This window comes from Desmodus rotundus, chromosome 3 (assembly GCF_022682495.2).
Source record: "Desmodus rotundus isolate HL8 chromosome 3, HLdesRot8A.1, whole genome shotgun sequence".
NCBI classification, from domain to species: Eukaryota; Metazoa; Chordata; class Mammalia; order Chiroptera; family Phyllostomidae; genus Desmodus; species Desmodus rotundus.
In genome coordinates this window covers 124638432-124710520 of record NC_071389.1, presented here as the reverse complement: position 1 = coordinate 124710520, position 72089 = coordinate 124638432, and positions in this window count along the sequence as shown.

Below are 72089 nucleotides of genomic sequence, written 5' to 3'. Positions count from 1 at the left end.
CTTAGAACATGATATTCACATGGTCAAAAAGTATCACCTCACATTATACAGAAGTTAAAGAGGGAAAATATACCTTGACAATGGAGAACTCTAGTTGACCTCACCTTTACAAGTGATCAAGCTTAGTATCATCAATAAGAGGAAAACCTAAATTATATGCCTTCTGATAGGATGCAGTAGGAAGGACACAGCATCACCTAAGGACTGATCTTTTGACATAAATGTTTAACCTAAATCTAATCATGAAAAAATTAGTCAAATGTGCAAGGCATTCTGATTTCTCATGTAAGATGATTGCTATTGCATTAGTGTTAAATGTCTTGGGTGGTTATACAGGACAAAGTCTTTGTTCTTAGGAAATAAAGGCTGAAGTATTATGATAAGTAATAAGGGATTAGGTTTCATTGTGTCTGCAAATTGCTGTTAGATTTTTCTGGAAAAAAGACAAATCTATATCTTGTCTATGTCTGTATCTGAATCTATAACTTTATGTCTATATCTGTACTTTAATTTTACCTACATTTAAATCTACCTATGAAGCAGATTGTTAACAATTGGTAATCTAGATAAAAGGGACACGGGAGTTCTTTCAACTTTATTATAGGTTGGACATTTTTTAAACTAAAAAAATTAGGAGGAAGGTGCACTCATTTATCACATAGATTTTTTTTTAAACTTCTTCATGTTTAAAACATAATAAAGTTATAAAAATTTACTGGTCATTCAACCCAATATTCAAAACATGTTTTTTGCTCAAGCTTACAAAGCTAGAAGGTGATGGAGGTGAGAATCAAATGGAGACTCACCGGGAACCCTCAGCCGTTGCCACACTCTGCAGTCGCCTGCACAGCACACCGAGTCACAATCTTTGAGCCAGCTGCGGGACACTAATTCTATTTCTTTAGTGTTCTGATCACAACTTTCTTGTGACTTTAAATTCGGACTTTAAGTGACATTTTGACATTATCAGTTCTCAGGGAACTTTGTAGTACTGAAAATAAGAGGTTTGAATTAAATGAAAGTTCAGGCTTTAATTCTATGATTTCAGGTTTTCATGGATTTTAAATATGGTTTATCTCAACTACAGAAACGTTAAGATCTAATATCATGTGAATGTATAATATTTAAACCTAAAAGACCATAAAATGCTTTATGAATTAACAATAACATATAAGTTTAAATTCAGTAAGGTTTAATAGTATATATACAATATTATCTCCTGATTATTTGAATATTGCAATTCATGTCACTCCATCATTCAGTGTATCCAAATCGCAATCATTGCAGAAATTTCAGCTTTTCCTATATTTTTAAAATCAGAGTTTAAAAAATGGATAAATTCCATTATTGAAGTTATGGATCTTTACATTTTTATTTTAAATTTTCAATAATTAAAAGTTATTTTCAAATACTTTATCTCTGAATGTATTTATTTTCTCCTAATGGTTCTTAGCCTCTCTCTACACCTTGCAATGAAAGTCTCATTCACTACAAGTAGAGAAAATTCTGAAAGCTTTTACTTTGTTTCTGTTGTTAGGATAACCATTTCCTTTACATTAATTAAATCAGAAAACCTGCCTCACACTCCACCTTGCTTTAACAGAGAAAGCATTGAGGAATGGCATAAGAAGGAGGAGGAAGGTAGATATAAACAAGAAAAAAAACCCTTCAGAAATGCAATATAGAATGAACACAAATGTTTTGGTGTAATAAATTGAGAGCATTCTAATTAGAGTGAGGGAAATTTTATGGACTCTGTAAAGGCACTATAATTTATAGGACTATGTTGGGTAAATTCCAATGTAAAATGTTCTCACTATATAAAATCTAGCTCAAATTCAAATTTGTGGAGGAAAGATTAAAAAAATAAAGTACTGGTTGCTGGAAGGGAGTAACTCAAGTTATATATATCTATGTATTAGGATTAATATTTATATTAGAGATATAGCTACATATTGTATTTCCTGTAGATACATAACAGTTTCTTATATTGGTCTGCCAAATATTCTTAATATAATTTAATATATTTACTTGACATTTATTCAGCATCAATTATGTACCAAACATTGTGCTGGACAAATTTATATGAAATAAATGAAATAACCCTATTAATCCAGTTAAGCTGGAAAGAGAGATTTTTCTCATGTTATACATGCTGTGGTCTTCCCCTTCCTGCCCCGGAGATTCTGAGCCTCCTTATCCCCCCACCTGCCTCCCAGAATTCTCTTTCTGGAAACCACATACAATTACCGTCTGTGAAAGCAAGCCATTGTCCCCACGTTGGAGCAGAAAAAGACCTGGGACACACTGGTTATCATGCTTCTTCTTTCAACAGTGTTCTGTTGTTTTCAGGTGTTTCATGGAAGTCCATAGTTATGCATATTTTGATCAAATGTTTAGATAGAAATGCATTTCAGACTTCTTTTGATGGCAGCTTTGCTCTTAAAATTCTCAGATGTGACCTTTTATCTTAATTCAGATATGGCAGATGTGAAGCTAAACAGTGTTGCTGCTGCCATTTTTGCCAGCTCACTGTTGCCTTTCCTAAAGCAGTCAATTTAATGAAATTTTTAAAGGATCAGAACATAAATATCTAACGAGATAAACAATACATAGAAAATAGCAGAAACCTTAACATAGGAGAACCTTTCAGAAGAAAATTTGAATAGATTTTTTAACAACTCGGTGCAATTATGCCTAGAATACTGTGATGCAGAGAGCATATTAAGCAAAATCAGGAAAACAGATTTGATTATAAGTCGTTCCTGGGATGAACACAAAATGGTTGCCGTCTTATTTTTCATTTACACAAGAGATTTTCATGCTATTTTGAAGTACACAATTGCTTATAAGGCGATTTTCTTGTGTTTCTCTAGCCTCTTCTGTGGCATTCCAACTTAATGATTAAGTTAGAAACTGTTCAGTAAGTGTCCTCAAGGGGCTTGAAAGCAAACCTCACTAAGGCCCAGATCAAAGTACTATCGCTGTAAGTTACTATTTGCATTTATTCAGTTTCCGAGGATGTAATTAAAAAGAATGGTTAAGGTGGTAGTTGTATATTTAATAGTAAATAATCTAAAGAAAAATAATCTAAGAACTCTTGGATGATACACAATGAATCTAAACGTAGCACTTAATATGTAAGTCATTTGTCTTCTGTCTTCTTCAAAAATGCTATCTCTATATCATCTTCTGATCTAGCCTTGCTTTCTGAGAGGCACAAGTGTTTTAAAGTAGAAGCATTTATAATTCCTATCGTCTCTACTCTCTACGGAGGGTGGGTCCTGATAGAAGCATCTCTTCCTTTGTTATGCTGAGTGAAGGATGGAGAAGCAAATCATAGAATACTGGAGAAACACTAGACAGCTCTGCATCAACATTTGGATGTCAGGGAGATGGAAATTCCAGTGGCAGAGAGAAGTAAGACCTAGATTTAGGATGAACTGAGGACAAGTGGTGAGAGAACATGGAGATAGTATCCCAGCCTTTCAATCCAGATCCGGGGCCAACCAGCACTGACAGTACCTGAATCATACAAAACTTTTGTTTGTGCATAGGTCATTTGTATTCCTTCCTGTGTATTTATATCTGTAATCCTGATTTGTTAAAAGATTTTATTTATTTATTTTCTAGAGAGAGGGGATATTAGGGAGAAAGAGGGAGAGAAACACTGATCAGGTAGTTACCTCTCTTACACACCCCATCAGGGGACCGAACCCACAACCCAGGCATGCGCCTGACTGGGAATCAAACCTGCGACCCCTTGCATTGTGGGATGAAGCCCAACTGACTGACCCACACTGGTTAGGGCTCTTCTGTTTGTATAAAGTAAGAATTGTCTTTGTTTTAAATGTAGGCAATCTGTTGCCTACTGAATAGCTCTCTCTCTGGGTGTCTTTTGGGCTTCTCAAATTCACTATGTCATAATTCATTGCTTTCTGTCCACATATGACCCCCCTCTACTAGAGCACACTTTTATAGAGTTATTCTACCCGGTTGTATAGCCGAGACATTTTAGAACCTCTGTGGATCTTCTTTCTCCGTCACCCTGCAAGTCTGGTTATTAGCAACCTTCTTATTCTACCTCCTAAATCTTTCTGTTCTTTGGCCACTGTCTGACTTCAGACACTTACCTCTTCTTATCAGGACCATTTTGCTAGGCTCACATTTGGTCTCTCGACTTCTAGTAAGTTGGCTGTCTTCGTTACCACCAATTTTCTTGCTAAGACAGAGAGCATATCCCTTTTCTAAGTAAACTTAGGGGATGCTACACAATGTACCTGAGATTACCGCACCAGCCTGACCTCCGGTCCACCTTGACCACTCTTCAGCCAGACGAAACATACATGATCTTTTTCATTAGGTTGTCTGATCCATTCCTCAAACACACCCAAACGTGCTCCTACCTCCGGGTCTTTGCACATAACTCCTCTCTCTTTCACGAACGCATTTCCTCCACATACACGGTCTTTGCACTGATTGCTCAGTTCAGGTATCTTCTCCAGTGTCTCCTGACTAGACAGGCCCTCCCTGGCCACTTTGTCTGAATAGCAATCCTCTCTGTGGCACTGTATTCACTTACTCTTTTATTTTACATCTTGGCACACTGTGGTGCTTCTCACCAAGTAGCACATTGTTTTCGTTTGTTGGTTCATCGTTTGTTTTAAGCCTCTAGAATTGAAGCTTGTTGGGGACAGGCAGGACTTTATTTTTGTTATATTCCCACACCTAGAACAGGGCTTGCCTTAAGGTAAGGCTCAAAAAGAACTTAGGAATGAGCACAGGAAATAAGCTATTTTCAAGGTGTTGAATGTGTTTCTCCCTTCTTGTATGTCTAATTGGACCAAAGTCAAATTCATCTTTCCTAACATATCATTTTTTATACTAGGAAGACTAAATGGCTCCACATTCAAAGTTATTATTGTACTTTGTAAATAACTATATTCTAACATATTGTTTATGGGTTTTTGGGAACTATATTCTAACATATTGTTTATGGGTTTTTGGGATATTGATATTGTTTTTTTCCATTAATGACTAGAATGTAAAATATTAGAACTGATGGGTCATGTATTAGAGGCTCAAAAATACTTGAATGATTAAATTAATTATTTAATGGACTACAAACTAAAAAAGTAAGTACTAGATATAAAGAAAATGACATTATTTTCCCCCTCTTTGCAATAGTCAGAGTACTTTTCCTTATTTCCCTCTGGTTAGCCAGAATCACATTTATACGGTACATATACTTACAATTTATGTGTTTGGACACAGAAGTGCAAAAGGGCCCCAGACCACTGGGTTTGGTCCTCACTGGACGGGTCTCAATTTAACTCATTCTATGGACTGTGGGGAGATCAGTTTGCAAACTCTACCTTCCTTGAAAGATTTCTGTTGCAAATAAAGGAGAGTCAGACAACTTTTCCTATCTGACTGAAATTTTTTAAAACTTTAAAGTTTAATCTGGAGTTTGAAATAGGCTTTTCTCCTAAATTGTTAAATTGTTCAGGAAAGCCTGAAAGTTTTTAAATAACATAACTGCCTGCTAGTTGCTTTGAGCATACTGAGCAGTTTTCTTCCACTGAGAGGAATGTAAGTTCTTAGAAAAAATAAAGAAATCACTGAGCTGTAACATATGGAATAACTAAGTTAAAAAACCTGATAGCCAATATTCTTTTCTTTTCTTCGACTTGCCAAATAATCTGAACAAGCCACAATTTTCCTTTGGCTAAAATCATGAAAGAATCTGTTCAATTCCCTCTATGCTTCTCTAGGTCACAAAAATGGATACTAAAGGACTGAAGCATAAAGAAATGAAAAGTCTTCTCTAACAATTTCATTTTTTAACACTCAAATTAGGCCTATACTCACATAGGCATCTCCTCAACCCCCCATCTCCAACATTTCTGTTGGATTTCTTTTCAGAGCTATATATGTGGTCTCTGCTGACACCTAGTATTACTCACATTTTTACATGTTTTCAAAAACTGAAGTCCAGCACAGCTCATGGATTGGCACGGTGATGACAGTGAATGTGAATGTTTTCAAGTCTTCTCTCAGGTGCAATTGGTGCTTATTTTCTGTCTCTAGTGTAGTGTCAGTGGCAGTGGCTTATTTCTTTGCCATAGCATTTGGAGCACTTACCTTTATACAAATACTTTATTGAAAAAATTTTAATTTTAGAGACAACCACTTTCTCACCTTTGTCTGTCATATGGATTTGGAATTTGACTTCTACCATCATAAATTGCTGACTTTACTTCTTCTCTGCTGTCAGACTAAAAGGAAGGGTTGACAGAATTTATTCTTTGTTTTCTTTCATTTGCCAAGCTTCCAGTAAGTAAATGGTATGATATTAAAAAATAAGTCACTTAAACATAGGCAGGAAAATCTCAGATATTCCACACAGCAATATTTTCACCGATAGGTCACCTAGAGCAAGAGACATAAAGGAAAGAATAAACAAATGGGATCTCATCAAAATAAAAAGCTCTGTACAACTAAAGAAAACAACATTAAAACGAAAAGAGAACCAACTGTATGGGAAAACATATTTGCCAGTGATACCTCGAACAAGGGTTTGATCTCCAAAATATATAAAGAACTCACATGACTCCACTCCAGGAAGACAACACAATTACAAAATGGGCAAAAGACCTGAACAGACACTTCTCCATGGAAGACATACAGAGGCCCCACAGACATATGAAAGGATGCTCAGCATCAGTAGCCATCAGAGAGATGCACATTAAAGCCACAATGAGATACCACTTTAAACCAGTGAAAATGGCCATCATAAACAAATCAACAAACAGCAAGTGTTGGAGAGGATGTAGAGAAAAGGGAACCTTAATGCACTGTTGGTGGGAATGCAGACTGGTGCAACCACTGTGGAAAACAGTATAAAATTTCCTCAGAAAACTGAAAATGGAACTGCCTTTTGATCCAGGAATTTCACTGCTGGTATTATATCCTAAGAACCCTGAAATACTAATCCAAAAGAACCTATGTACCCCAATGTTCATAGCAGCACAATTTATAGCAGCCAAGTGCTGGAGGCAGCCTAAATGCCCATCAGTAAATGAATGGATCAAAAAGCTGTGGTACATTTACACAGCTGAAATACTACACAGCAGAAAGAAAGGAGCTCCTACCCTTTGCAACAGCATGGATGGATCTGGAGAGCATTATGCTAAGTGAAACAAGCCAGGCAGTGAAATCCAAATACCATATGATTTCACCTATCAGTGGAACCTTATAACAAGCAAGCAAAATATAACCAGAGACATTGAAACTAAGAACAATCTGACAGTAACCAGAGGAGAGATGGGAGGGGATAATGGGGGAAAAAGGAGAGTTTTCAGGAATAACTATAAAGGACACATGGACAAAACCAAGGGGGATTGGAATCAGGGGAGGGAGGTAAAGGTGGGGGGAAAGGCAGACAACTGTACTTGAACAATAATAAAATTTTAAAAAGAGTAAAAAAAATAAGCCACTTATTTTCAATTTTGGAAGTTTTTTTAATTCAATTTATATGATGAGTCAAACTTAAAATAAGCTTACAGATTTAGAAAAATACACTAAATTAATTGTAGTCCCAAATAAACAGCTTTGTGGCTATTGCCATGGAATTGAATGAACTTTTGACTAAATAAAAATTATTTTTCTGATGTCATAATAATAGAAGTACCAACAACAATAATAATTGAGGACATTATGAGAACTTAACACTTGTCAAAATCTGCTACATGCATCTCCTCAGTTTATTCTTTTTTAAAAAATTTTTATTGTTATTCAATTATAGTTGTATGCCTTTTCTTCCCATCCCTCCACCCCACCCCACCCCAGTCCTCAGTTTATTCTAACAACTACTAGAACATAGGCCTTTATTTCTATTTTATAAAAAATAAATCTTGAGATTTATAGAGATTATTTAATTTGCTCATGTTCATACATTTAATAAGGTATAAGTTATAATTTAGACTCTACCTCTTAATGGGCTATGTCACATTTATTAAATGACAATTTACAATAATGTTATGCTAAATTATAATTTCAGATCTATTTGAAATAATTATATAATAATAAATGTTTATAAATAAATATGAAAGAATTAGAAAGACTTATCTCAAAGGTAGAACTGAGATTAAGTATTGAATCTACCAAAATTTGTAAATTTTTTTGTAGGCTTTCCAAAATATCAGAAAAATGATACCATATTGAAAGTATGGATTTTTGTCATGAATTTACATTAGAAATTATTATATATTATATTTTATATCAAGATAATAGGAATATATTTTTTGAATTGTACAGTTTTGTTACCCAACACAGCCAGCAGGGGGGGTTCTACCACTCACTGCCTATCAGGCAAATCTACAAAGACAGAGTTCAGTGGAAAATAATTTTTTATTTAATGACAAGTTTCTGCCTAAAGTATCTGGGTAACAAAAGTAAGGCAAAAGAAAAAGTCAGGGTATGACATCAAAGATAGTCTCATTACCTCTACTACATAGGTTGAAGAACTGAAAATAACACAAGAACAAAAATCTGTTCACAGTGCTGTTTTCACCAAGGTCTTTGGACATAATAGTAAATTTCTGCCTCAAGGCCTGTTTCCTCTAATGCACCCAAAGAAAAATCACCCTGTCCCCCTCTGCTAGCTCAGTTCAAGGTTGCATCAGAAACCTCTTTTCCCACCCAAAAGTATCATAAATGTAGGTGACTTAGCTGGTCTCCAGTAGCTGTCCATCTTCAGGCATCTTTTGGAGTCTGTGCCCACCAGGCACCACTCACTGGCCCACACTGGCCAGAACTGACACAGTCCCCGGCAGGGGAGGGGAAAGAACCAACTGATTTTTTGCTTTCTGATGCTCTCTTTCAATAGTCCTGTCCCAGAATCCTGTGCATGCAGAAAGCAGTGGCAGTGTCCAGCCTTCACCAAGGAGGACCAGTGTCGTCCATGTTTGTCTCTGCCCGCCCCCCCCAGCCGCCAAGTTCAGCAAGTGGGCAAAGCCTCCAGTCACGTGTGCACAGCTCACACCTCTTCCCCATTTTTGGGGAGTGTGTCCCCCTATTATGGTTTTATTATAGGACTATTTTATTCTTTAAAAGTGTTAAAATAATAGTAGAATAAATGATAACATTTCTCTGTCTTCATTTGAAATATTCTTAATATTTATTAACAATCTGTTTAAGGATCAGACAGTGCCAATACTATAAGTATAATTTTATTATGTATAGGAAAACAACAATATATGTGGAAAATATCTTGAATACATTTTGGTAAAATGAGTGAATGATTTGGGTGAAATATTTTATTAAAGGTTATGCGTATATTCAGTACTCAGGATCACAGGACTATAACATAGAAGTCATCAAAATTGAATTTTTTTAGGTTCTTGCAGTTTTCGAAGAAAAATAAAAGGCACACTTAGTGTACAGCAGGTGAGAAGAGTTTATTTCTCAGGTTCATCTGCAAGTGAAGGAGGAGCCATGTCTCAACAGGCCTGCGAGGGAAACCGAAATGTGAGTCGAAGTCCAGGATAATTCTGAAGACTTGTTTCTTCTCTGACAACCCCTGATTTCCTCCCATAATTACGGTTCTATTGTTCCTACAAGGTCTCTGCCACTGTGGCAACTGCTAAGCTTCCCTCTGTTAAGGTTTTTCTGTTCTGGCTCCTACCTCTTAAGTGTCCCTGACCTCTCTCGTTCTGCCTATGGCTTTGACTCATTCTCGAATCCTCCCTCAGGACCAAGTCAGTGGTGGTGCCATCGGCTTGGGAGGCCAGATAATTGTCACTTCTTGGAAAGAGCCTTTCCCGTGCTCTGAAGGATGTTTAGCAACATCCTTGCTCTCTGCCCACTAGACGCCATCCCTCTCCCACGTTATAACAACCTAAAGGTCTCCAGACAATGCTAAATGTTTCCAAGGGGCAAAATTGTCCCTGGTTTCAACCAATGACTTTCCCTTAAGAATGTCTCCCTCTGTGTCACGTCACATTCTGTCTCTCCTCTCTTTCTCTCTGTCTTTTCTCTCTCATACTGTCTCAAGTTAAAATTACTTCCAGAAACAGCTTCCCAGAAAATGACAGTATACCCAACCAATATCTTACATAAATGTTTCCATTAACATTAAATAATATCTCAATTCTAAGCCTTTAAGGGACATTAAATAAACCAAATTAGAGACATAATTTCCCTTTATCCTATTACTATTTATAAGAATTTATTTTTTTAAACTTAAGGGATCTTGTACAAACAATATATTTAATGGTGAAGAAACATTTATTTCAAGTTCATTTTACCTCATTTCACTTCTGTTTATATTTTATTAAATCCAAGTGAAATAAAATTGACTACTTTTAACTTAAAATATAATTTTAATGTGATTTAATTTTTAAAAGGGAAATTCTATTTCTCTGTCTACCGCTCTGTCAGCACATACACGGAGACATTATGTGTGAGTGGATAATTTACATCGCAGGACCCTGGGTTTAGTTCAGATGGACTCTTAGCAGGTCTTGGGGGGAAACTCAAATGTAGTTCAAGGTTCAGGATAATTCTGGAGATTCGCTTACATGACCTTGGGAATCTGCTTAATCCATTTTTGCCTTAGTTTTCATATTTCTGGATGGAAATAAAACTGTTCCCACCTTACAGAGCTTTTAGGATGACTAAATGAGTTAGTATTTGTATTAGAAAACCTTACGTGTTTGTTACATACCCAATCAAAATAATGAGCCTATCTATTCTTTCCCCAAGTTTTATTTTATATCATTATCCTTATTGTGGTGACAGTTTCATGGATGTCTTCATGTAGAAAACTCATCATACGGTACATTTTATGTGCAGTTTACGGTGTGTTGATTATACCTCAATGTAGCCAAAAAATTTTACGTGTCCAGTAAATAAAAATATATTTATAATGATTTCACCCAGTGAAAAAAATGGTTTGCGGATGGTGGTAGTCTGTGTGTTTTTTTTACAGTTTAATTAGAGTTTTATTGAATTTAATTAAACTTCTATTTTTTCTTCATTATTTAGATCTTTAAATAATGAGTGTATGAAAGCAACATGAGTTATTTATCATACTTTCTTAGAGGGAATCATTTTGAATATAATGATGTGTTTAATATGCATTTCTAATTCTTTACAGTTTGTTACTCTTTCTTACACAGGCTGTGGATATACTATTTCTCCTCCAAGTCTCTGAGTGCTCTTTTTCCATCGTTATCCATTTGACGGGTACATATCTCAGAGATGACTAACTTTGCCATCTTTAAATATGGCTATGAATACTCACTGCAAAGCTTTCCCACACTTCGTACTTCTCTCCTGCACTCGGAAATAATCCACAGAGTAAGTGAAGCCTTCCTTATGTTAAATTCCAATAGCATGGGACAATTCAAGGGCATTTTGCTTCCTGTCTATAGAATGCAACTGCTACTAAACAATTTTGGCTTCGTAATTTTCCCTACAGGAAGTGTTACATTCTTAAATTTCCTCTTTGCCCCTCTGAGTAAGACTAATTTTGTTTCCTCTGTTGTTTATTTCTTCTTGTTTCCACAAGCTGTACATGAGCACGGCACCCTTAACCGAACTGTCTCCGCCTCTGAGTGGGCCACACTGTAACAATTTCTGTGGCATAATGGCAAGAATGTCCCCCTCTTCCTTACGGTGATACACGCAAAGTGATCCCTTTATACTCGAAGTATAATCAATTTGAATATTTTCAAAATGAGACTATTGGTTACAGGACAAACCTTTCACCCATAATGAAATGGCTACCAACAGCCTCATATATGTCAACATTTTAATTGATGCCTATGTTAAAGACTCACTTTTTCAAGGTTTTTTTTTTACATAAATATATATTAACTGTAAACATTTAGAAGGTGTAAATAATTCTTTTATTCCATGGAAGCAGCTTAGAACCAGTATACTTCAACCTCACTTGACACAATTATATTTTAATTCAAAGCATACTATTTGATCTTCAGCAATAGCCTCAGTTCATTAAGGTAGAATTTTAATTCCCTGTTCTATTTCATTCCCACTACTACTTCTTCAACACTTGCTTCTTTTTCTGTTATCCTTTACATGTCAAAATTCTCACCCCAATTTTCAAAACACCCCATGATCTTATCTTATCTGGCTGCTGCCTCTGACAAAGACTTTCTACTCCTCTCAGATGACTTCTCATGAGTCAATGGCCATGCTGCGACATTTACTGTATTAGATGCTCGTTTTGTGTTCTTTTTCCACGTTTAGATACCTTCTTTGCTCTTCTTGGACACTTTCTGGGGGCTACTTCTGCTTGACGGCCCATTTCAAGTCCCGTTTTCTCTGAGCATCCTCTGAGAGCATGTTTGTTCTCATCCTGGTCCTAGAATTTAGTGGTGGAGGAACTTTTAGAGATCACGCAGCTCAACCTGCAGTGAAGTCTGAACAATTTCAGTGAACTCTCCAGCGTTAACTGCCTCGGCCTGCGAGGCAGTCAACGGGGTCCGCCGATATACCTGCAACGGATGAAAAGGGATGGGACAGGAGGCGCGAAAGAACGGCAGCAAGACAAAGGATTCTGATCAAGCTGCAAATTTATTTCAAAACGGAGGGAGTTATATAGAGGAGGGCAGTAGAGGAAGTGCAGTGGATAGGTGGCTTCAAAGTGTGCTCTAGCCTGTGATTGGCCAGGGGGTGCATGGCGGGCGCGTGATCAAGGCACTGATTGGTGTGCCAGCTGCATGTCCAGGGGGGGGTTTCTATGGCTCCTGACCGCAGCATCCTGTTATTCCGGTGCAACCTTCAAGTCTGATTGTATCAGCCTGTTTCAGGCTTATCCCAGCCCCCAACATCTCCTCCCTTATTTTCATTTTTAAGGTGAGGAGTGGACATTAACCGGCTAGGGGAGGCAGTGGTCTGGCTCCTCCTGAGCTCGTCCCGAGCTCTGAAGCACCCTTTTCGGAGGAGAGGGTTGGGGCGCTGACCTCTATGCAAGCCGACTTGCCTCTCAGGAGACATGGCAGGGCCACCTTCGGGGGTAGCTTCTCCTTGCGATGCTTTGCTCTGCACCTAGCGGTATCCATTACAATTTATATGTAAAGTATAATGCTAAGAGTTATACTGTCCTCGTAGGAGGTGGGGGTGCAAAAAGGAGCTTATGCGCGAGGACATTCTCGGAGAAGACGCTGCGAGTCAGTGCCAGGTTCATTCATTTCTAGCTGGTGATAATGTATCTGGATAGGTTTGCCAAGAAGGGAGTTAAGTTGGTCTCGGATGAGGTTTGTGGTGCGCCTGAGAACCCAGGGAGCAAAGGTCAGGAAGAGAATGATAGCTATTAAAGGCCCGAGGAGAGGGAGAAGAAAGGGGAGTAGTCCGTTGAAGGCTGTAAGGAAAGGGCTCTCAGTCAGAGCTTTTCGTCGTCTTTCCAGATCTTCTTGAAGGATCTTGATCTTGTCCCGGACGATGCCTGACTTGTTGGCATAAAAGCAGCATCGTTCCTGTAAAGCTAAACAAATGCCTCCCTGCTCTGCTGTGAGTAAGTCTAGACCTCGTCTATTCTGTAGGACTACTTCTGCTAGGGAATCTAACTGGTCTTGAATGTCAGTAATAGTACTTGATAAGGCTTGGACATCATCGACAAGTTGTTTGGAAAGTTTTGTATAGGAGTGAGCTGCAACTCCTAATCCTGCAGTTCTGGTAGCTACTGCTCCAGAGACTCCTAGACCAACAAGCAGGGGAATAATAGCTAAGGCTCTCTTGTGTCGTCCTGCGAAGTGGTCAAAAGCAGGAATGGGGACAGGCTCATCTCCTGGAATGATGTCTATGTCAGGTAATAAGGCAGCTAGGACGCATAGCCCTGTCCAGTTGGCAGGTAAGGCAGTGAAAGCTAAATTATTACCACAAATGAATGCTCATCCTGGACCAGGGCAGAGGGATGTGCTATAATTAAGCGTGTGGCTACAATTGGTAAAACTAGCGAAACCAACAGAAATATCAAAAGAATTATTTTGTAATTTCTTATAGATGCAGGGGGAGGAGTAAAAAAGCATAGGCTGAACTCTAAAGGGTATGCTGAGGGTGCAATTTTGTTCGGTGATATTCAGGGCTGATATGTTGGTGGGGACAGCTAGAGGCATGGGGGTGCCTTGGCTTAAGCATAACCAGCAATCTTGAGCTAGTGTAGGGTTGGAAATATTTAGCGCCCGATGGGTGGCTGTCAAAATGTCTGTCGTTTGGGTATCTAGAATAATTGGCAGGAATGGCAACAGGTGAAGGGAGACCAGGCTGTAGGGCTCCCATGGGGACCATAATTTTATTGACGGCTCTGAGATCTTGCAGAAGACGCCATTTTCCAGATTTCTTTTTGATGATGAAAATAGGGGTATTCCAAGGGGAATTAGAAGGCTCAATGTGCCCTGCCGCAAGTTGTTCCTGCACTAACGTAATAGCAGTGAGGGTTTTTTCCTGAGTAAGGGGCCATTGATCAACCCATACAGGGTCAGTGGATTTCCATAATATTTTATCTGCATGGGGTGCAGGACTGTCAATGGCCGCTAGGGTAAATTTTGGGTATATCCTAGACCTGTCTTATTAAACTTTGGATTAATAGAAATGGGTTGAGTGATGCCTTGATGGTTTTTCCCTAGCCCTTGGCCGGGTAAGAATCCTTGGTTTAGCATTTGAGTTATAGCAATGTTACTGGGGCTATACAAGACTACTTTCATTTGGGCGAGAATGTCTCTCCCCCATAGATTAACGGGCAAGTTAGGTAGTACATACGGGGTCACGAAGCCCTGGTTTCCTTCATTGTCTTCCCATTTAAGGGTTTTAGAGCTTTGTTGTGGATTGGTAGACTGTCCTATGCCACGCAAATGTGTGGCAGCTATGGTTAGGGGCCAATTTCGAGGCCATTGAGACTCAGAAATAACAGTGGCATCGGCTCCTATGTCAATAATACCTGAAAAAGCTTTACCATTAATTCTGAGTTCGAGTAAGGGACGGCCCTCGGTGACCTGTTGTACCCAATATGTATCTGAAGAGCCGGGGGGGCTTGACCCTCGAAAAGGTTTTTGAAAATTGGAGTTAAGATGTTGAAGGGGGAGGATGATTATTTGGGCTAACCTAGTTTCTTTGGGGATGGTAATTAAATCTGAAGTGGTGGAAAGGATAATTTGGATTTGTCCTTCAAAATCATTATCTAGAATGCCAGGGAGGACTTGTATCCCTTGTAGGGTGGAACTGACTCGGCCGAAGATAAGCCCGAAAGTGTTAGGCGGTAGGGGCCCGAAAACGTCGGTGGGAACTATTAGGGGACTATTGTCTGAAGTTAGTACTGTGTCGGTGGCGGCACAGAGGTCCAGTCCTGCGCTGCCTGCTGTGGCCCTCCACAGGTCTGTGATGTGGCGGCGTGATTGATTACTGGGAGGGCAGGGATCCGTGGGTGGAGTGATTGGGGGGTGAACTGTGTAGCCCCGGAGTTCACACCCGGAATGGGGCCCTGGGGCTGGGCCCTGTTGGAGTTTCCCTGCTTTGGGGGAATGGGCTGTCCATAGATGTCTGTCCTAGATCTGCATTCTGAGGACCAGTGAAAACCCTTCTTACAGCGAGGGCATTTTGTGGCAGGGGGTCCTGGACTATTAGTACTAGGTCCTGTTGGGTTTTGGATCCGAATTTGAGTCTGATTTTGGCTCTTCTGGGGGCAGGCTCGGGAAAAATGTCCAGGTTGGTTACAGTTGTAGCAAAGGCGATTAGGAGGGCGCGCCGGCTGTGGGGGCATAAAATTTTGTAAGGCGGCACCAATGGCAAGTCCGAAAGCATGGGCAGAGCCGATGCCGGAGCAGAGGCGAACATAGTCACAGAGCTCTCCTTGGCGATAGGGGCGGATGGCATTTTGGCAAGCGGGGTTGGCATTTTCATAAGCTAGGTGTTTAACGAAAGCGTTTTCACTTTCACCCGCGCCAAAGAGCCTCTCAGCTAATTCTTGTAAGCGACTTATGAAATCACTGTATGGCTCATCTGGGCCCTGTCTTATTTTTGCAAGAGAAGTGGTTACGGTGCCCTTTTGTGGAAGGCGCCTCCACGCTTTAAGACCCGCGGACTGGATCTGGGTTAGAAGTCCGGGGGGAAATTGAGCTTGTTTCTCATTGCTTTGGTAGGGGGCGGAACCAAGAAATTTAAGTATGGTCCAATTTTTAGAGGAGGATTTTCTCATATTACGCTGAACAAACTGTTTAGCGGTGTCTTCATATTCGCTTTTCCAAAGAATAAAGTCACCTCCACTTAGCGCTGCCTTCGCTAGAAAGAACCAATCATTGGGTGTGAGCCAGCGCTCACTAAGATTTTCAATTAGGGCGAGGGAAAAGGGGGCTGTGGGCCCGTAGTGTGTTACAGCAGATTTGACCTTTTCTAATGTTTTAAGACTAAGTTTCTTATATGTGTGGAAATAAGTTTGGGGGCCGCAGTGTCTCTTGTACTGGGCTCTGCTTCGTCTATATCAGAAGGGGAGCTGTCAGAGTCCTCGGGGTTGTCACTGTCAGGAAGGGGGGTAGCTGCAGCCGCAGCTGAACTATTTACATTCTCGGTCCTATCTGGGCGAGTCTGGGATCTAGTAACTGGGAATGCTAAAGTCTCGTGGGGAGGGGGACTGATCGTAAAAGCGGAGAATTCTTTGGCAATGGTTTTAATATCTCGGATGAAAGTGAGGGTCTCTTGAAGGAAAGGCTTTGGAAGCGGAGTGAATGCGGCGGTGGCCGCCAGGGGCAAGGTAATGGGTGCCTTGCACGCCGCGGGTGAAATGGCGGACGCGCCATGCGCTGAAGGCAAAATGGCGGCGGCAGGTGCGTGAGAGGTACTATAAGGAGGCGGTTTGAATGGCGGAAGGACTGCCGCCACGAGTGGTGGCCAGCCAGGATTATTGTAGCGAGCGGCCTCGTCCTCTAATTCTGCCTGTTCAGAGGGATCTAACTGGTCGCCGGAGTCCTGAGAAACGGGGGGTGGAGCAGAGGAATAGAACTCCTGAAGGGGAGGGTGCAGAGAAGGGGCCCGAGGGTCTGTATCTATTTGGATGGAGACAGAAGGGCAATTTGAAGGCGCTCGTGAGGGGGGTCGAGAAAGCGAGTCAGCACGAGCGTCGGGGAGGCCGTGAACTGAGGGGGCTTTTGAAGGGGCCGGGGAGTGACTACGGAGAATTTCTTGCCCTTCTTTGCAAAGGCGCTGTATGTCAGGGGAATTATTGTGGTTTTTAAGGATGTCTGTTATGAGGTTATAATAGTTAAAGGCAGTTATAGGGACAGTCTCGGGGCCAAAAACCTTATAATAGTCATTTAGACAGTCGCCTACACGGTGCCAGACGCGGGAGTCAATGCTACCCTCCTGAGGAAACCATGGGCAGATTTTAAAAACGAAAGTGAAAAAGGAATTCAAATCTTTTTTACGAACCCTTATCTTGCGCACCTTGAGAGATTCTTTTAATTGAGCAACGAACAAATCATGTTGTGAGCATGCCTGTCCCATGGTTGGGTCTTACCTTTGAAATGCCGCTGTCGGGGAACGGGGGTCGTCAGGGAATGCCGGCGCGCGGTCGGGTAGTCGCGGTGAGCCGGGCGAAACGCTGCGATCGAAGGGGACAGCGGTCCGCACAGGCGATCAGTCGAGCCCCACGTTGGGCGCCAGTTGCCTCGGCCTGCGAGGCAGTCAACGGGGTCCGCCGATATACCTGCAACGGATGAAAAGGGATGGGACAGGAGGCGCGAAAGAACGGCAGCAAGACAAAGGATTCTGATCAAGCTGCAAATTTATTTCAAAACGGAGGGAGTTATATAGAGGAGGGCAGTAGAGGAAGTGCAGTGGATAGGTGGCTTCAAAGCGTGCTCTAGCCTGTGATTGGCCAGGGGGTGCATGGCGGGCGCGTGATCAAGGCACTGATTGGTGTGCCAGCTGCATGTCCAGGGGGGGGTTTCTATGGCTCCTGACCGCAGCATCCTGTTATTCCGGTGCAACCTTCAAGTCTGATTGTATCAGCCTGTTTCAGGCTTATCCCAGCCCCCAACAGTTAACTAATGAGCTACTGCAAAACTGATATTAGAATTTACAGCTTTAAATTTTATATCACAGGACAGTGCTCTTTCCCCAATATTATGTGGCTTTGTTGTTATTTAAGCACATACTACTTTCTGGTAGAAGTTTATTATCTTGTTGTGTGAGCCTTATTTCCCAATTTGGTAAAAGCTTCTTGAAAATTAGGCTCATGCTTGTATATCCTCCAAGACGTAACCCAGTCCAAGTCATAGAACTGTCGTAGGTCCTCTCTCTCTCTCTCTCTCTCTCCCTCCCTCCCCCTCTCTCTCTCTCCCTCCCTCCCCCTCTCTCTCTCTCTCTGGCACCCTAGTACCAAGTATAGACTTAGCAGATGGCTGTTATTTACTTTTTTGTTAAGGACCTTAATTTTTTTTAGAGCAGTTTTAGGTTCACAGCAAAATTAAGAATAAGGTACAGAGATTTCTCATAGAGTCACTGCCCCATCTTCAACGCCCCCCACCATAGAATAACACCCCCCCTCATTATCAGCATCCCCCACCAGAATGGTACGTTTGTTGCAACTGATGAACTTACATGGACGCATTATAATCACTCCAAGTACAATTATTACATTAGGAAATTAGGGTTCACTCTTGATGAGATGTCTGCTTTTAAGAGTTATTATGAAGTCTTCATATACCCAATATAAGCTCTGTTAAGAAACTTTGTGACCCTTTATAAGTATTTGGTTTTGCACAAATGTTAGATCATAACAACTTACAGGACGCTACTCTGACTCTCCTCTACATCTGCCACCCTGAATTCTTATTAATCAGGTCCATCACCTTTCTCTCTATTGCTTATGTGACAAGTATTCTCACTTCTCCACCAAAACAAATCTCTATGAAAGGCCACAAAGACCAGAGCTCAGTGTAACAAAGCTCATTTCATGTCTTTAGGATCTGCCTCCTTTTTATCCCTGGCCTATTACATAATTCTTATTAGCTCAGGTGTTTTGGGGTGGGTGTGTGTGTGTGTGTGTGTGTGTGAGAGAGAGAGAGAGAGAGAGAAACTGTGACAAGCCATAGGCACTGTGCTCATTACATAAGGCTTATCTTTGTAGATACATATGCAGGAGTTTTGCTTCTTTCCTAATAGTCTTACCATACTCAAGAACTAAATCTACAAGACAAAAAATATGTGGACTTGGTGAGGCGGGCTGGGAAGCAGCTGCTCTTAGGATAGTTCAGGGCAAAACCACATGACTGACTCATAAAAAGATGCTGAGAAGAGAGAACGTGTTTGAACATGAGAAGGCTGATAGTGAGTTGCCCTCTCCCAAGGGCACGGTCCCTCTGAACAGCAAGTCAGTAATCTAAACTATACCGTCGAAACTGCTCATGCTTCAAATAAGTTATCTTAGTCATTAATTAAATTATAAGACCACTGAATAAACTAGATGACGTCTCTGTAAAGTGGAATTTAATTATAAACTTTAATCTTGGCAATGTTGCTTGAACGAAACTTAAAACTGTGTCCATAAATGTCTATACTCAATAAAACACAACCTTTCTACTTATTAGCAACACTCCCCTCACACTAGGGGTTTCCTTTTCTTAAGCTGTCAGCTTAGTCCACTCCCCTCTTGATAGGTCCTTAGGAGACATGTGTGTTTCTTTAAATACGGAGACATCACTCGGAAGCCTCTCAGATGACTTATGACTTAAAACTTGTTTAATCAGAATTTCAATTGGGGGAAATAAAAGTGATGTTAGGTAGCGGCATGATATTCCTTTTCACCTGTGATTTAATTTAATTTACTTTTCTTTTACTGTGAGACCATAATGTTTATTACTTATCGCAAGAAAGAACTGAAGAGAAATCTCACTTGCCTGCTGCAGTATCCCGTCACACTTAAGGATGCTCTCTGCTGGGAATGGGCTGCCTTAAAGCATGCTCCTTTGCCCCAAGAACTCCTGAGCCTACCCTAGTGCATGCTTATCCCCTGGATATCTTCTTGCAGCCAGCTCTAAAAGCAATAGCTCTGTAATAAAGGCTGCCCTAGGGTTTGTTTAAATTAGTAAAAGTAGGCTAACTTTGCTAATAATAGTCACTAAGCATACTGTGGCTCTTACACAGTACATTTTTTTTCTCACATAGATTATCTGTCAGGTGAACAATAGACAGGATGTCTTGATACCCTGTGGGCCACCATCCCCATTGGATTGCAGGGAAATAAATGTACATTGAGGAGAATGTGTGGTAGGTTTTCATAGACCAATCTTGGTGGTAGTGCATATCATTTCTACTTCCCTTCTACTAAGTTTTACTGAGTCACCTGGCCACAGCTTAAGTATAAGTGAGGCAGGAACACAGGGTCTGGCGCTCTGGCCAGGACGAAGAGATGCTCGTGGACCTGGGTGAGCAGTTGGTTGTTTCTGCCACACCCACTCAAGTTCCGCCAGTCTCCACTGGGCAGGAAAGGGCTGTCTTATCTTTGGGCGGATCTTAAGAAAGCTTTAGCCTTCTGAAAGGAGATCAATTAGACAATTTCCTGGTTTTTAATCCAGATAGTATATGTAACTTGTCTAAGTGAAATTAGGACCATTGATATCAAATGCATGTATCTTCAAGTAGAAATGATTTACAACAGACTGTACAAAGTTTGTAACCATATTTTCTGTGTTTGGAAAAAGTTAACTACCTCTGTCATTGTGTATTTTCTGTCACGAAAATTATCACATCCTTTACTGATAATTTTAGGGCTTGGTCAAAAATTCAAGGTCTATAGAACTAAGTTGAGTTTCTAGATCTCAAAATTCACCAGGTTTCCTGGTGAATAGGCCAGGGATAAAAAGGAGGCAGGTCCTAATAGATCAGGGGTTTTTTTTCATTTGGGAAGAGTTACACTAAAGCTTAGGTGACTAGTTATACTACTACTGCCGGGATGTAAGGAATGACATGGTGAATTGGAGGCTTCAAGAGCAAGCCTTAGTGTAAAGGTTGGTATTATACTCAAATCAACATAACAGTCCTGAAAGTAAATTATACCAAATTCATTTTTGGTATAATTTATTGTCCTCCATCTTTTATTGTCAGTCGACTTACTGATTTGGCAAATAAGGAAATTCTAAAGCTTAGAAAATCATTGCTTCTAGCTGGACGGATCATCTACTGCGCTGCAATGGCTCCGGTCCATGAACACTTCTGCACCGAGGCTTCGCTGCTGTTAGCGGAGGCAGTCCTCCAACGGGGCCTCCACCCCTCTTAGTGCCGCTCCTCATAGTGGCCCCCCAGCAGCGAGGGCTCTCAGTCCCGATCTCCTCCAGAGGCCCTTTTGTTCCTTGCCAAGGTGACTTCTGGTAGCTTCCACTGTGCACAACTCTTTAAAAAGGTTTCTTCAGTGGGTTGACCACCTGTCCCAATTTGCGTAGCGCTGAGAGGTCTGCTGAGATGCTAAAACTGGGAAAATTCCTGGCAAGCTGGGATGAGTTGGTCCTCTTATACTCTTCAGGTCCTTCAGAACTGTCAGGTAACAACAGCAGCACCAATCCACTTAACCGCCCCTCAGCATCCCAGCTCTGAGGCATAAGCCTCAGCTAACTTGTCCTTGCTTCAGCACAGAATGGTTCTCAAATTGTGGTCCCATATCCCCAAAGCAGAATGAAAGAGATTTCTAAAATATCCCAGGGTTCTGTGTAAGATCAATACCGAAATCTCAGTGGATAGGGCCTCAGATCTCACATTCCTGATAAGTACCATATGGTAAAATTTGGATGTGCTGAAATTTGCTTATGGAATCCGTTTATAAAGTTGGAAGACCCAGCTCCTTTTTTACCTGTCTGGATCAAGTTTAGGTAACTATGGTGTTTGACAAAAGCTCCACATTTTTTAATGCACTCAAATTTATTTAAGAAATATAGGCACTTATGCAAATAAAGCCTCTCAAGTTATGCTTAGGAGGAGTTTGGCCAATGCCTCCCCTATACCGGGATGTTTGGTGTAAAATGGGATTCCGAACACCTTTGTCTCAGTGTCTCCCCACCCCCCCAAGCACGGCTATCACCTGACATCCATGCTCTCCTCAGCCGGCCTTTCTCTGGTGCATCCCATAGCAGCCGTTGTTAAAACTCACTTTACTACAGTCATATCTGTACTGCTGTCAAACCTTCTGGAGGGAAAGCTGTATTTTTTAAAACTCCCGGTAATTTTCCTTGTGATTTCTTCTGTCGCACAGTACTACCCCAAAGAGAGCTCACTCCCACCCCAGAATCTGAGCAGTGTGTGCTGGTCCTTCCCAGCTGTGTCAGGCACAGTACGTGGAACTTTCTGAGACACGCAACGAGTCTCCACCTTTCCTGGCTCCAAACTGGATGGTGGGTCTTTCTCTGCGGGGAGAGGAAGCAGTGGTGGCCATCACCTCTGTCTCTAGGTTTCAACTTCTTTTCTTGATGGTCAGGTATTAGCTAGGACTTTCATTTTCTGGACAACAGATTCTCCCTAATTTATTTCCATTTTTTATTTTAAGAAAAGCTTATGGGAAGTGAACAGCCTGTTGTAATAGGTCTGCCCACCAGATGGCACTCGTGGGCTAGCTTTGTTTTCAGTTTCCATCTCTGCAGGCCATTGATTTTTACATCAGAGCAGAAAAGAAAAGCCATACTTAGGTTTCACAATTTACTTGCCTGATTACAAGGACTAAAATGTTTCAGAGTTCTTCATATTTTTAGGTGGGTGTTATACTGTTAAATCTGAGATATATCGTGATATATTAGAGCGTATATTACAATGTAGGTAAATGCCTCCTTTGAGCTCCCCAACTATTTGTTGCTCCAGACCAAAGAGTCACAACAAGCAAAGTGCCTCTTCCCACAAAGACGGGGCTTGGGTCTTACTGCCTCTCTCCCTGAGACACCTTATTTCCACCTGCAGCCTCACTTCTGACTCCTAATAGAACAGCACAGCCACCATCCCGAACCTTTTCACGAGACCTGGCTCTCTCTCTTCACGCTCTCTACTTACACAGTGTTAATAATGACTGTGGTTATACTTTATATGTATATAATTACAGCTTATGACTAAATAGAAAAATAAGTTTATTTTAAAAGAAGATGTGGCTAGTATTTGGGAAAGATATGGCTAGGATTTTTGGAGGAAGATGGTTTTTAAATAATTTTAAATCCCCTGCCCAAATTAGCAAATAAAACTTATAGGTAGGAAAATGGAAACCTAAAAAAATGATGTTCCTTGATTGAATATTATATGCATGTACAATTCAAGGTATAAAGAGATGACAAGTATACTTATCTTAAGACTCTTTAAAGTAGTGACAGAATATGAAAATGTATAAACAGAATTGTAACATGGGGGTATGAAGACAAATTCTCAACTTTACTCAGTTCTAATTAGATCACAGTGAGATTATTAGAATAATAATGACACAAGGGCTATCTAGAAGAATAAAAACTCAGTGAGATCATGTAACCTAACTAAAGCAGCACCACCTGGGGCATATTTTAGGTAATGGTAAATCCTAGAAGGCAGTCGCCCTTGTTCTCATTTTACTTGTTCCTTCCTTTGGGCAAGGCTGTAGGCATTCTCTGGAACTACTTGTGTATCTTGAGCAAATTACTCCATAAGCCTCATTTTTCTTACCTGTAAAATTGCGATCACACATTCAGTTTGCAAAGCATTGGTGAGGTTTTAATTGTGCAATGTTTGAAAAACATGCATGCAGTAGGTTATCAGAATATAATGTCTTTATTAGTATAGTAGGATCTCAGTTAGGGGGAAGCATTGATATTTTTACAGTGTGTCCTCTTTAAATAGCTGTTAATAAATAAGCACATGCTGAATCACTTTGCTTTGATACTTCAACACTCAGCAAGGAAACTCTAATTTTCTGCATATAATTTATTGTGTATGGGAAGGAACTCCCTTATTTTCACATTGGTAGAGAGGAAAAAATGATGGCAGAGCTGGGGTGAAGGCAGGACGGAGACATCAAGTGAGGTTGTAAAACGTCAAAATAATGAGGAGTACTAAAAACGGAGAGGCTCAGAAACCACAAATACAAGCTTGTGCGTACTAGTCGCCTCCAGTGTTGAAAAAGCAATTGAAAAACTGACTAAATATATTAATAAAGTATGGGATTACTCATCAACTCACCTTACCCTCTGTCATGTATTAAATTTGTGAAAACCTCAATGAAACTTTGCTAACAAAAACAAAATATATACAATTAAAAGGTTTAAATTATGGAGGCTAGTCTAGATGTTTTTAAAATATTTTATTTACTTATTTTTAGAGAAGGGGGAGGGAAGGGAGAAAGAGAGGGACAGAAATATCAATGTTTGGTGCCTTTTGTGTGCCCCCAACCAGGGATGTGGCCCGCAACCCAGGCCTGTGCCCTGACTGGGAATCGAATGAGCAACCCTTTGGTTCTCAGGCCGGAGCTTGATCCACTGAGCCACACCAGCCAGGGTAGATTTTTGCTTTTTAATAACTGAATGTCTTGACTCTTTCACACTGATGTTGTCTTTGCACATCAGTCATCAATTTCAAAGGGACTAAAGCTAGATACTATTTTCTTTTAGGTTATTTTTTAAATTAAGTATGTTTATTCACTTTATTCTAGCCTTTTGAATGTATCTGCTTAGTCTAAAGCTGCTTTTTAGCTGTCTCTCAGTTATAGGGAGTCATGTTGTCAAGGAATAAAAATGAATCAATTGTTCTGTTAATACTCCCTTCAACAGACTATTTTTATTTTAATTTTTAAAACATTGGGATTTAAGAAGTATATTTGGAAAAAAGGCCTGCTGAAAGTTTTGCTTTCTTTGCCATAGTGAAACTTCAGATGGGTTGAAAGTTAGATTTATGTTATCAGTTCATAAGAGGCTGCTTATAGAGTACCCCACGCAACAAACTAGAGTCATACTACGAAGCACGGACACCCGAATAGCACAGACGTTGCAACAGTGTGAACTTGCTTCCCTTTCTCTATTTCTGACCACTTTTATGTCATATAATGACATTCTGAATCCCCACCGTCCTTAAAGTCAGGCATCGTGACACAGTCTGTAACTTTAATAAGAATTGTTTGTATTCAATTATTCTGATCAGAAAGAGAAAACTCTCTAAAATATAGGGTCCAGGACTCATTTCCGTGAATGTGCGCTACAGTTTGACAGTGATGTTACTGTCTAATGTGGACATGGATTTTTATCCAATTTATTAATATGCTAAGTAAAATTTAAAATACAATGTATTTATTCAAGATAAGAGGGCACTAAAATTAGCCATATTCAGTGTTCTAGTATTTATAAATTTTCTAAAAGCCAGAAGTCAACAGAATTGGAAAAAGCACAGGAGCCCTGGCCAGGTGGGACAGTAGGGTGGAGCATCATCCTGTTCGCCAAAGGGTTGCGGGTTCAGTTCCCAGGCAGGATTGGTAGGAGAGGCAATCTTTGATGTTTCTCTCTCTCTCTCTCTCCTTCTTTCTCCCCACTTTCTTTCTCTGTCTAAAATCAATGAACATATTCATGTGAGTATTAAAACAAACAAACAAGAAAAAACCCTTAAACTTTAGTTGCTTTGAGCAAGATTTTGTAGACAAATGAAAAACATTAGAATTGTGTGAATGGCATGACTTAAGGGATCACTTTTCAAATTTTTTTTCCTGTTCTTTCCATTGTTTATTCTTCCTTCCTAAATACTACAATATTTTCCCCTTTTTATTTTCTTTTTTCACTTTTCAAATTTTTAAATGTCCAATTTAAAGCAAATAAAAGGGTATTATATAATAAAGCCAGAAAGAACCTTAACATTTCATTTTAATCCAGGGGATGGTTGCAATTTTCAGAGTGCAGAACTAGTACCGACGTTTCTTTTCTCTTGGCAACTTTGCCAATGTACACCAGTAGTTGCACATTCCTTATACCCTGGTCTTAAAGGCTGGACTACTTATAGGAATGATTGATAGTATAGTCAGTTTTCCAGTTTTCTTTTCAATTGTACAGATAAGGTAAAAATCAATCCAGGTACAATTATCAATGAGCACCACATTTAAATGTAAGCCACAATTTGAATAAAAAATTTAAAGAAATACAAACAATAAAATACATTTGATATGTTTCTCCATTTATTATTCACTTTACCAATGTCTTCTAATGTGACTCTAGTTTTCATTTCAAGCCTGAATTAAATGCCAAGTTCAACATAACTATTGACTCTTTATTTTTAATCAAAAGACCTTTTGGGATTTGTATTTAGGTCTGGATCTGTCTCTTTAGACTTCAGGGTGACTTCTATACCCCTTATTTTATTAGTAATTTTCCATAGTCATCTGCTCATACTTAGCGAGGGAGGGAGGAAAGAAGGACAGAAGGAAGGAAAGAAATGAAAACAATGAAAGAATAAGAAAGAAGAATGAAAGAAAAGAGGGAGGAAGGAGGGAGAGGAAAGAAAGAACACAGGGACTCTGCTGTTTCACCGCCGCCTTCCCTCTCCTCTCCTGGCACCTGAGGAAAGAAAGAGCTTGGATAGAAGCTGACACATCAATGAACAGTCAGCTTCCTCATCTTACACAGTTGCAAAGCCTCAACTTTAAGACTCTTTACATGAGGTGATTAACAAGAATGTTGTGTGGATGAATTACAAGTAGAATTAAACCATAAAAATGTAGATACTACTTAAGAGATTTGTATAAATCTCTTCATGAGGTCTTTTTCTTAGTCTACCTGGAATTGTCCATGAGAAACCTCATACCAAAAGAACATGTCCTCTGAGCAATAGCTACTTCAAATTCGTGGAAATACGATATATCATGGGTTAGAGTGGGAATGCTCTTGGACAAAGACATTGATCCAAGGGACTGTTATGCCCTCCTGTACCCTAGAATCTCGAGGAAGAAAAAGCTGAGACTACTGTAGATATTCCTGAGTTCTTGAGCAGTAGCCAAGTTAAACTGCCGTCCATCTTGTACATACTTCTCTACTTAGCTCAGGTTTCCAGCAGAAAAGTGTCCGCCTTACAGAGAGTATGTCAGCAGAAATTCTCATACCTTTCAGATTCAATTCATTTTCACAACAAATACCTTGGATTGAAATTCCTATGTAATATATCTCATCTATAAATGTAATTTATAAACCTATACAATGGCCATTGGTAATATAAAAGACAATAAAAAGAAAAGTAGATGCTGAAGTGATCTACATTTCCATATGTAAGTATTTAAGCACAAGTGTCACAAAATAATTGGAAGTCTGTACTTAAACAGAATCATCATAATTAACAGCTAAACAATGTAAATAAATATGTGGGTTTTGTTGTGGCATCAGAAATACCATAGTCTATGAATAATCTTGATCAATGTCATGATTTTCTAGAATGGTGAACAGTCTTAATAAAGTTCCAGAAAAAATATAAAATGTAATTAAAAAAAAATTATGGTGCTAGTTGGGGGTGTGTGGCTCCACCCACAGGCCCCCCCAACCCCCAGCCACCGCGGATGAGAATAAGTCTACCAAGACATGATCTGCTTGGGGAGGAGAGGTGGCCGATCTCTCAAAGGAGAAGGGCCCTGAGCCTTTTCCTCAATGGGCTTTTATTGGGTTCATTTTGCACAAGAATACAGGTAAAGCTCATCAATCATTGTCAGGCAGTAAGGATCAAACAATAGATAACATACAAAGAACTCTAAGGGCTTATTCTGAGTTAGGGTCAGTTAGCTAAAGGGCTATAAGATTTTGGGTAACAAACTCATTTCATGCTTGGACCCTTATCAGAAAACTGAGGACATTCTTAGCAAAGCAGGTTTCACAGGATTTTATGCATTCTTTCTTAGGCCTGATCTCCTGGGGAACCCGCCCTTTCCAGCACAGGGCTGCACCTGCTCTGTCATTGTTTCAGGCTTAAGTCAGGCAGGGGAAGTAAGGCAGCCAAGAGATTAGGAGACTCCTTGCAGACAGAAGGAGGGCTCAAGCTATGCAAGCTATGTCAAAACTGAGGGGCGAGGGTCCATCACCCCCTTTTTCTATAGCCCCCGGAGTCCTTCCCTGTGGGCCTTTTTCATGACCATGCCTGTCTCAGGTCGTACCTCCCTTGAGGAGTCTTACCCATCAGTGGCTAACTGGTCAGGCTCAGGGCCAAGCAGGGTAAAGTAAAGTGGGCAGAGGTGGCGCCCCTGCCAGGGAGATAAGCTTTATCTCCTTAGTGGCTTATGGTCCCAAGGTGTCTGACTCAGCCTTAACCATGGTGGTTTACAGCTTCTGAAACCAGGCAGGGTGGTTCCCAACAGCTAGTGTTCCGAGAAGTCAATATATATTAAAATTTTTTAAATATGTTTTATTTGAAAAGTAGAATTGAGTTCATGTAGGTGACATACGATTTTATAGTAATCTTAATGTAGGATTACTAGGTTTTCCACGGAGGGAAAAATCTATTTCTGAGTTGAGGATTTCTCTCTTAACCCCTATCAGACATTTGTAATGCTGGGGAAAGGAGCGTACAATGGGCATGAGAATGAAGATCTCTAAATTGTAGACCAGCTCCAGGTTTTCTCATTTTTGTGGCTATCAAGTCCAAACTTTGTCTCCCACTTGGTGACACAGACTGGCCCCTTTCACAGCCTCCTAGTCTGAAGTGCTGATGTTACTTAGGTCAAGTCGATTATCCTTAAACATTGTTTATACTTCCTAAGAGCTGAACACACTAGACATAATTCACAATAGTAGTTTATCACTGTTCTGATATCAGTAAGCTACTCCCAAATTCCTCAGTTAGAGAATGGAATGGAGATGGTTGCTAGCTCCAGACATACCTATCAACAATAGAGAGGTGATTTGATATAGCAGCTTAGAATCAGACCAATCTGTTTCCTAATCTTAACTTTGCAAAATACTGAATATTCAATACATTACTAAATCATTGTGAAGTTTTCTGTCTGTACTTCATGGGACTGTCATAGGGTTAAGCAAGGCTTCATTAGTAGAAGTTAACCTTCTTAATTTATCCCAGTATCTTATAAAATATTGCAGGAACACAAATAGAAAAACCCGACGAGGACGTGATGATAGGAAACACGTCAGAAGGAAAAGTAATATTTCCTGGGAGAGAAGAGAGGAAGTGAGACTATAAAACTGTAAAAGAGATGATAAATTAATACCTAACTCCACTCTCAAACTTAAGATTTAATTCTTTTATTTGTTGATGTAAGAAGTAGCTGGAACTGTTGAAGCTTATATGAAGGAGACCAATTGGAGGTCATTGTTGTCAGCTTTGTCTGTATAGATTTGGTGTGTATTCTTTATTTGTTTTAATAATGGGCTTGAAAGGAATAAAGATAATTGGGAATACTTTTTTGTTAGACTAACATCACTGTGGATGTAGTCACATCTTTCAGTGTCTAGTTAATCTGCTTGAATTTCACAACTTAAAGTTGACATTGACAGTAAAAACAGGTATTATAGAAATAGAGAAATACAATCTCTTGATATAAAAATAAACATATTGATATGCACTTGCATTCAGAAAAAACTGTATAGGTGAAGAATTAAATCTGCCCTAACAAAAACAATAATAATCCTGCAAAGATACAATTAGTACTTATTAAAAAAGGAAATTTTATTTATTTAAAATAGATTTAAATTCCTACTTTAGGTTAAGTCCTATGCTAAGCGCCGGGAATCCAGCGATGAGTAAGATTACGTCCCTGCCTCCATGGGTGTAACATCTAATGCTAAGCACACTCTGTGTAGAAATTTTAAAAAGGTGGATTTTTACAGGGAGTTTACTCACATAGGCATATTTTTTCTCCTTATTTCAGGTTGGCTTCCTTGTGTTTTATACTATTTGTGTGAGAATTATGCATAAAATTCCTTTAGTTGCTAAAACACATTAAAAAGCAAAAATAAGCAACATGGTTTATATGAAGTTTTTCTTTATTCAGAACTAGAAAATAAAACTGTTGAGTAGCTTATCAGGTGCAGTGATCTCCGAGATGAACTGGGCACAGCCGTTTCTTATGGATCACAGCACGAAAACATTTCTGTTCAACATTGTCAGAAAAATTTGGACTGCAAACATCCTTTTTGGAGATCCCTTTTTTAAAAAGATTTTCTTCATTTATTTATTTCTGGAGAGAGGGGAAGGGAGAGAGAAAGAGAAGGAGAGAGAAACATCAATGTATGGTTGCCTCTTGCACAGCCCCTATGGGGGACCTGGCCTGCAATCCAGGGATGTGTCCTGACTGGGAATCGAACCGACGACCCTTTGGTTTACAGGCTGGCACTCAATCCACTGAGCTGTACCAGTTAGGCTATGAGGTCATTGTCTTTAAGTTTAGAATATCACACTGGGATGACTTATAATAAATGAACTCTGAGGTATTTTGGTTGAACTTTACTCTGATGTTTGGAACAAATGATTAACTCTAATGACAATAGCTAGAAATTTCAGGCCTTCAAATAAAATGAAGAATGATTTTATTTCTCACCTCAGAATTTGCAGTAGGCTCTCTCTCACCCTCACTCCCAACCAGAGCAGAAATGTAGAGGTGACATGGTTCTTGAGAGATTTAAAATTTTCAGCTGACTAGTTTTCAAATGGCACATTTAATTTTACCTTTTTTTTTTTGTATCCTGAAAGGATTCATATTGAATAACACGTAGAGAACTTAATTGGAAATATACTACGAATCATAGCTTTATTCTCACTGAATATTTAGATTTTTTAATTATTTAATGTAAACGTAAACCAGTGAGTGGTTCAGCAAATATCTAAGAGAGAAAATAGGAGTTGATGTAAAAATGTTGCTGAAGTTCAAATAAAATGGTCTACAATATAAATGTTTTTAGAAAAGTTACTGTTCATAAACCCCTGTTTTCTTACAAAGAATCTGTAAAAATTGACCTCTTATTACATGTTCCTAAAATATGTTACCGGGTTTCTATTGTATCTAGTTGTGCAACTTGACAAACAGTGAGTGAAGTCTAGGCACTGGAGTCCAGCCAAGACTGTGATAAGGTCCTTGTCCTCAATTTGATTAATGTCTTTCTACATTTAATAAGAGGGTCAGATCTGTCCCTTGAAACCCGTATTAAATCAGGACTTACTCTCCATGTGGATCACGTATGAGCTACAAATGTTCAGTCTTTCCTTAAGTGCTCTGAAAAGGTAACGTAAAAGGCTGTAGGTGAACTTTTATGTAGACCTACTTATTGGCTTAATAAAAAAAGTGATATTTTAATTTTTTTCTGGCTCTTGGTACATGGTGCTTTTTAAAAGCTATGATGACCCATTTTGCCAGAATCTCCAGGAGTCTTGCTCAGCTGCACAAGCCTCCTGCAGGGATGCGGGAGAGCCTGAGCTTCACCTGTGGCTAAGCCATTGGGCCGCAGCCTCACCTGCACGTTAAAGCAACCCGAAGTGCTCTAACAAATACCAATGTCTGACACCCTCTTCGGACGGAGTAAACCAACATCTCTGCGGTAGAGCTAGAGACTCACTGTCTGCTTTAAAATTCTCCAGAGTGATTTTAATATGCATCAGCATTGAGAAATACCACTATGGACATTTCCTATATCCAAATGGGTTTTAATTAGATCACTATTTTATTCAAAGAATTAACTAGCTATTGTGTTACAACATGAAGACAATATGGGAAGCAGATGAGTGTTTTGCAGTATTATAAGTTGCATTGTTCTTACTCCAAATATCTCATCTTCCCTTCAAATTATGGAACAATAGTCTTGCTAATCTGTTTAGATCCAGAGGCATTTAAAGATATTAGCCTAAACTGGAACCTTGAAGTCGACTTAGCCTAAAATCTCACAGTGTAGGTATCATCTGTAGCATTCATGGCATCTTCACTGCCATACAAGCCACGTAGTATATTAATGGGGGCACTTAACCGGCAGAAACCTCTTCTTTCTCGTGTTAATCTGAAATACTGATGTCTATGATTTCACTTATTTGTCCTCTTAGCAATATTTTGAATAATATAGACTATATCTGAATTTCATCAGTGACTCTTCAGATAGTTGAAGACAGTCATCAGAACTTTTTGTGTTGTCTTTTCTACAGCTGAAATATTCTTAGTGCTTTCAACTGTTCACTTTAAATGTCTAATGGTTCAAAAATACAGTGGCAAATTCTTTGAGACTTTACCCATGCAGAGGTGAGGTGTTTGTCTGAGTAATCTAGGTGGGCTTGCGACTGAGCGTGTGACTGCAGTGATGCTACATGAAGTCCAAGGGCAGGTATTTAAAAGCCATGCGTTTCCTCTTGGCTCCCTGGAGCACTCACTATTGAAGCCCTGATCCACTATGTAAGAAGTCCCACTACCCGGAGGCTGTTATATCGATGATGCCACATGTAGGCTTTCTGCTCAACACTCCCGGCCCGGCTCCACCTTCCAGCCCAGCTCCACCTTCCAGCCCTCCTCATTAAGATACCTCCAGACCAGCACAACCTCAATGAGTGTTCGTTGTCATTGCCAAATGGAACAGAAGAAAGCCTGCCCAAGCTCTGTCCAAATTATCGACTCACAAAACCATGAGGTATAATAAGAACATTGTTTTAAGCTACATAGTTTTGAGATATTTAGTTACTCTACAACAGACACATAAGATGGTGCATTTGTTATAAACTGTATGCTTTAATTTGTTGGGCAGCATTTTTTTAACATCTACATGAGTACAAATAATGTCAAAAGAGAAAATGTTCTCATTTCTCTCTATACACCGATGTGTGATTTGACTCAAAAGTTGTTTTCAGCCAAAAATACAAATATGTCATTTTAGTTTAGTTGTGACAGACGTTGATAAGTGGCAGACGTTTACTCTTCTTATATTTCACTGTTCCATTGACATGTCTTTCTCTGATATGTTATGGACAGGAATTCTGGCTTGCAAGTGCAGAAAGGCAAGAAAGTAAGGAGGGCCACAGAATTTAGAATGCTTTTCTGGACCTACTCTAGGAGATCAAAACACGGTAAGTATTATCTCAATTGGTTGAACTTAAAAAGAAAATGTAATAGTTCTTGGGATTGAAAAAATAATACATTAATTTTGTTCTCTTATCTTTGGGACTACTATGTACATTATATGCAAGAAGTCATGAGAAGTAAATTAAAAATCAACTAAGTAAGTGAATAAGCAGTCTAAATTTGGTAACTAATTTTTAAATATTTGGTACAGCCATTTTTACAAAAAGAGAAACAATATTGTTATATAGGAAGCTAAATATCGCTTCCTACTTACTTTAATGAAAATACATACATGTGCACATGTACACACACACAAAGATATTTAGAATGCCTGAGACAAAAAAGGAGTAATTTGCAGTAATATTTTTTTTACAGAAAATACATGCCTTTGGTACATTTCTAATTATACCACTAGAGGGCGCTCCTGATTAAAAGGCTTTTAGCTCTTAACCCAAAGAACTGCTTGAGGAAATACACACTCACACACACGTACATATATATGTGTATGTATCTGTATATAAATATATATATACATACATATATATTTCCATTGTATATTGCTTTGGAAATATTTAAAATATTAAACTTTAAAATATACAAGTCTAATAAAATTTTCTTAAAGTTTACTAATCTACCTGGTAGTGAGATTGCACATGAATATTCAAATGCTAATACATTTTAGAAAAAAATTCAATTTCTCTTGAATGAAAAATGTGCATCAGCCTTCAGAAATATGGTCTGAAAGTTGTTGGTTCTGCAGAACATGTGTCTCTTACCAATTTACAGATAATAATGTCATTGTCCAGAAAGCACAATTCTATTCTTACGAAAATACACTCTCAAAAACTATAAATTGCAATGACAGATTGTGAAAATATGGAAAAGGATGTTTTCCGGAGACTTCTGCTAAAAGCTTTTGTGGATTATCTGCACAATTACATGCAACAGGGCCCCCTATTCTTACCAAGTGAGCGGCCTGGCAGAGACACACACGTCCCCAGTAGTCTTTGTCCCCAGGCATCTGCACGTACTTACTGTATTTGTGATGTGACCAAGAGGTATCACTAAAATGTAATTTCATAGCATTACAAATATCATTAACTTAATGAATGAAGTTGGACTTGGGGCTAGGACGCCAACACTGAGCAAGCCTGCCTTAAATCGGAAAATGTCCATGAGTCAGAGCGTCACCCTCGCCTAATCCAGGATTGATGCCAAGCCCATACGAGTTCATAGCCCAGCAGGAAAAATAAAAAGTCTTGTCCAGGTGACTGTTTATTTTTCTATTCCTCCTTCCCAGCAACAGTATCATCGAGGGCCTATTGTGTAGAGAAGTCACTATGTTAGTTCATGAAAACTGACAAGTATTATTCATTATAATTCTACTCTACAATATAAATAGATTCTGATGAAGTAGAGGAGGGATTAACAAAAGTTGTCCAGATTGGTAGCAAAATGCTTCACCAAGAGGGGATATTTGAACAGTTCTGGAAGTATATTTAGAGATGTTAGCAATAATGGAGGTATTTTAAAAAAAGGTGGAGGGAAGAATTGGGTTGCATTGAATTGACTGGATATAAAGATAAGTGAGATTTAATATAATGGGAGCTTTGAAAGCAAAATGTGTGACTTAGTCCTCATGTCACCTTTACTGGAAACCTAGCCTGGGTGTAACCAGGGAAGATCTGATGGTGAGGGTTCTGGGAGAGGAGCTCTCCTGGTATCTCACATCAGCGTAGAGTATGTTTTTCCGAGAGCTGGAGACGATAACCTCTAAATCTGAGATGCTTTTCTTAGAGAGCCACACATTTCCAAGTCCTGCATTCTTATACACTTCAATGATATACATGTTCAATGATAAGATAGGAGGAGAGAAAATAAAAAATAAATTTCATGAAAATTCTTTGGGACCACACCTTCATGTCCAGGTACGCGCATCACGGCACATCTTCCTATGGGGTGAATTGAAGAGAGGGGGACTGTAAAGATAGTAGTAGGAAAGCAGGATATATATAAATACACACACATTTTGGCTCTGGAAACTCAGAGCTGAGAGCAGCAGGGACAAGGACAGCTCTGCCAGTTTCATCATACAGAACACCGTGACAATTTAATTTCAAAAAACCCAGTTAGAAATGTCCTTGATTTTCTCTATTGATGGTGGGAAAAACACTGGTAGTAGAGGATATGGTGACAATGATGAGCTAGCCAGGGGGATGCTGTGCTCCCCCAATGCATTTGGGGGAGAACTTTGACAGAGAGATTGGGTTTCTTGATTCCAGGGTGATGAGGGAAAATCTAGATAAGATGGTGATTTCGGAAAGGGAGGTAGAAAGGAGCAGTGAGCAATAACAAGGGAAATGGTAGTAAAACTGAGGCTTGCAAAGACTCGTTTTGTCTGTTTTTGCTCTCTGCTTAGAGTCCAGTACTAAAGTCTAAGATATTTGGTTCATCTGACCCCAAAACCAAATGCTCTTTTTATTATTATACTAAGTGAGAGGAAGAAGTATTACAGCTATAGGAAGGTGAGAGAAGAATAAAGGTATATGCTTTATACTTTATTTTGGCAGGAAAGCTTATTACGTTAGCACTTCAAACTGTAATAAACATGACTCAGAACAACACTCAAACTCTTTGTCCAGTGGATGCCTCTGCACGTTTCTGGAGTTGTCCTAAGTAGTTCCAGGGCCTAGTCTTCACACACCCACCCTCCAGTGTTTACTGAGGTGCTGCGGTAGATTTTTTTTTTAAGGAATCTAGGCTGTCCATGGTTTCCTAAGCCTGAAATATTTCTGATAATTAGCTCTCAGCGTGCCGTCCTAGGAGGACAACGCATAAACTCTTCCAGTGTTTCTTTGCTTTGTGTTAATCCCTCAAGTATTCCCAGGTAAGTCACTCAAGTCTGGCATCTTGATTAAATCACGTGTGTGACCACACATTCAACTACAATATTGTACAAACAAGGAAATGCTCCTGGGATGAATATTTTAGAAAAGCATATGAGAATTTACATTTTCAACCACTTTACTTATCGTCATTTTTTTTAACAGAGAAGGAAAGGAAATAAAATTTTGAAATGATGGGTGATTAGATGGATCACCCTTTTCTTCCTCTTCCCACATTCTCCGCTATGACACCACAATGTAAATATGGGGATGCAAGAGGTCTAATTCCTGTGCTGTGTGGTTGGATGAGCAATCTTTAATCAGAGCACTGAATTTTTATTCTATCAAGAATCTGAAGAGTCTAGAATTTCTAACGTGAAAAGTAATGGGAAAAGGGGGGGAGGTGGGGTTTATTCAGTAGAACTTTTAGGTCACACATTAAATTTAAAAATCTCAATTCACTTATTTGAAATTTCACAAACTTTATCTCTGCAGACAGAAAGCAAATAACCTTTCATATTGCTTTTACAATTCACTGGGGTTTTTTCCCTCTAAAAGGGTAAGATTCCTATTTGGACTTCGTGTGATTTTTAAGACAATCTACTTATCTGTAGTATCAGAATAAGTTTTGAGCACTAATCTCCAGCCAGGGACCTACAATAATTTGATACTAACAAAAACATTTTAAAAGTGGTTTGTAACAGTTCAGTAGAAAATCTGCCATTATTTAGGAAGCTATCATTGTTAATAGCTGTTTGACAATGTGAAGAGCTAACTGGTACCTATCCTATTGGCTAAGGCATCAAATTAGTAGTGAACCAATCAGCCACCCAGCTAAAAAGAAAAATACAAATCACAATAGGTTTTTTTTCCATTTCAATATAACTTGGAGCCATCAAAATTAAATGAAATCTCAGAATGAAAACACATTACACAAATGTGTTTAGTACGGATGAACAGATTCAGAAGTAAACAAAAACCCAAGGAACGTTGATAGTGCAGAACTGTTCTAAACTAACAACAGTGAACTTCTCCTGCATAGAAATTGGGAAATGACATTGTTTAATGTCAACAAAAGAGATGCCAAATGCTTTTTCTACAGAGGCCAGAAAGAAATCATTAATCATGGACACCTCACTCAATTCCAGAGACAACATGCATTTCCATTCCAGTCAGGGAACCTATGTGATTCTAAATTTTGGGCCAGTGTGAGAAAAGTCACATGCCTGCCTTCACACAGATAGGAAAAAGAAAACATAGACTTTCTGTGTTCCATGTTTCCATGAATATTTTATCAAATGAGACACCATCATTGTAGGACATACTACTATTTTATACAAAACTGAAAAAAAAATGCTGCCTGTTTAACTATGACAAACTAATGTTTGTAAAGCATGTTGCGATTTCAGGGGACATGTCCCTTTTAAATATGGGCAAAATGTGAATTATGGCACATCTTTCTTGCAGGAGTGATGTGAAGGTCAAATATATTTGAGTAGTTCTCAAGCCTAGCATTTTCCGTGGAGCGTTCCATGGAACAAGTAGCTATACAGAAGTTGAATAAGTATATCTAAGAAACAACAAATACATAGACCACAAACTATTCCAGGCACAAAGAAGTTTGGGAAATAATAAATTAACAATGTTAAACTTTTCTGTAAAATATCACAGGGCCTTTAACATTTGAAAACCATTGTGAATCTCCAAGAGGTAATAGGAGTACCTATTGGTTCCCCAAATTGCTTGACATAAATAAACCCCCTTGTTTTCGTAGGGCCTATTATTGTATTACGGATCACTGGAAAATATTAATGTGTTTACAAGTTAATAGAAAACAAGTCCAGATTTATATAAATTGCTTCTCTAGTTTTTAGGTTTTTAAGAAATACAACAAAGCTAAAATATAGGTAAAATGCTTACTCTCCCTTCCTTGATAGCATGCCTATCCCACATTTCAAACATCTTTCCTACCCTATTGATTTAAATTTGGCAATGAGGAAAAATCAAAGACACCTTTTGTTCTTGAAGAACAGTTGCTAACATTCCCCAGCCTCTTGGTCCCTGGGAAGGGATCTCTATTTGAATGATACTCCTTGCTTGGACGCTTAGTCATTTCTCTCCACAGGAGGCCATGCATTTTCTCCTGATCTTCACTCCTCCTTGCAGGTGGGGTGGTGTTCCAAGGTCTAGACAGAGTGTGTTTGTAAGGAGAATGTTATCAAGCTCACTTGCCACACACTTAAGCAATGTATGTACTAGCCTAGCTTTCATCTATAATAAACCTTCACCTTTTTTCTCTGACTCCTTTCTATCTCTTGGTTCTAAACTCTGGCATGGAAAAGAGAAGTCTTATCGCTTAACCCCCACAGCCCCAGAATTTTATATCCCTTTACATTAAAAGTACATATGAGAGTCAGACCCAAGCAGCTAACTTTTCGACTGCATATCCTCTGGACTTTATCCTGGCAACTCCCAACTTTCAAAGAGCATCTTAAAATAGGGCACATCTAGGTACCACTCAAAAGGTAAAATAAGAGAACCTGTAGTGGCCTAGTCTGAAACCCGCTACAAAAACTCCAAGAGAGCATCACCCTATCCACACTTTCTTAGAAAGGATGATTTGTTCACTCCTGCTGAGGCCTCAAAGGACCCTGCTATTCCAGGACTAGAGATGACTATAGAGTTGAACGCCCTTCAGTTGATTTAGGTCTGTGGTACTTGATGCCACTTGAGCCATCTCCTCACTGGGAAAACTGAAGTGAGAAAGAAGAGGGTATGTGTGTAATCAGAACAGTCATTCACCTTCCTTCCTGGGGTTCAACATTTCAGAAAAAATAGGAAATACCTTCTCCTATCTTTCCACTTCACTCCAGAAATTTGCATAGTTTTTGGTCCTGAATGATTCCAAAAGTCATAAGAAATACAAATTTTTTTCTTGTAGTGATCCTAAGAGAATCCTCAGGGACAGTCCCGTGTCCCCTTCCTCTTCCCTGAAAGTCTCTCTCTTCCCAGCGGTACTGAGTGCGCTGTGTATAAAATCTGTGAGGGGCAGGAAGAGCAGTTTAAAAACATCTCAGCTTTTTGTTATCTGTATAAAAGTTTAAAAGAGCTGCTTCTTTTTTATCTCCCCCTTTTCCTTCTCTTTGGATAAGAATATTTCTGGCAGGGTCTGGGATGGGGAACTTCAGCCATTATTACAAAACCTCAATGTAAATACAATGATTACTTTTAAAAGTCAATTGCAGAATAGAAACACAAATCTCTAGAAAACATTTAATTTTGACCACATCTTTCTAATGTCATGCTGTACATTGAAGAAAATTCCTTATTAGGCTATTGATGTTCTCAGTATTGGAAAATTATGAAGAGGAAACATTTTAAGGGGTTGACATTTCCTTTTGAGAATTATGCCTGAGCTTCAGCAAAAGTAATGGAGCATGAGAGAAAATATTAGTAAGTACTTTTAGCACATTATAAAATTGTAACAATGCATTACTACCTAAAACTGCACAACGGAATGTAAAAGATATGCAGTTAAAAACTGTACAACAGATTTTAAATGATGAAGGTCACTATAGCATAAAGAACAGTAAAAACATGTCATAGGACTTGCAGTAGACTAAACGACCGGAGTGCAATGAGAAATTCTCCTTTTATGAAGGGAAAGTGGGTCATCACTATCAGTCATCTCCATTTCTGGCCTTTTACTACTTCTCCTCTCTTTGTAATCAGGACCTGGAGAGGAATTGGAGGATCAGGGGCATGCATTTCCTAGGGATGGAACAACTTATTTACATAATTTCCTCTAGGACTAGATCCTTGTTGGAACTCAGGACAAAGCTGCCTTGCCAGCAGTTTCTGAGCCATTGACCATGTCCTCGCACCAGCCCTGCTTCTGTGAGATAACTTTTGAGGATGATGGATCATGAGTGTTATTTCGAGGCATGTGTGTCCCTCCACTGTAGTGCTCATTGCTGAGTTCAAAGGGAGAACAGTAGACTCTGAAAAGAAAATTTTTTTCTTAGTGGATTCCTGAAAGGTCAGTGCTCCATATTTGAAATATTTAAAATCAGGGCCGATAAATGCAGCATCTTAAAGTATTCTAAGCAAACACGATACACTTGCTCAGATTAATAAAGTGAGATTCTGTTAGGATAATTTAATTCCTCAGGAATCGTTCTTCTTATTTATAGCAATGTTTTGATAAAGCAATGAAGATATTCTTTATGTGATCATCAGTGTAGTTAAGGTAAATTTCTGTTCTTTTAGAGCTTATAGGGATTGTTGGTTTTATCAACCTAGAAAGCCAGGGATAAAAGCCAAGGTGCTATTACATACAGAACTTTTTTAAAATAAGAAATCTTCCACTTTTTCCTAGTATGGGCCAAACTACAAATGACTATAAACCTGCTGAAGAACTCTACTCATACAGCAGCAGAGTTCAGTACACGTAGCGAGGGGACATCTGCACATGAATTTTAAAAATGATTTAAGCCCAAAGAAAGATGTTTTTCCCCCTCTACAAATGTTTTGAAAGTAGCTCTGAAAACAATTATGGGACATTAGTCTATTATCACTTGGGGAGTAGGGTATAATACCAAATATATTTCTGTTAGACTTTAAAAACAGTTGTCTCTCTTTTCTTGTTCCTTTTCACAGTTCGTTCTCTTGCAAGCCCAGAGCACGTTGTTTATATTGTCTAGCTTACAGGAACGGCCGCGTGGTGACCCAAACTATAAACAACGATATGGAATAGCTTTTTCTTGGCCCATCAGAAAAACAAGAGACACAATGGCTGCCTTTATTTTGTTGTATTCCAGGCTGGTAAAAATTAAATGTAATGAAGGCTCCAGCTCTAAATGCACATGATTAGACACAGAGGGCATGGAAGGTCAGAGGGTAAAATTGATGAAAAGCACATTTTATTATTAGGGGATTTTCATTCCTAAATGCTAATGAATTTTAAAAATGGTCAACTGTAAAAACGCATAGATGGATAATAACTATACCACTTAAGAATATTTTAAAATTGTGTCTGAGTAGACATGGAGGGGCATCTCCCATGGCAATTATAAAAATCCCCCAGCTGACCATGAGTATATGCGACAAAAATACATTGTGCCTCTGTAGACTATGGACTGCGGATAAAAGATGAGGAATCACTAATTCAGAAAATAGACCATGAGAGACTCTCTAATTAAAAACTAACTAATTAAATGGAAGGTATCATGAATTAGACCCTTGCTTTTCCCCTGCCCACCTCACCCACACACACAAATGAGCTCAGTGCCATGGGAATGGAATTTAATGTATGGTGAGTTTGGTCAGAGAAACTAAAAGGAATATACAATGGAAGCACATAAATTTTTAAGAGAAAAACATGTACACTGCAAAATAATGGTCTCCATTGGAGAGATCACGAATTGATTTCCATGTTTACTAGGGTTGAATAATGTTCACATGTTAATAAAGATACATCATTAGGCAATCTGCTGTGACTAACATGCACTATGACTAACAGTGCCGTTGCCTTCAAATTAAACATAAACACTAGGAGGTACTCATCTAAATTGACTTAATCATAACTGAATTACTATAAACAAAGGCACACCCATTACAAAATATAGGCCTATATTGGCCACATAATAGATTACAAATACAATGTGATCATACAAGACTGGGTAATGCATTCATTTATAAGATGTTTGAGAAAATATTTTAGGAAAGATTTTGGAGCTAGTTGTGATGAAGAGAAAAACTAAATTTTTTCAAACTTAGAATTTTAGTCACCCAGACTCCCATGTTTCTAGTTTGATGATCACTTAGTTCAGAACCAATTGCATTACTGGCTTTCAGAATACACATAAAAACTGTGACCACAAAGCCTGACTCCCATGGGTTTAACAATTGTATGTCTCATAGCTCTCTTCTGTGACAACAACATAAATACGGTGGAGCAAAATATTTTTGCCCCTCAATACATTGAACAAGGAAAATTTACAATGGGAAGTGGCCATCTAATTTTCTATCATGGGCAACCCACATTTTCAAGGTCCTATCTCAATTCTTCTCAAGAGACTTACCTTCCTAGTTAGAACAATCAAGTTGTGGGGTAAGAGTCCTCTAATTAAAAAATAGGTTTAAACATATTCAAGTCTGGATGCTTTTAGCAAAAGTTATTTTTATCCTAAGTTCAGTAAGAATCCATTTTGAGCTAAGCCATTAAATTTCAATTTAATTCCACAGAAGTCTATAGAGCATGTAGTATTTCTTATACACAGTATTGGAGATTAAGATCAGGTCCAGACACCACCTTAGATACCCGCCAACCTATGATCCTTTAGTCAAAGTTCTCATCCCTAAAGCAAAGCTTATTCTGTGAAGATCAGAGTCCACGGAAACTTAAACAAAAAAAGGAATTTTGGCGTGTAAAGTCAAGAGTGTTGGTGCACTGTTCCATCCTGCTCTTTGTACACAATCTCAGTGCCTTACCTTCAGGCACAAATTGCTCCAGAACTCGGCGTCCCAATTACCCACATGTCTGCCCTGCAATATCTGTGTACCCTCCCTCCTTTTTCTCCCCTATTGTCATTCAAGAATCTTTCCTAAATCCACTAAACTGATCAGAATTTTTCAGTACATGGTTCATTCCATCTCACGTGTGAGCTGGAAAAGTTCTACCCTCAATTTAAGACCCAGACGAGTGATATATCCTTTGCAACCTCTCGCTCATTCAGGGCATGCTGTCGCATTCTCTACATTTCCACAGTTCGTTGCTTGCATCATTGCGTTTGTGTTTACCACAATATATTGCAATTCAAAAGCATACAAGTCTGCTTTCTCTCTAGAGCAAACATCCTGTGTTATTAATTTTTATGTCTTTAGTACTTGGGGGAGTACCAAGCATATATTATACAAAAACTATTGAATATTTATTGAGGATAAACTTTCCCCCTGGAAAACTCATGCTCTAATGAGTTTTCTGGGGAAAAACCAATGTGGAAACAAACAAGCAAAAAGACTGTAACATAAGTTACAATAGCTAACTTTAATTAAGTCCTTACTCTATGCCAAATATTATACTAAAATATTTTCAGGAATTATCACACTGAAACTTCATACCAATTTTAGAAATCGATGTTATCATTTTATTATTCCCCTAAGTACTTCTCACATGATATTTTTAAATTAAATTTGTTGGTGGGGCATTGGTTCACAGGGTCATATAGGTTTCAGGTGTACATTTTTATGATACGTAATCTGTATATTGCATTGCATGCCCACCACCCAAAGTCAAATCATCACCTATCACCATGCACTTGGCTCCCTTCACTACCTCCCCAAACCCTTTCCCTCTGGTGACCACCATTCTGTTGTCTGCATCTACGAGCTTCAGTTTTTTATCCCACCTATGAGTGAAAGCTTATGGTTCATACCTTTTTCTGACTGACTTCGCTTAGCATATTCTCAAGATCCATCCATGTTGTTGCAAAAGGCAGTATTCCATCTTTTCTCATGGCTGAGTAGTGTTCCATTGTATATATGCACATCTTCTTTATCCAGTCACGTCCTGAAGGACACTTTGGTTGTCTCCATGTCTTGGACACCATACATAATGTGCAATGAACATAGAGGTGCGTACATCTTTGTGGATATACGTCTTTGAGCTTTTTGGTAGATACCCAGGGGAGGGATTCCTGGGTCATATGGTAACTCTATTCTGAATGTTTTGAGGAACCACCGTACCCTTCTCCATGGTCGCTGTACCAGTTTACATTCCCACCAGCACTGAATGAGGGTTTCTTTTTTCTCCAAACCTCTCCAACTCTTGTTATTACCTGTCTTGTTGATAATAGCCATTCTAACAGCTGTGAGGTGGTATCTCATTCTAGTTTTGATTTGCATTTCCCTAATAGCTAGTGAAGCTGAACATCTTTTTATGTATCTGTTGGCCATTTGTGTGTCTTCTTGGCAGATGTGTGTGCTCAGGTCCTCTGCCCATTTGTTAATTGAATAGTTTGTTTGGTGTTGAGTTGTATGAGTGAATACTTTATATATTTTGGATATTAACCCCTTGGTGGAGCTGTTGTTTGCAAATATCATCATTCATTCAGTTGTTTGTCTTTTTATTATGTTGTTGGCTTCTCTTGTTCTGCAGAAGCTTTTTAGTTTGATACAGTCTCATTCATTTATTTTTGCCTTTAATTCCCTTGCCTTTGGGGGTCAAATTCATAAAATGTTCTCTATGACCAAGGCCCATAAGTTTAGTACTTATGTTTTTTTCTATGTCTGAGGGGGGACCCCTCTCAAAATGGAATTTATTTACAAAAAATTGTGTATTTATTCTTACATGTTTAAACTTCAGTCTCCTTCAAGGTACTCTTCATTTGATGCAATACACCTATCGAGATGTTTTTCCCACTGCTCAGAACAGTTTTTGAACTCATTGACTTTGATGTCTTTTAGTGCTTCTGTCATTTTTTGTTTCACTACTTCCACGTTGGCAAAACATTTCTCTTTGAGGACTTTTTCATCTGTGGAAACAAACAAATGAAAAAAGCTGCTCAGGGCGAGATCAGGTATACAGGGAGGGTGGGGCACAGGGATTATGCCTTTTTTTGGCCAAAAACTGCTGAGCACTCAGTGCAATGTGTGGCAGGTACACTTGTAAATCACCCATCATGAAATGGGCAAACACATTGAGTCTTCAGAAAAATTCACTGAGGCTGAATGCAAACTCTCACAACAACGCCAGCTGGTGCACTGATGCACATGGGTTCCTAGAACACTCACCTAGCAGGGGAAGCCTGTGCTACAAGGGGCCCATCCTCTGGTAGATAATTCCATTTGCAGGGGTCCTCCCTTGTACTTTATTGTTTCAGATCTTATATTTAGGTCTTTGATCCATTTTGAATTGATTCTTGTACAGGGAAAATACTGTAATCTAGTTTCTTTCTTTCACATAGCTTTCCACTTCTCCCAGAAGCATTTGTTGAAGAGGCTTTCTTTTCTCCATTGTGTGTTTTACCACATCCTGTGAGCTAGCTTCCACACTGTTAACTAGGTAATGTTTTACAGAAGAGGAAAGTGAGGAACAGATAGGTAAAGCAATTTGGCCAAAGCTATATACCGTATTCTGCCATGTATAAGGCACACCCATGTTTTGGTGCAAACTTTTAGGAAAAACATCTTTCATTTTAATTTTGTAATTCAATTTGTTTATTTATTTATATTTAGATACTTGTTTTTTGTAGTATAAAGGAATTTTAGCATTTAGTTTTGAATGTTTTATGGTACAAGAAATTTTATGTAACAAATAATTACAAAACACAAAAACAGATACATGTATTTCAGGTACTACCCATGTATAATGAGCATCCTTCTTTTTCCCTCAAAAATTTGAGCAAAATGTGCATTATACATGGCAAAGTACAGTAGTTTGTTATCTATCTTGGAGGCATCTACTAATGAACACTGGAGATTAAAAACCTGAACTATAAATTGAGCCATATATAATCTATTAAAGTGGCAATTTAAGAAGACAGTTTTAGGTAGTTTGATGATCATTCTTCATCTTTCTTTCTTGGTGGAGACCACTGACCATTTTTCTTAACTTTACTTCAGCATCGCTAACCTGTATTGTCTGCTTAGCTCTTCTTTATTGATCCAAAGTGACTATGCTCTCTGCAAGTTACTCTTTTTGCATAATGCACATGCTTTCTCCCTGAAGCTGATCCTTAAAGAATGTGATCTTGGTTACAACCACCCACAGTTTTAGAGCCTATATTTCAATTTCTCATCCTAATTACTATTGCACAAACTTCCGTGTGATGGGAACTGCAGAAAATGTGATCTTTCAAATATAAATGTGGCTGCCGTGATACGTAGGCTACTGGGTTTGTAGATCACTGCAGTTCTAAATAAGGAAAAAATAATCCATGCAGATTTTTCACATTTTTCCAGTTTATTTCTCTAACACAACCACTTCCTAATTGTTTCACAAGTGTTTCCATTTCAAGAGGACCACCTGCCCTGACCAGTGTGGCTCAGTTTGTTGGGTGTCTTTTGTCCCACAAAACAAAAGGTTGCTGGTTTCCCTCCTGGTCGGGGCACAGGCCTGGGTTTGTGGATCTGACCTCTGGGTTGGGGAGTGTGTCAGAGGAAACTGACTGATATTTCTCTCCCTCTCTCTCTCCCACCCCCCCTCTCTAAAAGTAAATAAATAAAATCTTAAAAAAAAAAAACCCAAAACTAACTTCTCTTCTATGTTCAGCCCAGTTTGTTGAAAAGTGTTTTTTGGTTTGTTTGTTTACTGTTACACCTCCTTTAATATTGCATGTACTTTAACACTGCTCTTTCATTTACTATACACCTACTCTATGATTACATCTTTTCTATGCACACGGTCCCACTTATTGAACAGCAATAGTCATTTATTTATTATTGACAAAGTCGGGCCATAATGATTAGGAGTAATGTAAAGAGTGATTTCATGGTGAATTGTAACTGAATCTTAATCGGTTTCCCTACACCAATAAACACATAATGTAGTCATTTAATGACTCCCAAAAGGTATGTTACTCAAGAGTAATATGATATTTGAATGAATATGTAAAAACCATTAATTTCAAAGGATAAAAGACATTGGACATGTAAAAACATTATCCATTTTTGTAATTTTGGAATTAATTTTGACTCTAAAGAAGACTGAACATACTATTGTAGCTCCTTAAATAGTCCTTGTGTTTATTTTCTATTGCTGACTAATAAATTACCACAAATTTTGAAGCTGAAAACAACACTTATTTATTAGTTCATAGTTTTCTACATCAGGAGTCCCGCAAGATGGGGCCAGGTAGGATCTCTGCTCCAGTGCAAGCTGAGATCCAGGGGTCGTCAAAGCTGAGTTCCCATTTGAAGGAGCTGGGGAGGAACCTGCTCAGAAGCTCATTTTGGTACTCGGTAGCCTCCAGCTCGTAACAGTTGCTGTTAGTGGCAGTGCCGGAAATATGAAAGAATTCACAAAAAGACAATGAAGAGAACAAAGTTTTAGTTTTACTTGCCCAAGGGAAGGGAAGGGCTAGGTGAGGGGAAATGCACCATCCTGGAGGAGTGGGGGCTGTGAGTTTTTATTGGATCAAAAGTGGGGGGTTGGGTTGTAGCTGAGAAGTCACTGGCAGATAGTTGTCAATCAGGAAGTTTCAGGCTGACAGTGTAGGCTCCAGTTTGTTTTGCTATTACTACCTTTGGGTTCAGGGTCCAGGTGCTCTGGTCTGGTATGTCCTGTTTGTATAAGTTTTAAGATGCCTGCACGAGGGATACTTTTAGTAATCTTCCCAGTGCTGAGAAGAGAGGCTCAGAGAACAACACTTAATTATGCCTGACAGACTCAAGGAAAGAGATGCAGTGCTGGTAGAGAGGGCCTGACGGGGGCTTTTTGTCCTTTCAGTTGAGGCGCTAATGAAACGCTGGTGTTCATGCCGCCTGTCACCAGCAGACACAATACGCAGAGACAAGGATTTAATCTTTATGGGCGCTGTATTCAGATGACCCAGCGGCCTGAGGAGATGGTGGGTTTTACATCCCAAAAGACTGTCTCACATTTTCTTTCAAGCCAGTATTTTTTATAAGAAGGAAAAAACATGTAGGTAAGGAATTTGGAATTCAGGGGAAAAAAAGTGTAGGTAAGGGGTTTGGAATTCAGGAAAGACAGACTTTATTCTCAGATAAAAGCAGCTGTCTGGCAATTTCCCCTAGCTCCTTTCATCCTTGACTGATGACTCTTTGGCCATCTGTGTCCTGGGGGATTCTCTTTAGCTGTGTCCTGGGTGGCGGATGTGTCACCCTGGAACACAATGGCTCAGATGCCTTCTTAATTGTTCACAGTCTTCCTGGGGCACGAAGGTCAGTCACTTATGGTCTGGAGTCAGGGTGGTCCATACTTTCAGTTCCTGAAACAATAGCTTTTTACATGCATTAACTACTACGCTTATTAACTATTACTTAAAACTAAACTTTTCCAACGCTTGAGTTCCCCCACCACTGAGATCCTGAATATTTGCCTTAAAAAGTTTGTTTAGGCCACTGGGAGATCCTCCCTACATGGCCTCCTCCATCTTCAAGCCAACAATGGCTTATCACATTATTCTTTTGTTTCAAATCTCTCACCTCCACTTCTGCAAATAGCCCGGGAAAATTTCTGCTTTTAAAGGCATCCTGTGGCTCATTTTCCATCAAGTGGAATTGTGCCATACTACACATGATGGAGTAAAATCCGTCACCTTCACGTTCTTGAGAATGATTCAGGTTGTGAACACCAGGGGCTGGAGATCTTGAAGAAATTTTAGAATTCTGCTTACCACAGCCCCCAAGTAGAACAGGTCAGCTCTGAATTTTAAAGCATATTTTTTTACTTGCCCAGAAGTGACTGAACATTTTCTCACAAATCTTTTTTAATGTTACTGTTAGATAGAAGTTTAGGAGAAAGAAGAGGGGTGTGAGGGGGTCCATAGTACTTGCAGAAAATGCTCGTAAATAACTTTAACTCCTCTAGCCACAGTATCTGATTTTAACAGGATAACAAAAGGTGGTCTGGAGCAAGATAAAAATCTGAGTTAACAGACCTCAGCCCATACTTAGGTTCAGGAGTTCACGCCCTCTGTTGGAGGAGTACACACCGCCTTCTCCCACCAAACTGATAAGTAATTCCCTCACTCCACCCCACAAATTATCTAAGTGCTCAGGACAAAGAGATGGAATGCCAAGGCCTTTCTCACCCACCTCTGCTAGGCCCATTCGCTTCTGTGAGAATATGTGGCTAATAACCTTTGCTTACCTACTCACAGGTTTGCTGATCTGTAATTCTTTACTGCCTCTGCCAGAAGAGCTGAGTCTCCCACACGATACTGTCTAACAACATTCTGACAACTTTGGGAGTGCTGAAATTTTAGGATTGGCCAATGGTAAATATTTCTCCCCATAGCATGTATGCATCTGTGTTTTTGTAAATACATGTATGCATAAGCATCAGAAGTACTGATAGCACTTTTAATAAATAATAATTGAAATCTGATGACATCCTGGCTACATAAACTTCAAGGAGCTAGAGATTTAAGAAAAGACTACATATATATTATCAAAATCTATCATTGCCAAATTAACACATAAAATATCTTAATTCTGTTCTAGTTTGTTTGGTTTGCCATAACGAAATACCACAGGCTATATGGCTTAAACAAAAGAAGCTTATTTCCTCATAGTTCTGGAGGATAGAAGTCCCAGGTCACGGTGCCAACAGGGCTGGTTTTCTCTGAGGCCTCCTCCTTGGATTGCGAATGGCCACCCGTTTGCTGTTTCTTCCCACTCTCTGCCCCCCTTCCTGTGTGCACTCCCGGAGTCTCTCTGCTGTCCTCCTCTCCGCTTCTTACAAAGGCACCGTGCAGATTGGACTATGGCCCACCCTAAGGGGCTCGTTTTAGTTTAATGACTGCTTTAAAGGCCTTATCTCCAGTGCAGTCACATCCTGAGGAATTAGGTGTTAACACGTGTAATACACGGGGACAGGATTCACCCCCTAACAAATTCTGACTGACATGTGTCACAAGCCGCTCTAGCTTCTGGAAATGCAATAGTGAGACAGGCAGTTCTGAAAACAGTGAGCTGATCTGCCACACAGGGTAAGTTTTCTTGCTGTATATGACTCTCAGACAAATAAAGTGATGTCTGGGATATACATTTCTCCAAAAAGGTTTAGTTCAGATTGGGTCATTTATCTCTTATGCTTTTATACAAATTGTTCCAGTTTTCAGAAAAGACAAAATATGTATTTTCTGAAATAGGAATTAAAACAGCATCATTCCAGGAAAATTACTTTTTGTAACTGAAATGTCCTTTGCTAATCTGTGCAACCGTATAAAATCAGAAAGAAATGTAAACAGGAGAGATGAAGAAAATGTCAAGACTAGCGAAATGCCAGCTATTATCCCACTTTCTCCATATATATAACAATGCTCATTGGTTTTTAGTGATAAACACCTCATATATAAATATCATCAATTAACACAAAAATGGGAAATTTCCTTTCTAACATATGTTATATTGCATTTTAACTAAGTAGGGTCTATTCCTTTTATTTCGAGGTGAAGAAGTAACTGTTACTTAGTGGTAGAAGAGTGCATGCAAAAAGCCCTTCCTTTAGTCCAAAGTCCAAAGGTCAATTCATTACTAAATAACTACTATATACTCAGTTGCATTTGTTTGCAGTTGTTATTGTAACAAATTACCACAAATTTAGAGGCTCAGAATAACACATTTATTTTCCAGTGGGCCTGAAAGTTGGAAGTCCAAAATGAGACTAAAATCAAGGAGTCAGCAAGCCTGGCTCCTTCCGGGGGCTCCGGGGAAGAATGTGCTCCTTTCCTCCTGCTAGTGGCTTCCAGCACCCATTGGTTCTTGACCGCTTCACTCCATTCTTTACTTCCTGGGTCACATTGCCACCTTCTCTACTGCAATCAAATTTTTCTACCTGCCTTTGTAAGACCCACCCTGATACTACAAGATAATCTCTTAGTTTCAGGATTCTTAACCTAATAGTGTCTGCAAACTCTTTTTTTTTGCTACATAAGGTAACATTCACAGATTCTTGAGTTTAAGATGTGGACATCTCGGGGCCATTATTCAGCTGACCACACCAGTGTTGTTTTGTATTACTGTTACAGTAAGAGGTATGTCCTCCATGGGTTTATAACACAGGTGGCAAACACAAGGCCCTCGGGCCAAATCCGGCCCTCCACCTTGTTTAATCCGGCCCAGCACCTTGTTTCTGCCCAGTGGCAGCGTCGCGCTCCTTGCCCCTAGTTAAGGAGTAGTTACATTTATCCAGTCCTAAAATTACATTCAGCCCTTTGAAGGCAACAAAGAGGCTGATGTGACCCTCAGTGAAAAAAAATGAATTTGATGCCCCTGGTTTATAATATAAATGGGGACACAGAAAGGGCCTATGCTATTAAATAAAGCGAAAATCAGCCTGTGTGGGCTGAGACCAAAAATAAGCACAATTAATTATTTAAAGGCTGAAGAAACTATTTGGAAGAAGCTTGGAACAATACATGAGCAAGGACAGGAAAGGGTAAAATAGACACATTATGAGAAGATAGTATATAGAGCTGGATTTCTGAGGGAGAGCGAAACGTGGAGGGTGGAGACACATATGAAGATGTCTAGTTCTTTTTATAAGGTCAGGTACATACATAGACAGTGGGCGAATATCTGTATTAAAAACTGGATGATTTATTGACATGGGAATGAATAAATCTATGAAAAATTACGATATTAAATAATTTGGAGGTTGATAAATGAGCCTGGTAAGTTAGATTCAATGTGAAAACAAGGGAGTTCTGTGGTTTTTAAACATGAAAGGTTTATTTTATAATCATACATCGATTGGATAAACCCAATTCCCGCAGGCTCTGGGGACACACTTTCTCCTTAGTATTTCACTCTACTGCAATAAGAAGGTCTGACCATATTCACACACTTTTCCAAAGGCCACTTTCTTCTAATTATGTTTGTAGAAAAGAAAGACATCAGTTCAGCAGGCGCCGTGCTTTTGTATCTTCTCCTGGAACCACTCTGAACTCGCAGCTTTTCTCACGAGACTGAAATTCCAGATCAGTGATGAGTTCTGCTAATCACCACCAACTCAAGGTTTTTGTAATATCTCTTACAAAAACTTTTGGAGAAAGTGATAGAATTATAAAACAAGCAAGAAATACCTCCAAAGTCAATTCCAGACATGACATTTTATGGAAATTTAGGACCTCCCACTCACTACATGAAGTTTGACGTGGAGAATTTCCCTCTGCAGGACCTAGGTTAGGCATATCACTTGCTCAGAAATTTTTCTCGCATTGGTCTCTGTGTTCCAGATCCTCCACTTCCCTCTCTCCCTAGCTGGCTTCCTGCAGTGCAAAGCGTGTGCCCTTTCTATGATGCAGACTGAAGGAGTACTGTCTTTGGTTCACCCTTGTTTAACTGACACACAGTTTCTTCATTTTATTCAAACAAAGGGCTCACTGGTCCAAAAGTTGAATTGCAACACTCTCCTAGAAACTGTGTATTACAATACTTGGTTTGTTTTTGTTTGGTAAAACATAATGAATGCAAGAATTTTTATAAATTTTCTGGGAAGGGGTGTGCAAGACACTATGAAAAGCTATGGTCCTTGATTTGGACTTTTGGTTTAAACTATACTTCTATTACACTGTAGTGGGAAGAATTCAGCCATCTTATTCATTCATAAAATGCAGTAATAGGCTTGTTGTTATAATGACTTAAAGAGGTGATACCCAGAGCCTGACCAGACACAGTGACAAGGGAGCTCTGCTAGTCAACACTTACAGTTTTCAAGCATGAAGTAACTAGACCCCGGACATGGGGGAGGGCAGAGTGATGGAAGTGAAAAACATTAATTGGAGGTGAAGTTTTGGGGAAGAAATGGCAGGCATTTGTGACAGAGAGGAGATAAAGAAAAGGAGAGTGTGTTACATCATGGGAGACGGGTAGTGTAACTAACAAGTCAGTACGTGTTTTGAGAGATGCTATTGGATCTTCGAATTAAGAAAAGGGAGACATCAGTATAGTTGTTGGATACACAGTTGTCAAAGAAATATGATTTGCATAGTGAAGAAAACTAAGTAAAAATAAAGTAAGTGAAGTATGGAAATGAAGGTACACTAGAAGTTAGTATGCATCAGCATGGGGGTTGGTGAGGTGAGTGCAGAGAGTTGGTGAGGACATAAATCTAACTGGGGTGATGAATTCCCATTGTGAGTCACCAGAGGCTAGGCAAGAAGTAGAGGGATTGGGCAATCATTTACCATGATATTATCAGCAAGAGAGCCTTGTAGGCTTTCGCGCTAGCAAGACTCCCTGGTCTCTAGACCTATAACTAGCCCATTTAAAATGTCTCTTAAATTTGCTACTTCTCCCCATTTCTTTGTTCAAAACATCTGTTTGCATCACCAAATTCTATGTCATTATGATAAATTCTCTTAAAAATCCTCCCCTAAATCCATTCAAGAATTTCTTACTTCTCCCATCCTTGGCAGGTACTATGTCAGTTGATAAAGCTCTGCTGTGCTGTCCCATCTGTTGTGCTGAGTCCCACCCAGGACTTCAGGCACAACAGTAAACTGGGGCCACAACGCCGAGGGCGACCATGCTGACCCCTTGAAACAAGGACCATGCCCTCAGGGGCCTCAAAGGCGTTTGCCACGTGTAAGGTTTAGGGCTGAGGATTTCTTAAATGCACTTGAGTTTTAAATGTCCTGCTCACCAATTATGAAGCCTCTTGAACATTACTGTTTAGTTCAGTGTCTATGCATCTTATATAAAAGGGCCAATTGAAGTATTGGGAAGCGTTAAAAAGCACAGAATAGAAAGAAGGACAGTAAGATGTAAAATTTTACTAACAAATATATCACTGCACGTAAAAAAACCCACTAGGAACACAAGATATGTTTTTAAATTGATTAAGGCCAGCTGAAGAAGTTATTGCTGTCAAACATTATTGGAAGGCAATGGTGACTAGAGGTGAGAAAGGTCTGAAGATTATATGTGATGTATATGTATGTATATATGTATATAAAGTATACATATTCTATATTTTATAATAACACCAAGCAGTAATTAGAACTGTGTACATAGCTATCTAAAGCCAAATTTATGTTTCTCTCAATGTGCTAATAAATATTTTCAGTGTTTGTTCATGGAAGTAACATGTTTTCTAAAAATAATACATAAATAAAGAGTCTATAAATTTTAAGTCAGATTTTTTCTGCATTTTTCTTTGACAATTGGCTCAAATAAATATCATTTTATACATTTGTAAATGGTTTAAAAATTAATATGTTTCCCTTGAGAATACATACTCTTGGAATTCAACTTCAATCATATTCAATGGTTTTGTTGAGAGAGTGGAATTTTGTCTCTCATCTATAAATATAAATCTGTTTAAATACTTAGAGATAAATCACTGAGGGGAAGCAAGGCTTGCCGCTTCAAAATATGCCTTTTGCCATATTGGTTTATTTTTAGCTGATTATTATTAGAAACAAAAGACTCAGGAAAAACTGATGATCTTTCCCCTAATTGCCTGAAGGAATGTAGGCAGTGGATAGAGGACCTGCTCCAGGAATGGAGATAATGGTCATAGATAGCTATAGCTTAATGTGAACTCAGTGTGAGAATGGAGAAGAACCTAGCTAGGGCCAATGGATCCAGGTCTGCTCTGTCTAGTTGTTGAGGATGGCCCGGCAAACATTTATCTACCGAACATTTGCTTTTTCATCTCCATGCAGATTGCCTTCCCTCCCTTTGAAATCCCAGACAACCACCATCACCCACCTTCTTAGCTCCAGGAGGCACAGAAACCCCAACTGCCTGATCTGTTTTCAGTTTCATGTTCTTATGAAACCCCTGTGTGTGCATACACAATATATTTGGTTATTTCTTCTCTTAATCTGTCTCATGTTAATTTGATTATTAATCCAGGCAGAGAAATCAGAAAAGTAGAAGGATGATTATTTTTCTTTCCTCACATTGCTATTATTGTTGCTTTATGTAATATCTTTGAATGTCCTAGAGAAAAAACTACCATTTATAGTCTCTACCCCTTTTATTTAATATTATTTTTGAGGATATTTTCCTTTGAGGGTCTTTAAACAAAACACAAGCAAGTTTTACAGTTGGTTTTAAAATATGAATCATGGTTTATTAGGTGCTGAACCAAGAACCCTTCACTACATTATTTCCAAACAGTATTGTCTTCTAATATTTGTTCCCTAAAGAACTGGAATTGAGACTTGACTCAGCCTGGAGGTGTTCCCAAATGATCTTTTGAGTCACCTACTCCTCCATAATTTTCATTCCTCTACATTAAAAAGCTTATAGCATATTGCCAATTTTACACTAATGATGCATGAAATGTAATGTTATATGAGTTTCCGTATTATTATATGGATGGCCTTTAGTATGATGTTCCACCACGCATTCCAAACTCATATCCCATAATTGTATAAAGATAATTCAAAAAACTGTTTGCAGTTTCTCAACTTAATAGTATATTAAATTGCATTACCTGCTATTCCAATTTAGCTGGTGAATTTTCATCAACATGTGAGCACAACTATTTTTTAGCTATGTATTAACTCAGGTATTAGGGAGATATAAAATTATCTCTCAATAACATATCCTAGTTGTTCTGAAAAAATTAAGTACTTAATTGAAACAGACTACCTCAAAGCGGATATGTATTTTTGCCCTTTCAATTTTTTCTGATTCTGTACAGGGTCCAGCTGCTTGAGTGTGGTTGGGAGGGTACGTGATGGCCTCGTACGAGATGGAGAGCAGTTTGGACATTTCACTAAAATGTCATGTGGTGTGCTTGAGCGTGCTATTGTTATGTTACAGAATTACATGGTTATGATTTTGTAATAAAACATTTTGTAATAAAACATTTTGTAATAAAACAGGGACATTATTTGTACAGGACTCTGTATTTTCCTACTTTTTATTTATTTATTTTGTAACAATTGATTCTGAAGTTACTATATCTTGTTTGTTGATTGACTATCATCTGTTTTCCTCACCAGAATGTAACATCTGTGAGCAAAGGAGACCTCTCTGTTTTAGTGCTATATCTTCATTGCCTGGAACAGCAACCGTAAAATCATGGACCTCTAATGAATAGTCATTTGGCATCTATTGCCATAGAATGCCAGATTTTAAAGCTGTGATTAATCATATCATCTAATAGTTTTCTTCAGAAAATTATAAGAATATTTTATTAATAAAAAATAAATATACTGACTAAACTGTGAATATAATGAGCCAAATTTTTACCTACCTGTGATTATCACGTGTTCATATTCTAATCATTTCTAAGTCAAGTGGAGACTTAATCATTTAGTTTAAAAACAAAAAACATTTTCTGAAAATTAGAGGACATATTTCTGCCAGGACCTAGGACAAGGCACAGACCTGGCATCAAGAACACCTTCCTGAGAGAAAGGTAAGGCTGAAGCACAGCTAGTTATAAATCTGAGTGGATTTCCAGTGAGTTAGAAATAAGCAGAACATGTTTAAATCAGGAAGCTATCAATTTCCTTTAGGATATTAAAAGATAAACTGAGACACATTAAAAATTTAAGAGTTTATTTGAACAAAAGTTGACCTGACTGGGGCATTCAGTCTAGCAGGAGCTGTTCAAAATGACAAACTTTTATAGGCAGAAGGGAGTGGGAACAAAGAAGTTATACTAAGCATAAGACCGGGTTAATTATTGGAAAGTTACTTTCTTTCAGGGGTTGTCAGGGGTCTATCAGGCAGATGACCTCACTCGCTGATCAGGCATTTCCTGCTTGACTGGTTTAAGATTCCATTTCTGAGGCCAAAACTGTAATTTAATCTTGGTTTGGTGATGTGGGTCTTAGTAGAAGTAACTCATTTTGGGCTTGTTGTCTTGTTCGTAACAAGGGGAAATCACCTTTAAAGAAGTAACCGAATCATTTTGAAGATACCTTGGGATGTGTAAGTGATCTGAAAGTAAGGATGGAGCAGCACCTGAAAAAGGGCAAGAGATATTGGCAGCTGTTGCATGCTTGGGGGGATTGAGCTCTACTGGAGTCATGTGGCAGATCACGTGGATGAAAGATTTGCGTGTTATTGTAAGCACGTCTTCCATTCTGTGTTGAGAAATTATTAGGAAACAGAGAATCATTGAAGATTTCCAGTCATGGGAGGGAAATTGCAAGAACCCTGCTTTAGAAGGATTAGCAATTTTGACAGAACTGAAATGTAACCCGAGGGAAGACAGTGGGCAGTGAGTGGGTGGCTGAAATTGGTCAGGCAGGCATGAAGCATTGCTGAAATTGAGTAACGCAATGGGATTGAAGGAAAGGCACATTTAAGGAGACGAGATTAGGAGTCTCTAGGACTCAGATATGGGTAAAGTCTTCAGCTCGTGCTGAACTACAAACCTAGTGCTGACTTTGATCAATTCATCAATTGTTCTGAAGAGGAAGCCCTTAGTGAGACTGCCTTATACTCATCCTATCTATGTCCCTTTCTGTAAAGCCCCTAAATAAAGGTCGTGACATACAGAGACTCATCTTTGTGCTGGATGTTGTTGCTGTAACGGCCCAAGTTAAAATTTTCATCAATACTCTCGTTTTGTTTTATATATGTGTTAAACCTGGGGATATCAATGACAAATGATCTGTTCCCACATTCCACTGTATTTTGCAAGTATACTTATTCATAACCCATTAGGATTATTGAAAATATATTTGGTAGCATCAAATGATATGAAGCTGTCACACAGCTCTCTTCCTCTTAAACCTCTTATTTCAAATCTGTCAAGTTTTTGGGTTTTTTAAACGTGATTATTTTTAGTGGCTAAGGTGAGTCTCTCCAGAAAAAAACTCCCTGCTAGGACAGTATGCTTCCTCCTTTGCAAAGAAGCCCGTGGGATTGTAAGTTACTGCTCTATGTCTTACCTACCTTTCCATGCTTTGCATGCTGCTTAGTCGTTGCTCATCATAAGTTTTGACCCATAATACTTTAATCAATCTCCCACATATAAAGAAAATACTAGAAGGTGTTGCTTAGAAATTGGGAATATTCTTTTATTTTTTCTTAGAATCCCCATTTTTCCAGTCTTTCCAATTCTTTTAAAAGTAGCTTTCAGATTCTTTTATAGAACTATTATAGCAGAACCATGGGGAGACTCTCAAACCAGGACACTCCACAAAACCATTGAAATGCCAGTGGCTTGCTAGGTCATGTCAGCTTACACTTGCTGCCAGGTTATTTGGAGCTAAGCATTTATCTCTTTGATATGAGAACACTGTTTATCTCCCTGAGCACATTCTTACCAGTTTCATTTAACACAGGGCCATATTCTCTTGGTCTTTCATAAATAGCCCCGTTTTTCAGCTGGTTACCCTAAGTTGTGAAATTGAATGAGGAAAAAAACCTGACAAATTTATTAAATTGTAGAGTACTAGAAAACCCTTTCATCTTATTGCATATAATGAAATAAAGTTTAGCAAGAAGTCTGTCATATCAAATACCTCAGAGGCAATACTCTTTAAAAGGACTCATTTAAATAAAATTACCATCTTCTTTCAACAATTAACCAAATAAAGAACCACATAGGTTTCTGATGGTATTGTGGTATTATCTAGGGTAAAGCATGGCTCCTATTGAATAATTAGGATTTATATCACCTAATAAACTAGAACACCTAAGAAATGCAATTTGTGTCTTTTTTATGTTTAAGTAAATGTAAGCAATAATTCTAGCCTGGGCATCATTTTGTGGGAATAACATATAATGAGGTGTTTAAGAGACTCGGAGTAATCTAAAGTACTTTTAGGCATTTGTTGTTGGTTTTCTGTTTGTTTTTGGTTTTTGTTTTGAATATTGAAATACTAGCATGAGCTACCACAGAGAGTTTGAAGCCCACATGGGCTTGTAATGGGGAATTGTGCATTGTAATGGGGAACCACAGCGGCAGGGCGACCATGCGTATCCCAATTTGTTGGGGCCAGTCCTGTTCATGCCAGTTGTCCTCAGGTCATTATTAACAACTCTGCCTTTCATTTTCAAAATTGTCTTGGTTTGGAGTTTAAATTATATGTTAGTTATAAGGCATAGGTTGAACATCACTTATCAGCTAAAATTTATTTTTTTTCACAACAGAGAGAAGAGATTGGAGATAGGAGGACAAAGATGGAAAAATAAAGAATAGTAAGTAGGATTGGATCTTCTTACATGAAAAATCTGTAGTCATCAAATCATTAGACCGCATAGCCACACCCTAAATTTTTCAGTTCCAATTCCATTTAACTAAGGTTTTATCACCAGTGACCAGGACGCTATTCTTTGTTGGAAGTTTGGCTAAATGACAAATGTAGAAGATTGTGTTGATAATGGCTATTGGCCAAGTCCATAAAGCCCATCCTATTACCAGCAACATCAATTTGCAGACATTATCAGAACAGGAACACCTATTGATTCAGGGACTGAATAAGAAGTTGCATATAAGGTTTTAATTCAAGACTCTGTATTAAATCACCCCTGTGACTGTTAGCACAAAGTTGCTAAGTGGTGTGAAGAGAGCACTGGTGTCCAGATGTGGGAGCCGGAGCGTGGTGGGGGCAGCAGGGGCACTAAACAGCAAGCCTACGTTCCCATGTGCAAGTGAACTTGTCAGTGTGTTACATGACTCTATCATATTTAACTGAAAATAACTAAAACTGTTACCAAAAATAGCCATTTTTTCCCACAAGAGTAGAGATTAAACATGGTTTAAATGTGATGTTCTTAAAAAATATTTGTGGACTTTCTACACATGATATACTGGAACCTAGTGGAAACATACTAAGGAAAGGAAAGAGTCTACGATTTCTCACACCCCATTTTCTGTCTTTATTCTGTAATGTCAAAGCCTATTTGTTAGCCAGTAAATACAGTTGTGTAAATTTTATTTTTGTAATTGCATAAGCATACTGATGAGGATTAAAATGTTGTGAAAATAGAGATTTGGATACGTTTTATGTCGTAGTTTTTCCTGTAGGTTTGTTTTTATAACTATGTTCATTTTTGGCTTTCTGATACAACTATTGCACTCTAGAATATACAAGAATATTTTATACAATGATGATGTGTGTGTTCAAAAAACAAATTTAGTGGACAAATACTTTTGACCATTAACAAAGTAAATGAACTTTGCCTTGGGAAATAGTTTTCTTTCCTTTTTAGAGAAATTGTTAATTGTGGGGATAAAATCCAAATTTTTACTCTATTTATAATTCCTTTCAATTCATGTATTATCTTTTATCCATGTCAAATGCATATACAATTTATAACAATTTAAAGTGTGGATGTCATTTTTAATCTTTTTCCAATATGTAGTATGTCAAATATTTTCCATGTATATACAGTCTGCAAAATTATTCCTTTCACAGCAATTTAGTTCGTATGGGGTCACAAAAATGTGCTGGCCATTTACCTAGTGCTGAAAATTTAATTTTTACTTGTGTGCTAATTAAATGTCACCAAAATCTAAGTCTTTAATATACAAAATTTTGCTTCTTCTAAATTATATTCTCAATATAAATTTCCTTTGACTGAATTAACTAGATCAAAACATTAAAAAGTGTATTCTTTAAAGTCTTTGGCCAAATACTTCTACATTATTTGTAATGCCACTGGCAGCATAAGAATTTGTAGTTTTAGTGCAATTTTACAAGAATTGTTTTTAAATTGTGTTAAAAAACAAAATTCAGCTGAATAAATTTGAAGATCTAATTAGTTTAGTAATTCAGGAATCAGGCATTATCTCTTCTAGCAACTAGAAGGGGACTCTGAGGGACTGTAAAAATGGAAAGTTTGTATAGGAAGAAGGTTGAGGCAGGGGAGCTACTAATGAAAGAAAGGAAAGGACTATTTTTAGACCAAGATGTCTTCTTGGGGTGGAGGGGAGGGAAGTCAATGGTGTTCACCCTGCAGATTGCCTCTTCTTGCTGTGGGGCTTGGCGAGGGCACAGTGACAGATTACCTTGTTTGAGTGGATGAGAAAATTTCAGACTGGTTGATTGAAATTACGTTTCTGGGAAAGGTTGAAACAGCAAAAGATGAGGTATTAAATCTAGGCTTGGTGTCATGGGCTTTAGCACAAGTGACAGAATTTGGAGCCTGGGGTTTTCTCTTTGACAATTGTTTAGTACCCTTAAATGGTACCTCAATTTTTCATTAATTTGTAATTATTTTATTTCTGAGAAAGATAAATGTATTTTCTAATATTTGTATACTTAGAGTGGAGATGGGGTGGGGGGTGTGGAGAAAAATGTCATTGAGACTCAATAACAGATAACATTTCTATAATACAGCTTCATGATAAACCAATGCCAAATTGGAAGTTTTCTATTCAATCCAATCCTCAGTTGGATTCTATAGCAAATATAGCTGATTGTTTTATGTTCATATGGGGATGCATATTTCATCCCTTTGTCAAGTTCTATAAAACTAATTGTCAGTCAGTGACAAATATATTCAAACAAAATGTGGATTAAATCATTATTAAAGGATTATTTACGTATACTCATCCTCTGAATCCTGATTTCTTTATTAATGCTTTATCAAGATGGAAATTAGAAATAAGATTGTTCAAGTGTATGTGTTTATTAGGTGATACAATTTATTCATTTTGCTTTATTTGAGATATTCTGTTTATGTATATTGTTAGGGATAGTGATTAATAATAAAAAATATTTTATTATTAATCTACTAGATAATATTTTTATTTGATTTACATTTTTAAGGATTGTTATATTTATATGTGATGAGTAAAACTGAGGATATTGCTTCTTTGGATGACCAGTTAGATGTTAAAAATAAATGAAAATATGTGCATGACTTTGACTTAGGAAACTGATTGTGTATCTCAGTTCAATTTATTATGTGACTGAAAGAGAAAAAACAAAATGTATTAAATTATATACAGCCTATTAACTTTAGAAGAAAAAACATACTCTTAGAAGAAAAAAACATCTTTAGAAATATAATTTTCAATGTTTTGAAGTATATGATTCCTCTTCCATAATTTCCAGCTTCTATTTTATTTAATAAAATGTTTTTATCAAAAACTCAATTGTAAAGCTTTTAATATTTCCAAATGCATTTAAGTTAATATAATAATCATTTGCATAATGATTATGCCCAAGAGAATCAATTTTTTTTCTCCTGTAGCTCAGCAGTAGATTGAGAGCAGATTGTGAGGATTGCTCATTCAGTTAGGACTGAAAAAGATTTCAGGGAGGAAAAACATTTTCACCTATTGTTTAGCAAAGAACAGTTGGGAAGACCTGCCCGGTGACATATGTAAAATCTTGTCATCAGCTAAGGTGATACGGGCAGGCAGTGCCTGCTTCCTATTGTGGTTCACAGTGAGGTGCACAACATCCCCTGGGTAGGGTATTCTTATCACAACATTTTAGTCCATTCAAGCCTTTAGATGTTATTTTTCTGCATATAAGATAGATTATAAATAAAGAAGATAAGAACAATTGTGTTAGAAATTGAGTATTATTGTATATAAAAAGTGTATCATTGCATTTGATTTGTTACTGTTTTGCACTTTTCTCATTTACTGCCAAGCATAATGCTGTATTTAAAATATCACTGTACAATTAATGAGGACAGATTTTTATAGAATTTATGTTTGAATATGTCATCTCACTTGAAACACATCACAATCTTGGAAGAAAGAGATAGCTGTGCTCACTTTAAAGATGAATCTAACACTTTGCGAGGATAAGAGTTCCCTGTCTGCTCTTGTTACATGTAACCACATTCCTGAGGAAATCTGCTCAAGGAGCTGGGGCAGGTGCTGAATTGGAATGTTAGGGAGCCAGTGTTCCAGGGATGTATCATTTGAACTATTTACTTGGCATCAGTTATATGGAACTTCACAGAAAGTTTTGAATTGTTTAGTTGGTCTGAACATCATCTTTAAGAGGTCATTCACTCATTCATTCATTCAAGCATTCATACATTTGATGAATATTAGTATCAACTGTGTACCAGGCAATGTCAGATGTGTACGGGAAGCAAGAGTAATAAAAGGCCCCCACTCTCATGGAGTTTACACTCTGGTGTGGAGAAAACAAACTTTAAACTACTTTTTGAAATTATATATAGGCTCTGCCAAATAGTAATATACGGAGAAAAATGAAACTGAGTAAGTGAAGGAATTAAGGGTGGAGGGAAAGCGGAATATACTGGTTTGGCCAAAAAGTTCATTTGTTTTTCTCCATAGGATGGCTCCAGTAGCACTTAGCTGTCTGTAACTTCATTCAAAACAATTTTGTTAGACTGTGTTGTGATAGCTGTCATATCAGTGTGCATTTAAAAAAACTTATCAAAATTATAAACTTATAAACATTCAGAGTCACTTAGCACCTTTGAAACTTTCATCTTTATTGCAGAAACGAAATAGGTTCAATACCTTATTTTTAGCTGTAGATAATAATACAGTATTGAAAGAAATGTCAAATAAATGTAAGCACAAAAATTGGATTTGTGATTCTCCTGATAGCTGAGAAAATAAGATCTTCATGAATTCTTTTCGCCACTGTAATAACAGATTTTCAGGGAAAAAATGGGCATAGAAAAAAACTGCAACTCCTATTCTTATGTACTCTTGAACTCCCAGAAATTTAATACGATTTTTTAAAAAAGAAAAATATAATGAATGTATAACACATACATAATCTTTTCACTTAAAGAACAAAAATTAATTATGTAATTCTTTCCTCTAATATTCAGGCAGAGGACATTACCAGAATGTGTAACTATTTCATTTTTAGTCAGTTTTTAAAATTAAAAAATGATTAAACTAATTAAATAGAATTATCTATAATAACCACCATTTATTGAAAATAATAAAACATTTTTACATTTTAGCATTTTGATAAAAAATAACTATGATTTATAAAATTTAGCTAAGTAGATTATAGTCCATGCAGTTTATATAGTAGTTTAGAAAATGACACCTGAAAATGTCTTATTCCAAATTAAAAAAAAATATAGATATGTATGTGTATATGCATGTGTACTCAAAACTAGGGCCTGAAAATGCCACTGAATATTAGGTCAATTGATTGCAAAAATATAGACAAAATATTTGGCAATAGTTTAGGACTATTAATATGTACTAATCTCTTATGTAACACACACACACACACACACACACACACACACAGATAAGCATCAAAAAACAATTGGGAAAAAAACCTAACAAGCAAATCACATGTGTCAAATAAACATATGAGAATATGTTGAATGTCATTAATGAAGAAAGAACTATAAAGTAGAACAACGATGTATTTTTAATCTTTCAAATTGTCAGTTTATTTAAAATTATAAAGCCCAATTATCTGAATAAGGCACTCTCAAAAACTGTTACTCGAAAGTTAAATAAATTCAGATTAATTTGGAGTGTTAAGACATGTTTATACAATTTTCTTAGCACTCCTATGTAAAGAAATTTATCTTAAGCAAATGTTCAACAATGTACAATAATGCTTGTTGTTATGTACTTTATCACAGCAAAAAATAGGGAGTAATCAAATTGTCTAAAACTAGGAAGATAATTGATTAAAATGTAGTTAATCCATACGATGTTTGAAACCCATAATCCTTCTAGTCTAACCAGGTGTATACATTCTAAATTTTAATAACTTTAGATATCAATTAATAAAAAAATGGGACATAGATAAACCAATAGATTATAACAGCCTCTGACGAGCCATTTCTGGATTGTAGAGGCAGGGCTTCCACTCCAGTGCCTCTGCAAGTGGCTGCACAGGCATCTGGCAGAACTTCCCCGAGCATTGAGAGGTCAGCCACTGATGGTACAAGGGACTCCCAGCATCAGTTCCATGTAAACCTTGCAGCCCCATAAATCTAAAGCACCTGTTATTTTTCATCGATTGCCATGACACAGATCATCCTATTGTCGTCTCTTTAATATGTAATAATCCTCATGCTTCCTTGTGTTTCCTCAACCCAGCCACCTCCCACTCTTCCTCTCTTTTCAAAATCTTCCCACTTTGTTCTCTGGTATCTCTGTTCCACAGTTATCAAATTCTCTTTTATCACAAGCTGTTTACTCAATATTACTTCTACTTTTCCTAAATTTGGCTTTCCACTAAAGGCATTACATCTCCAGTATATCTATTTCAATATAATAAGGAATGTTGTATCCTTCTTTCATCTAGTGATGCTTCATAGCTATTACTTCCTTATTCTGATGTAAAATGCTCTTTTCTCTGGAGGCTTGTGAAATTGGGCCAAGCTCTCCTCATGTAAGAATTTTTGGTATCTAGTCAAACTCCTAGCTGCTCTCATTCATAAAGAGCTTCCAGATCATGATCACTGTGGGTAACTGGAATCCAGCATGAAACTCCATTGAACAAGCTAGACCGTTTCATTCTAACTTGCTCACTCCAGTGACCTTCATATCCACCTCATTTTCGTTTTCTGCTGCTGCTAGAACTGCACTCTAAAGCTTACAGAAGCCCTTCTGTAATATTAAGTTTATACACCCCTCTTTCTGGCTGTGACCTCCTGTCCTTCTGGTTGCCTCCCTCTGTTGTTTCCATCACACATTTTCTTAGACCTGATGAAAATCACCAGTCTCTTGACCATTTGTGGGTAACAGGACCTGACGCCATGTGTGGAGCACCTGCAGCAGAAATGACACAGCCCCTCAGCACGCACACTATGGTGTGACAGGCAACACGTGCTCATCCGAAGGGTAGGACCACCCTCTCGGAGCATGCACAGTGAGCCGCATAATCCACATGTGCCTATCGAAGTCGCACAAAACATCATGTGTCTATCGGAACCGACGTAAATAGGTGCCTATCAGGATTGAGGAAAGCAAGGTGTGCTTATCTAAATTAAGATAAACATGTTTATGGGAACTTGTTCAAAATCAGCGTAACTTTGCAACCTAAGAAACATAAAAGCAGAGGACTTCAGACCAGGGACGATGCATCCGGAGTGCAAGTCACTTTGAGACGTCCTGCACATTCAGCTTCAGGAAAGAAAGAGCTCCGCTGCGTGTGGTCCATCTGACTCCGCCTTGCAAGACGTTGACCACCCAGTCCAGTTGCCTCCTGGACCCAGACCTCATCTGGACTCTACAGGCTCGGGTTTATTATCCCCCAATTCTCACGTAGTGTTATTACTGACTGTCTCTGAGTGATTATTATCCCTATTAGGTTAGTACAGATTTGGGTTGAATCTGCACTGATAAAAGCTGAGTGAATAGCACAGTCACTTTTGTTGGCTCCTTGTTATTTATCAGCACAAAGTCACCTGTAGGACTGGTGGTCTTGTAGGTGGCTCGGTGCCTTGTGTTTTTAAGGCCTGGATCAAGATGACCCAAATGGGAATCAAAGACTGGCTTATAGGAAAGACTATATGACAAAAATTATGCTTGCTACCCCACTCCATTTTTTCCAAATTGTTAAATTGTTCCATCCTTTCTTCATTGTCTTTCCTAATCAGTTTAATTCCAAGACAGTGTTATCACTCTGCTTTCCTGGCTGGCTCTACATTCATTGTCTTCCCATGTCAAAATGTTTAACCGTGATGAATTCTACTAATTACGAATAACCTTCAAAGAACTATGAGAGAAAGTGAGCTGGCTGGAGGAGTCTGCATTTGTAAGGACCACACAGGTTCATGGTAGCCCACCTCACATGGTCAGTCAGTCCTCCAGGAAATCTCATACATTTCTAATCAGCTGGCTCCCACTTCTACAGCCCTGACTTCTCTTTTAACTTGTAATCTTGTTTGTTGACTGCTCTTAAAATAAAACTGACCTAATTGCATTTCCCTCCTAATCTGATTGTGTGGATCCTAGTATATGTTCTATAGAATCACACTTTCTTTATGGTGATACATTTTTTTCCTGTACTGATACTGCCTGTTTACTTGGTTACATCGGTCATTAGCATGATGACTATTGCAGCAACAGAAACAGACGAAGCCATGTGAAGTAAAAGTAATTTAGTCCGATTCCATTTCAATAGCTGTATGAGTTATAGCCCTACCATACAGGCAAAATATGGTAAAAATAGCAAAAACGTATGCACAAACAAAACAGCAAAAAAACAATTACAGATTTGTGTACATTGCAATGAAGGGGTTAGAATCAAGAGATTACAAAAGAATTACAAGAAAGACTCTATTAAATAGCATTAACAAATCTTTAGAAATAAAAAGAGGGCACAAATATTTTAAGAAAACCAAAGAGATGCAAATGTAGCAGGCAAGAGAGAAAGCGGAGATCTTAGGTGAGCTCAGCCTAAAAACTGAAGGAATTAGCAAGAACCGGATAGCAAGGTGGCTCATACCAGGGCCCAGACTTCTTTTTTTAAGTTTGAGAGACTTAGTTTGTGTGATTGGGCTCAGTATGCACTGTTAGGGTTGTAGACAAAACCAATTTTGGTAACGTAAGCAGAGTTTTTAATGGTTTACATAACCTCAATGCATTGGTGTGGAAATGCTGATTTTTATGGATCAGGATGATTTATGAGGCGGGCGTATATATTTTAAATCAATATTTAGAATAAGTATAGAAATTATACATTAAATTATATCCTTGGAAATAATGTGTTTTATATTACCTATGGGAATAACCTGTACCTATTCGGTATTTTAAGCATAATTAATGTTTAGGAGAATTTTGCACTTTAGAATACCTAACAAATTTGTTTTCAGTTTCCAATTTAAAGTTTGTAATTTAGTGAATTGTTTTGTATTTTAATTTTAGATTGGAAGGCATAACATTTTTAATAGGTCTATGACAATAATAGGATATTTATTAGGTAATGGAAATGTTAAAAAACTAAATTTTTATATTAAATGTATAGTTTACTTGAATATTATTTAAAGCATAGCCCTGAATCATCTCTGTAAACCAAAACTACCCTAAAAACATCAGAGATATCAACTACTCTTTCTTTAAAATCCAAGACCTGCATTTCCTACCATTAACCTAGCACTCCAGGACATATAGTGGATATGCCCACAAAACATTTCTAAAACGGATGCTTGTTTAAAACTGTTAGAATTATGTTTACTATTAATATTTAATTATATTAGGGATGCTTATGAAAGAAAAAGAATACATGCCTATATTTTTAAGGGGACCTTAATTCTATAAAGATTTCACACATACACATATAAATATATTATGTATAATAGGTATGCCATTAATGGATATTAATCCTAACTTCTTTTTTAACTCTGAGAACAATCTGCAAAAACAAAAACTCTCCTTTCTAAGTTGCACTGTGTTTTTGTTTTCTGTCTCCAAAGAAGTGGAGGAGTGAATTACTTTTGGAAGAAACTTTTATTTGGGAGGAAAATCTCTTGAAAATGTCTTTTTATTTTTAGAAGTATAAAGCAAGTTCTATTCATTATTCATAGGGAAAGTGACAAAATCTCAATTTTATGACTATGTAAATTGTATGTGGTTGGGTCTGGGGTAAGTCTCTACAGACTTTACTTTTTAGCAATAAGGAAGGATTTTTATTTTAATGGATTAACATAGCACTACACCTGTAAGTGCAGTTTGTTTTCACTTGTGCAGTCATGGAGATTTCCCAGAGGTCTGACTAAGAAGACGAGGTACAAATAACACAATCTTTGAGAAACACCTGTGGGGCCAGAAAAATAATTTTCTCCTAACTTTCGAAATTCTTCTGGATGGACTAATAATCAAATATACGTGAGACAGATTAACGTGAGAAAATTGCCAAATTTATTACCTATGGATGCATAGGGTTTCCTGAAGAATATGAGACCCGAGGACACATCGAACAGTTAAGGCTTGTATGCCTCTCTGGAGGCAGAAATCTGGGATTTCAAAGTGAAAGTAGCAATTCACAAGTAGATAAGAAAGAGCAAACATGGGGTAAATAAAATCCAGGCCACCCAGAAACCATGGGAGGCAGAAGAAAGTCCAACAAACAGGCTTTGCTACATTTCTTCCTGTCTGCCACACTCTCAATTCATATATTAAGGTGAATATGCTAAAATGCATATGCAAATTTCCCTTCCTAAAGCAGGTTTTTCTAGTCGAGTTCCTTTAGACAGGTAAACAGAGAGGATTAAAGATTCTTTCTGGGTCTTTCATTTCTTAAAAATAACCAGCTTAAAATAATCAATATCCCAAAAGGCATATTTTGGGGCGCAGACTCTGGTCTCCCTCCAACACACTGAACCTCAGCCTGACTTTCTGTGCTGCTCGACCTGGAATTTAGGTTCCCCGACCAAGTCTCAAGGTCATGTCAGTCTGAGTAACCTACATATACCTGGTTGATTATTGTAGTCTAATATTCATTGCTGTGATAAGGCCAATGCCTAAGGTCACAGTCCTGTGGTTTCTTCTTAAGGGAAGAAGCATTTCCATTCTCAGTAATGCTTGGGAAGGCAAACCCTTAAAAAAGAAATGGGGGGTACAGGAGGCAAACTTTAACTAGATGAGGCTGGAGTGAGTGAGAAAATTCTTACTGCGAATTATGCTTGGATCGTCTCTGGTGGTAGTGATGAAGAAAGGGGAATGGAATATAGTTTAATAAGTGTGCCTCAAAAGGAGCCCACGATCTATGTTTACAGAAATCTCTCCTCCCCTCCGCTCATCACCTCATGATTCTGGTTCAGATAGTCTGCATACTAAGATATACTATCTTTTAAGAATAGAAAACTTAGTATATAATACCAAACACAGGATTAAACACTAAAATAGCTTTTAAAATGTATTATTTTCTCATGTTCAACATGTCGACCTGTTATCTGTGCCAAAACTATGCATTATATACAACCTGCTAGGGATAGATCTAATCAAAATATTTTAAGACTGCACTCTTCCATTTGAAATACCTGCCATGGTATTTAATAAATGTAGCTAACATGAGCTCCTTGTTCCAATTCAAGTCAGGTCTTCATTATCTCTCTCAGGTGCACGATTTTTTTCTTTTTTCTCTACATCTCTCTTGCCTTCTCAGATGGCGGGTCTATTCTGCTTACAGGTTCTGCTTTTCACAAATGAGTTTGCCATGGTTGTAAACTGAAGTCCAATTCTACACTAAGTTTCAGCTTCAGAGCTCATGAGCATTAGAGAGAAAGAGAGAGAGAGAGAACAAACCCAGAACTCAGAACCCAGAACTCAGAACCCAGATACGTAGACTGTTTAATAACATAGGATGTAACAGAAAGCAGAGCAGGGCCCTGCACTCGGTTTAATGCACTGCTGTCACCCTTGAAATTCTTACTTGTTTTGAACAAGGAATCTTGCATTTTCATTTTTCACTGTACCTTGTAAATTATGTAACTGATCCTGTCTTTTCCCTTACAATTTCTTCTCTACAGAGCAGCCAGAGTAATTTTTTAAGCTATAAATCAAATCATGTATCCCCCTACATGAAACTATTCTGCCAACCTTCTTCTCAAACTTTTAGAATAAAACCTACCTTCCAGACTTTTGCCTTAGAAATCCTACATTATTTGGCTACTGCCTACCTGGCCCATTGCCCTGCTGGTCTCATGCTTGCCAGGTTGGCCTTTTAACACTTCCCACAACTCCTGCTGAACTCCTCCTAAGATCTCTGTGCTTTCTGATCTTTTTATTTATTTATTATTGTTATTCAATTACAGTTGTGTGCCTTTTCTCCCCATCCCTCCACCCCACCCCAGCTGAACCCCCCTCCCTCCCCCTTGATTTGGTCCATGTGTCCTTTATAGTAGTTCCTGTAATCCCCTCTCCTCACTGTCCCCTCCCCACTCCCCCCTACCCATTGTTAGATTGTTCTTAACTTCAATATCTCTGGTTATATTTTGTTTCCTTTTTTCTTCTATTTATTATGTTCCAGTTAAAGGTGAGATCACATGGTATTTATCCCTCACCGTCTGGCTTATTTCTTTAATCTCGGAAGACTTTCCTCCAGCTCTCCTCATACCTGACTTTTTAAAATCAGTCAAGCCTTACCACCCGCATTTCCTCAATAATCATGCACCCTCTAAGGAGTTTCTCTAGTAACTATCATATTTTCTTTACTGTGTACATTGATTTGTTATTTTGTTTTATGAGTTTTGGTCTGTCTGCTCAGCCAGCCTGCTCCACCCCGCCCTATCCAACATCATCTCCTTGAGGGCAAGAATATCGTTTGCTGGTTTGCAGTTGGAGCTCCTGAACCTCGAGCAGTTTGTGGAATACGGTAATTGCTCGCAGATTTTTCCCAAAAAGTGATTGAAAAGACTTAGAAGTCTTAGAGAGAGGAAAACCAGTTTTGAATCAGCTCAGTGTCTAAGGTATCTGTGAATGTTTGCCCCAATAAAAGTGCCATAAAATTATTCATTTGGACAAAGGCTAACAGAAAAAAATAGAAGAGTATAGACACTAGTTGTCTTATCCATTCTAATGTTTATCAATAGGTAATATAGTTAAGAAATGACAATTCAGATAACATTCATTTATCTAAGATCATCAAAGGAAATTTATTTATTTTGATGGAACAAGTCATTGTCTCTTTACTTCACTGCCTGTGAACATCTGGGAGCCACATGACTGAGACAGTGCACTTGTTTGTGCCATGGGCGTTTCTCGTGATGAGTGAGCTATTGTTTCTTCTATGTACACACTGGTGCAATAACGAAATGTGGTTGAAAATGCAATGTTCCAAGGATATGTCATCAACGACACACTCCCGTCATCAGCACATTTTCACTGGGCTGGCAACACCTCAAAGAGGGTGGGTACTAGAATGTGTTCTAACACTATATGTTTAGTGTTTTGGGTGACAACTCATAATTAGACCAGTGTCTTCCAACCGATGTGTGACAAAACTTAAACGGAGGGCCTCTGCAGGCGTGTCTGCTGTGGCTGAACAGCTGTTCACCCTCCTCCCCTGGAGTTATTCTTTAATCATTGGGCCTAAGAGAGGGAGAAGAAAAGCTAATATTAAATAATTGGTAACATATATGAAGTGCTTGCTATGTATTTTGTATGTGTTCAATCTCACAACAACTCCATGATGTCATTTCTCTATTTTCATCACATAGAGCGCAATGTAGTACTGGCGTAACGGAGCAGCCTGGGGTTCTGCTGCCTCCTGCTGTGTACAAGCATAACACGATGATTTGTGAGGAAGCAAAAAGGTTTTTTTTTTAATAACTGGGTTCTCAATTTGGGGGGGCACAGGGCATCCCTGCTCCAAGCCAACCTCTTCTGCAAAACACAGGAATCACCTTGTTCCCAAAAAGACTGAAACCCAAACTCATGCCCAGAAGTCCCCCTCCATGCTTATCTGCCTTTTTGGAGCCAAAGGCTTCTACACTAATGGATCTCCATCCTCAGGTTCTCTCTCTCTGGGGTGTGAGCTTCTGTGTTCCAGCACCTCCACTGCTTCCCTCAGCTTCTGTCTCTCTCTCTCCAGAGGCTGGGGTGCACTGTCAGATCCCTGCAGCAGGTTGTACAAGCGGCTCCCTTAGTGGGGTGCCAGCACCTGAGGCTGCTCACGCCCCTGGGGCTGAGGGACTTTCCCAGCCCA